Source organism: Schistocerca nitens, chromosome 1 (assembly GCF_023898315.1).
Source record: "Schistocerca nitens isolate TAMUIC-IGC-003100 chromosome 1, iqSchNite1.1, whole genome shotgun sequence".
Classification (NCBI taxonomy): Eukaryota; Metazoa; Arthropoda; class Insecta; order Orthoptera; family Acrididae; genus Schistocerca; species Schistocerca nitens.
The window spans coordinates 1,049,783,873-1,049,855,961 of NC_064614.1; positions in this window are offsets into that span (position 1 = coordinate 1,049,783,873).

The window sequence follows — 72,089 nt, forward strand, 5'->3', positions numbered from 1 at the left end:
CGCAAGAAGTTTATTAGACAGGGAGGTAGCCTCCCAGGAGTTGGCTCATGATTGTGTGAAGTGGGATATGATATGAAGCCGTAAATCTGCTGCAGGTTGGGTTACAGGGCAGGGGGGGGGGGTAAGTGACTGCGTCCCCAGCCAAACAATTAGCAATCTCATTACCTGGGATACCCACATGGCCAGGGGCCCAATGGAAGCCAATGGAACAAGCAGCACGGTGAAGATCAGCGAGATGCTCATGGATGGCCGAGACCAAGGGATGGTGGGGAAAACACTGGTTAAGAGCCTGAAGGCCAGTTAAGAGCCTGGAGGCCACTCATTGAGTCTGGACATAACAAAATGCGGTTGTGGTGGGACTGTTTAATGAAGGTATGGGCCTGGGAAACTGCCATCAATTCTGCAGTAAACACCCCACATGCAGTCGGCAGGAGATGATTTTTCATGCCAACAGAGGATGTGAAGGCATATCCCACATGATCAGCAGATTTCGAGGCATCGGTGTAAAAAACAACAGCATCCCAAAACTCCCATAAAATGCAGTGGAAAAAACAACGGAATACCATTGGGGGAATGGAATCTTTTTGACCTCAGCGGAGATCCATCTGAATCTGGGGCTGAGGAACTAACCAAGGAGGGGTGCTGGGAAGGGAACGTGGGAGAGAGGACAAAGAAGGAAGCGAAAAATCATGGCGAAGAGACGCTAGGCGGAGCCCAACCAGTAAACCCCCCTGAGGGCGAGAATCAGGTGGGTGATGTCCGTGGACTGGGAGCAGGATAGAATAGGAAGGATGAGTGGGAGAGGAATGGACAGTGATTGCATAAGAAACCAGAAGCTGGGACTGCCGAACAGACAGAGGGGGGATCCCAGCCTCAACCAGGAGACTATCAACAGAGCTAGTAGGGAAGGCACCAGTGGCCAAATGGATGCAATGATGGTGGACCAGATCCAGGAGGTGCAGTGTAGAAGGAGCAGCCAAACCATAAACTTGACAACCATAGTCCAAGTGAGACAGCACTAAAGCCCGATAAAGGCGGAGAAGAATGGAACAATCCACACCCCAAGAGGTGTGGGTAAGGATGCAAAGGACACTGAGTTTACTGAAATATCCTATCTTCAGAAGTTTGATATGGGGCAGCCAAGTGAGCTTGTTGTCGAAAAGAAGACCAAGTAACGAAACTGTGGGAACATAGGTAATCGTTGTGCATCGAGATAGAGCTCCGGACCAGGGTGGACCATAGTACGGCGACAGAAGTGGACAACCTGTGATTTGAAAGAAGAGAATTGAAATCCGTTTGAGAGGGTCCATGCAGAGGCACGCCATATAGCACCCTGGAGCTGCCGCTCTGGAGAGGCCATCGAAGAGAAACTAACCCAAATGCAGAAATCATCCATATAAAGAGCAGGGGTGACCAAAGGACCGACGGAGGCCACAAACCATCTACAGCAATGAGGCAAAGAAGTACACTCAAGACGGAACCTGGTGGGATGCTATTCTCCTGGGTCCATGGAGAACTAAAAACCGTACCAACCCCAACCCTGAACGACCGATGAAACAAGAACTGGCGGATAAAAATAGGGAGAGGGCCACAAAGACCCCACTCACGAAGTGTAAGTAAGATATGATGGCGCCAAGCCGTGTCACAGGCCTTGGGAAGATCGAAAAATGCTGTAACCAAATGGCAGCGCTGGGAAAAAGCCTGCTGAACAGCGGATTCCAAGCAAAGTAAATGATCGATCAGTGAACGACCGTCTCGGAAGCCACACTGATAAGGGGACAATAGATCCCGAGATTCGATGACCCAATTGAGCTGACGAGCTACCATCCATTCACGTAAATCGCAAACAGGCTAATTTGTCAGACTAATTGGCCGATAGCTTTCGACAAACAGGAGGTTCTTATGAGGCTTAAGGACGGGAACCACGATGCTATCCCTCCATTGAGAAGGGAAATCACCCTGGAGCCAAATACAGTTAAATACCCAGATAAGATGTTGCCATTGTGGAGCACTGAGATGTTGAAGCAGTTGGTTATGAATGGAGTCTGGACCAGAGGCTGTATCATGAGTAGAAGAAATTGCGGAAAGAAGTTCCCATTCAGTAAAAGGTTCGTTGTAAGATTCTGACTGACAAGGGATAAAACATAAGGTGGAAGCTTCGGCCTGCTGTTTCTGGTGAACGTAAGCAGCCAGGTAGGAGGCTGATGCTGTTGCAAAATGGGTTGCAAGATGTTCTGCGAGAATCAACGGGTCCGTGCAAAGGACATGCAGGAGGTGAAGGCCCGTGGGGGTAGACTGCCAATGGCAACCTTGGAGAGAGTGAATTGTAGCCCATGCCCTTGACATAGGGACAGTAGAACCGAGGGAAGAAATAAAACATTCCCAACGCATCATTTGCTCCGTTTGATTAAGTAATTGGCTTTGGCGCGAAGGTGTTGAAAAGTCATAAGGCAGGCAATGGATGGGTGCCACTTAAGGTGTTGCAAAACTCGACAGCGATCACGGATAGCAATGGCAATGACCATACTCTACCACGGGATCTGCTGGCGGCGAAATGGTCCAGAGGAGCGCGGGATAGCAAGGCTAGCAGCGCGAACAATTGTGTCAGACACGTCACATAGGACGTCATCCATTCAACCCGACAAAGAGGGAGAAAAAACGACCTGTGCAGTACATAGAGCCCAATCGGCGCGTTGAAAAGACCAACGAGGTAACCTATCCATTGGGGAGCGGGAAGGGAGCGAGAGAATCAATGGGAAATGGTCACTATCGCAAAGGTCGTCGTGTGGCGACCATTGTAGTGAAGGGAGGAGCGAGGGAGAAGAAAGAGAAAGATCAATGGCAGAAAAGGTACCATGACTGGCACTGAAATGAGTAGGGGAGCCATCATTAAGAAGGCACAAGTTGTGGTTTGCAAGAAATTGGTCTATGAGAAAACCTCAACTGGATGGAAATGCACTGCCCCACAAGGGATCATGAACATTAAAATCCCTAAGAAGGAGAAAGGGAGGAGGAAGTTGCTGAAGAAGGGCAGTTAAGGCAGCAGGTGTAAGAGTCCTGTCAGGAGGGAGATAAAGATTGCAAACTGGGACCCCAGAGTCCAGATGGACCCTAACAACAACCGCTTCCAATGTAGTTTGAAGAGAAATCCACATACTAGTAATGTCCATACAGACCAACGTATAAACTCCATCAGAGGCTCACAGGGGGCCAACTTGATTTCGACAGAAAGCATGGAACCCACAGAGTGTTGGTGAGTGATTATCAGTAAAATGAGATTCCTGCAGAACCACACAAGCTGCAGAGTAAAACGAAATAAGAGATGTCAACTCCGGAAGGTGATGGTAACATCCATTACAATTCCATTGGATAGCCACAGAACGATGCTTCAAATTGAGGGTGAACAGGCTAAAGCCTGTCATGCCACCGGGTCACCATCCGTCACAGATGAGGAGGGGGCGACATCCATGAACAGCAGGTCAGAGTCAGGTTGCGAAGGTGGGAATGGGACCTCTGGCGGCACCAGAGGCTCCTTGTACTGGCACTTATGTTTCTTCTTCGTTTCTGTTTGAGATTGAGGAGGGCTGTGCTGCAAAAAGGAGCCAGCTGCAGAAAGATCTATAACAGAAAGAGAGCGGGCGACCTGGAGCCCACAGACTCTGGTTCATGTGGTCACCATGTGGCAGCAGACCTTTGGCCTGGAAGGTGCCGGGAAGGGGGGGGGGTCATGGGAGGGGCGCCCTTGACCGGCAGACACCGAAGAAGTGGGACACTTCTCCAGCTGGGGAGTGGGAGCGGAGCCTGGGGGGGAGGGTGTGGGAACTGCAGGGGACAGGGGGAGGAGAGGGGTGTGGGACTAGGGTAAGGAAGGGGGAGGAAGGGGTGAAGATGTAACTAAACCATAGCTTGACATCATTGACAAAAGATGAAGACGTACGTATTTTGTATGAGCCTCAGTGTAGGTTAGACGATCAAGGGACTTATACTCAGTATCAGGGACTTATACTCCTGTATAAAGGGACTTCTGTATCTTCTTTTCCTTCTTATAAACTGGGCAATCCAGTGAATATGGAGAATGATTGCCATGACAATTAACACACACACAGGAGGGGAACACAGGAACTCCCCTCATGGAGGGGACATCCACAGTCACCACAGAGAGGGGTCTGCAAACAATGGGAACTCATGTGTCCAAAACGCAGGCACTTAAAACATCTCATAGGTGGTGGGACGTACGCCTTCACGTCAAATTGATAAACCATAATCTTGACCTTCTCAGGTAGGGTATCCCCTCCAAAGGCCAGGATAAAGGCACCAGTATTAATGCAATTGTCCTTTGGGCCCTTCTGTACACGCCGAACAAAGTGAACACCCCGCCATCCTAGATTGTCCCTAAGTACCTCATCAGATTGAAGGATGAGGTCCCTGTGAAAAATTACACCTTGAACCATATTCACAGATTGGTGGGGGGTAATGGGCACAGGAATTGTGCCAAGATGGTCACAGGCATGAAGGGCCGCAGACTGGGCAGCTGAAGCTGTTTTGCCGGCCGAAGTGGCCATGCGGTTAAAGGCGCTGCAGTCTGGAGCCGCAAGACCGCTACGGTCGCAGGTTCGAATCCTGCCTCGGGCATGGATGTTTGTGATGTCCTTAGGTTAGTTAGGTTTAACTAGTTCTAAGTTCTAGGGGACTAATGACCTCAGCAGTTGAGTCCCTTAGTGCTCAGAGCCATTTGAACCATTTTGAAGCAGTTTTGATCAACAACTAACTCGGCCGCATCTTGCTCAGAAAGTCCACTTCGCCAAACTTGTCCTCAATGTGTTCCACAAAAAATAAAGGTTTGGTATTGATGAAAGTATCCCATCAGTCCTGGTGTAAACCAGATAGCGGGGAAACGGTCTTGCCCTAGCCGACGAGCCTGACCCTTCTCCCAGGGGGATAGCCATGGGAGGGAAGGCCGAAGGGACAGAATAAGCAGCATGAAAAGAATCCTTGTCATTCAAAGAGGCAGCTGTAGAAGAATGGCCAGGGTTCTGGACCCATATGCGTTTCATTTGCATAGTGTCGTCCCTGATACCACCCACTCCAATCAGGGGGTCTCCTCACAGGCGCCACCCAGCCACAGCAAAGGCCATCTGGCATGGCGGCCATTGCCAGGAGTTCTGATGCTCCAGGATGACAAACAACCACTCCTAGGCTTACACGAGGACGTCACAGCTCAGGTATCAGAAGTGTGATCCCTGTGTGTTCAGGGGGCTCAACCAAAAGGGTACATAGCGACCCCACCACATGGGCTGGCTACCGTGCTGGCTATGGACCCTAGCATCGGACAATGACGTGAAGGAAAAGATGGAAGGAAAGAGGAGGGCACACGCCGAAGACACTAGGTAAGGTACTATTCCGCAAATGGCTCACACTATGGAATAGAAATTTAGTAATTGAGGTCAAAGCCCATAGGGGGACCAGAGAATGCCAAAAGGATGAGGTAATTACGCAACAAAACCAAATCGCAAAGCCAACATAACCAGGAAGATAGTGGGGGCCATCATAAACAAGGACACCAAGAGAGTGAGAGGTTAGGGTGGAGGGGAAGGAGCAAGGACAGGAAAGGAGGCAATGGGAAAGGAAATGCAGCCCAGGAAAGAAGGAAGGCTGCAATAGCTCAGGGCCCCCTGCTCGCCATGCACGTACTCATGAAAGGACCGCGAGCCCACTGGGGAGTAGATGTCATCGTGCCGACGAGAAACAAACTACATTTAGGGCTGGAAGTGGTCCCTAAGGATAGATGGATACGTTTGGTGATCCATTGTGCCTTCCAGAACGACTAGTTCACCCAATGGAGGCCCATAAGCAGCAACGCTCGTTGAACAGACGTTGAGGAGACACTGTAGGTAGCCCATTGGTTCATCTGTGCGGTCAGTTGCTCAACAGTTGCACATCTACTCGCCCTTAACACACTTACACAGTTGTTATTAACCCTCGTCATCTATGGTCTTTAGTGCACCATAGGTGCCTCGGCGGTAGTTTTGGATAGCGCCAGTTTGCCATGCACGTTATACTTTAATCACGGTGGCATATGAACACTTTATAAACTTAGCCCTTTCCGAAATTCTTTTACCCTTGCCCGAGAGCTAGTGATGATGACCTTTTGTATGTCAGATAAATCGCTGTATCCGCATTATGACAACGACCACGCTGTTTTCAGCGTCCCCCGGACATGCTATGTATACCCTCCACTGCTAGTGCTGCCACTTGCCATCTGTGAGTAGTTGCTGCTTCATTTCAGACTCACTGTCTCTTTCCGGTCATATGTTGCACTGAACTCTTCTGTGACGTTTTCTGTCAGAAATAACCCTGTATATATCCTGCATTAGGCTTCATAAGAACGTAAACGTTGTTAACTGTAAACAAGAGAGTGTACCATTCAGTGTCTGTCTCAGTACCACAAGCAAGGCAGAACAGTCAACAAAGAAAACACACAAGGACTTAGTTCACAGCGAGACCTAGTAATCAGAATTTTCGCGAGCGTGCACAGGTATCGGACAAAGTAGAGTGGCCGATCGTAGCAGGAGCGTTGTTGGGCTATCGGGTGTTGTGTGTGCCGCGTAACGTGACGAATGAGTCACGGTGCTTTGCTTGCGATACTCTATTGTGTTAGTTTCCATTATCTCCATCACAAAGCTTTCCGTATCGCCTTCAGGCCACGACACTAAATCCCTTCGCCGGAAGGCGGTACATATGATCAAAGAGGTTTGTGTCGGCTCTTTCAGGTGGAATGACAATAATGACGTAAGATTTCGCGTGGCCAGTAGCATGGCTATGTGCGCCCTTCCTGGGTGTATAAATACATGTATCTAGTGATGTAAACAGTGGCTGTTCTGACTAGCGAAATTGTTGAGACGATTCCGCTGGAACAAATATCAGCTCTTTTATCTTATGTCAGAGGAGGGAGAAGGAGGAGAAGATTAACGTTCCACCGAATACGAGATCATTAGAGACGGAGCACAAGCTCGGATTAGGGAAGGATGGGGATGCATAGCGACCGTGTCCTTTTGAAGGAGCTATATAGGAAAATCACGGAAAACCTAAATTAGGATGGCCAGACGCGGGTTTGAACCGTCGTCCTCTCGAATGCGAATCCATTGTGCTAACCACTGCAACCACTGCGCTACCGCGTTCGGTTTTTCCTGCAGAGATCGTCACTTATTTTTAATGTAACACATTTTGCACAGCATGCTTCAAACAATCTTGGAAATCGCCTAACAAGAAAAGTCTCGAGAAAAAAAGAAGGTAACGAACCTCTTCGCACTTCAGTCTGTCTTCTTGACTTTATCGTAGAGATCTGACTCTCTGCATACTCTAGTTCGAATGCACAAGGGGGAAAAGACGCAAACTACTCATGAGAAATGCAGGACTTTTTTTTTGCGGTCTGACGTGAAACTAGAAAATTGTTAGATGTGCCGACACATTGAAGTGTAGGCGATTCGTGTATGACTCACGTTTAGGAGTCTCGTGGAATGCTATCGAGTGCTGCCGGCTCTTGAAGCTTTCTGACTGGTCTCACCCTCTCTTCGGGGAAATGTAGCGCAAGTGCATCATAGCTTTTTAGGGCAGCGCACAAGAACTGCGCATCAGGCGGAACAGGCGCGCTGGAGTGGAGTGGGCGGAGATCCTTCCAGTTCTTTATGGCAGCGCCCGGGTGGGGCAGTGAAGACGCCGCGGCCGTCGAGGCTGAGTGCAGCAGATTGATGGCGTCCACCCGGACCACAAGAAAACCGGCTGCCGCGCGCCTCGCCGTAATTCAAGGTGGCAAAGGGGAGGGCGAGAGAGGGGGGAGAGCGCGGCGGACAAACGACGTCCACGTGTTCTGCGCTTGTCGCTGCTAGTCCCGCGGCAGAGTCGACAAACAGCCCCGGCTCTTCCATTATCCAATTCTGGCCGCGGCCGTGCAATGTCTCTTGTCTTCTGTGTTCTCGCACGAATTTTACTGGGGTTTGAAAAGGCTTTGCGGCAGTTTTGCCACTACCACGTGTATCTGCTTGGAAGTCTTTTATTTTTTGTTGTGAATCATAACTTTTACAGTGATGTATTCAACATCACCTTTTCATTTCTGTATCTAAGTAACGACCAATTCACAATGGGTATAAGGCCCAAGCGACTAAAGTGGTACCTTGAGGCGCCAAACTGAGAGGGGCGCCACGATAAGGTTTCTGTACTGTACAATTATCTGCCATGCAGTTATGTTAAGGATCGTGCAGGTCTGCAAAGATCTCCAAAGAGTTACTACGGGGGCGTGCTGAAAAGTAATGTCTCCAAATGCTTACGTAAAAACTCTTAAAATTTTTTTTAGTAAAACAATATTATCAACATTCTGCATCTTGATTCTTCGTGTCTATACATTGATTTCTCAACATAGTCATCCACGTGACGAACACATTTCTCCCAATAAGAGACCAGTTTATTGATACCGTCATTGTAGAATGTTTGACTTCGTTGATGGAGCTTTTAATGGTTCTTTAATTACGTGACCATTACGGCACTCCAACCCCAGTTTTCGATACCAGTAATATCGTACTACTTTTCTGCGAAGTAACAGACATATTTTTGTGAAAATATTCACATTTGGTTTTATTGATGTACAGGTACTTCGATGTATCGATATATTACACTGATATGGTTCAAGTGTGTATTCATTTCTGTGAGACTGTCATAATCTTCGACTAACTTGTAACCGTTTTGGCGCGAATGCGCACAGAGCAGTCTTTGTTTCACTTAGCAGAAGTTAAGTTGTTATTTCGCTTTGTAAAAGAACAGTCAAGTCTTGTGATTGGTTAAAGTGGAAATTAAATATATGAAGATTGATCCAAAACTGTTTTCTTGATGACGTGACAATTAAGAAGAAGTATATGTGAATTTACAAGAAGTTTAATAAAAATGTGGATCGTAAACACCAAGTCAAAAATTATTTCTACCATACCATTGTTCTGATTTGGGATTGTTTGATCATTAAGAATTTCCTGAAAAACGCATTTGTTAGTTCTTCAAATATTGCTAAAATACTGATCTGGACCTTCTAGCAGTCAAAGTGTAATCACCCTAGAATCAACAACATGAGCCACAACAACTTCGACGAAATCTACGTGGGAATTCATTCAAGATAACTGCCAAAATTAATGACTTTTTTACAGTGACTTCATTATTTCCATTCTGACGATACCATCCAGTCAATAACTTTGTTGTTGCCCAATAAAGCGAACATATGCTGCGTGAGCTACATTATGAATCTGATTTCTAACCTACTTTGCAAGTGGTGGTATTGTTAGAAGCTACAACCTCAGCTCTGCTTACATCGCTTCATCATTATCTAAGTGAAGTGCTCGAGGGTGTTCTCTAAGTTTTGGCAATAGATAAAAATTGGATGGTGTCAAGTCGGGACTGTTTGGGGGATGATCGATGACAGTGAACCCAAGGCATCGGATAGTTGCAGATGTCGCAGCGCTCATGTGGGGTCTGGCATTGTCATGCTGAAGGAGACGATGTTCCTATTGTGGACGAACACTTCGAACTCGAAACTCGATTACAGAATCCTGTTTCTCACGCATCGACACAGTTACGTTGCCACAGCCACGTTACACGTTACAATTCGGAGCCCTGTAGCGGCAGAGGTTTGCAAATACGTAGACATAAAGAATAAAGACGTAGAATCTTAACACTTCAGAGACCATACATAATTATAGAAACAGACAAAACAGGGCACTACCAGCCAAGAGGCGGGTTGCGAGACTGGCGGACATTGTTGTCATATGAAATGAGACCAGTCTGAAACAGTGCGAGGTGGCGCAGTGGTTAGCACACTGGACTCGCATTCGGGAGGATGACGGTTCAAACCCGTCTCCGGCGATCCTGATTTAGGTTTTCCGTGATTTCCCTGAATCGTTTCAGGCAAATGCCGGGATGGTTCCTTTGGAAGGGCGCGGCCGACTTCCTTCCCAATCGTTCCCTAATCCGAACTTGTGCTCCGTCTCTAATGACCTCGTTGTCAACGCGACGTTAAACACTAATCTCCTCCTCCTCCAGTTTCAAAGCGACTGGTGGCTCGCGCTTCGATAAAATCGCAGCCCGACCTCTAATCGGCCGCGGTCTTTGTAACACAGTCGCGGTCCGAGCTGTGTTCGGGCTTGGTCTTCAAAGTGTTAATAACGTTTGTTTTATTTAAAAAGCTTTAGGAGTTTTCACACAAAACTTTACGAGGCTTTACTTTTCAGCACGCCCTCTCATAGAGCTACAGAGTACCACAGATTTAGTTGATAGTACTGGTAGCTTTGAAGAAGACGAGATTAGAAGAGGACTTTACTAGTATGATTGTGGTATCGATAGCTACGATGCCACGGCGTAGGTGCAAGTTCGTAGGTTGGCACTACACCGACACTGACGACAGCGCCCTCTAGCCGGCGCTGTGCAGCTCTACGAGCGCCGCTGAAGATTCAGCCTATTTGATTCCGAGGAGACGACCTAGCAACATTGTTTCTACTTCATAGGGTGCCATTACAGACTTTGTTACTTCAGTTAATTCAATGACAGTTTGTCCAACTACTAGTAGCAGTTAGCATTGATACCTGTACGCCTTCGCACCTACGTGCTCATCTCAGCCAAAGTTAAGTAAAACCACTTTTAATTGCAATACCAAGCATTTCACCTTTTCCTGCTCCTACTAACTTCCTACATTCGGCCTACCCTTCAGTTTATAGGAGCAGACCCACGCGCCGCCTTCCAGGTGGGATACAAAAATGGTAATGGATGCACAGGTCTAATGATGAAGGCGAAGCAGGATGTGCCTTTACGATAAAATTTTTTACTTTATTGTTGATGCAGCTGTGTACCCACTAAAAGTAAGATTTGAGCTTATCGATACTCACAGTATGAACTTCAGCCTTCTACGCAATATTCATGACGTAAGATTACGAAAAACGAAAACCGTGCAAGGCTCTTGAAACTGTGTTAAGTGATGGTGGCGATTGTGACATCAGTGGGAAGGAACTAAACGATGAAGTATTGAGCTTAACGCCCAGTCTTCCTGTTTCAAGTTCTCTGTAAAGCTGATTATCTTGTATTACAAAAGGAATTGACATTTTTTCCAACATTTCTGTAAGCTTACGAATTCTGTTGATCTTGTGTGTGTCTGTAGCTAGTGGAGAAGACAGTTTTTTCAAAACTCAAATTGATCAAGACACATCTTAGCTCAACACTACACAAGATTGATTATGTGCACTATCAACTTAAGTTGAAATGATATCTTGCACAGTTCAACAGCGTCTTATGTTTAACACACCAGTATAAAATTTTATGATATTTTTGTATCTTTGGTCCATTTTTTCTGATAGAGAGTCAAATAATTTGAAAATTAGAAGCATAAAAAGCTTCGTTATTAAAGGAAAAAAGAACAGAAATTTTGTACATTTATTATTTCCTGCCAGTTTAGTAGGTAACATGTTACTATTGAAGCTATAACAATATAATGAGCTAGTTATTTCTGCTTTTACTGAAAGTTTTTAAATATCTCAGCAGTTGCCTTCAATGGAAATGAATTGTTCCTTCTTTTAATATTTAGCACAGGTATACAGTTAAAATTTTGTTGTTGTTAGGGAGAGATGATTAAACAGCACTTATTTTGTGGTGTCACATATCAATAGAATCCCACGGCCGTTTTAGCATTGGAACTATATGTTCCTGTTAGATGCCGATCGCAGTTGCACAGCATCTGGTGGACCCAAGAGTGGATGCGTGGCGAGCCACAGCCCCGGCGACTCTAGACCATGAGAGCCTTCTGCTGCCCCAATATAGGACAGCTGGTGGCAGACACTAGCTCCACGTACACTGGGAGCCTCTTTGCAACATGAGGCTACGAAAGTGCCGCCTAGTCATGGCTCCGATTTCATCATTCGTGCTTTATTACAGAGAGCCTCATCCTTGTCGACATTGATAAATGGACTCTGTTTCTTGCTGCTAAACTGGTGCGCAAGACATGAATGCTTTGTATAGTTTTCTGATTAATCACGGGAATATTGTTGAGGACACAGCAGCGGATCCTTATCTGCAGATTCTGTTGCACTACATCCGCACTGGTCGGCTGCATTCAGCCTGCCAGATTCGTAGCTCTGCGGTTCGCCGATAGTTCGTTCATTAGCACGCCCTTGCATTTCAACAAAGGTGTAATTTTGCTTCACACGGATAATGGCCAGTCACATGTTGTGGTTCCCCAGGCTCTCAAGCTGCACGTACTTCGATTGTTACATCAAGGTCACTGGGGCGTCGTTCGCACCAAGCAGTCGGCACGACGTCATTGCACTTGGTTTGGGTGCAAAAATTGTGTGGTTGACTTCTCGGTGCAAAGGCTGTACTGAACATCAATGAGCCACACCTCGGCAGTTCTTTGAATAACCTAAACCTCAAGCACCTTGGAAGCATTTGCAGTTGAATTTCATGGGTCCTTACTAGAATACACGTTCGCTCATTGTACCTGGTACTTTCAGCAAATTTAGCTTCATGGTTTCTATGTACTCTACTCTGGCTCATTCCACAATCCAGACCTTATCGTTGATTTTATTGCCTCCAGGATTTTCCTGAAATAATTGTGACTGACAACAGACATCAATTTGTTGTCCTCGAGTTTCAACTGTTTTGCACCATCTCCAGCATCAACCACATCACGAGTGCACTATTCCACCCGCAATTCAACGTCAAAGCTGAACGCTTTGTACGAAAATTTAAGCTACAGATGGACAAACTTCGTGCCTCCCACATACAGGATTAAGCTCTGTTGCTGTTCTTGTCTTCCTACAATTCCCAGCCTCATGGTGGACCATCACTGGTGGAGCTGTTACATGGACAGCGTCACAGCACCTTGCTTCAGTTGCTGCACACTCCACAGCGAGATTGCCCACGTCACCTTGATTAGCAAAGTATCACACTAACGATTTGGTTTTATAGAGATTGAAGAACAGATGAAGGCTCTGAGAATGAGGCACCAATGTCCACTTGCTGCCTCGAGTCTCTCTGCAGTCATCAAGAAGCCACCATCTTCGTTTGCTGCTCTGGCTTTGGATGTATGTCCGCACCCTCTGTCCAGTTTTTTGGCTGGTGTTCTTGGGTGGACACAGGGCTTAAGTAGTAGGGCAACAAGGACATCAGTGAATTTTGTTACTGTGGGTTGCCTCCATCTTGGGAAAGTATGCACTCAGTGGCAAACCTATTGTTCTCCTTTGATTGACAGGTCATTAGCCTATTTTTCTGCTAAAAGGATCCTTCCTTTTGATTGGCAGGTCCTTCACCTATCGTTCCCCCACCCCTTCCACCTCCCATCAGGAAACCTCCAACCCACACCCTTCCCCTCGCTGATACAGGTACGAAGTTTATTAATGGTCAAAACAGAATTGATGACAGATATTCCTGACAAATTTTGGATGATAACCTACTAAGAAACAACAGGGAAACTTCCTAAGACATTATCGTCTGATTGATGGAGATGCAGCGATGTGTTTTATGAGTTAATTTTTTTATTACTCTTGATTGCAATGAAGCATACGTTTAGAATTTGCTGATAACAGGTTACATTGATTGACAACTATGTTCAGATCAAGCTTACTAAACACTCAGTGTCTATGTACAATGTTGATAATGGTGTTGTGGTCAACTGTGTGAGGCACTGAGTATTTAGTAAGCTTACCTGAAGGTGGTTGTTAATCAACTGAAACCAGATACCAGCAAATTGTAATTTTATATTTTATTCCGATGAAGACAATTAAAGAAAATTTAAGAAATAGGAAAAGTGTCTTTCTAAACATTTCAAAACAGTCATTTATTTCATACAAATACATAAAAAATATTTAGAAGGCAATATAAGCGGATTTTTTTACCTTACCCAATGTATTCGAGATGTATCTGTATATGAAAGATTGACAGCATTCGGTGCATGCCAATTAGACAGGTTGCACTATGTGTGACTTGGCATATTTTATTCTGTGCTGCTTGCCATAAACCAAGATCATATTTTTTATATCTCACAAGCGAACTGTAAGTTCCACAATTGTGTAAACTTAAAACTGAGCACAGCATAAACCGTAAAAAAGATGCTATGACATTATAAAACCGTTGAATTGTGCTACAGCAACAATTGTTCCAAGCTTGTAAATATTGTACACTGTAAAATTGTTGCAAATTGTGGAACAGATATTTTGTAGATGTTGTACACTGTTAAACTACTACTATGTATATTATAAATATCATTCATAGGTTTGTACCTTATGCTCTGTGAAAACATAATTATTATTACCAACACTGTAAATTGACTGAATTGTATTATTTGTTAAACTGTAAATATGTAGATATATCGAAAACATAGTACAGTTTTATATCTGTGAGAAAAAGTAAATTTACTTTTTTAAATTGTACTCAGACATTTTCTTTCTACATCAATCCTATCACATTTTATCAATAACAGTTCACAACACTTGAACAGAGGTAGTTATGCCAGACAATGTGCAGTCACATCTGCATTAAATTCATCTTCTCTGTAAGATGAGATGCATTTGCATTTCATTAATAGCAGCCTGATGGTGTGGTTGGGTCCAGTTTCACAAGATACAGTGGCCAGACACATCCGCTTTGCAAGCATCTTTTCTACAGGAAGAGGTGCATTTATATTTCCTCTGATGGCGTTGTGAAGTCAAATTTTACTGAAAAATTCTGGTCTGAATTGGCGTGCCTGACAGAGTTGTGCATGGTAACATGATGTTGAAACTGTTAATAGTCCTATATCATCGTGACTGGTATGCCAGTGCCCCACTGGTGATGTAGTATATGTTGTCAGGCTCTTCTCAGAAGCTGGTGGGGTTGCTCTATCGTCATGCGTATTTATTCTGACCTGTATCAGTGTAAGAGTTAGCATGATATTGAAATTACTAGCAACCGTCTATCCACAAGCTGTCCACCATTAACATGTCAGGCCTCTTCAAACTCATTTGTGTGGCTTACTCAGGTAACCCATACATATGGTACAGCAGTAACTGGCTCCTGAAGTGACTACTGTAGCAGGCCGGAATTGTGGCGGTAATTGTTGAAATAAATATGTAAACATTCCCATCGTTTGCCAATGGCGGTAAATGATAAGTGTGACATCGTCAGTCACACCAGTTCAGACCAGAATTTTGCAGTAAACTTAGGACACGCTGTCTTGGGGATATCCAGTGAGGTTTTTGAATTTCCTGCATTTTAATATTGGGGTAACTGTGTTAGTTGAGTCATCTTCGATATTTTGAATTTCTCTTCATTTTATCTTAGGACAGACTTAAAGTTAGCAAAAACTTCTGCTGTGACCTTAGTGGTGTGGAGGTAAATCCCTGTAAAACAATTGGACTAGGTCCATCATCTTGATTTCTGTGATTCCACCATCTTGGATTGCCTATCATGTAGGCTGGGTTCAGGCCTGCCATCTTGTTTAGACAAGTGGCCAGCTTGGATTCCATACTTACCAGAAGTATTTGGCAACCATGGATGCTGTTCTCAAATCCGCCATCTTGGATTATCTTATTCTACAGTCTTGGATTGTGCATGATGTAGGATATGTCCTGATCCACTGTCTTCGATCTGTCAAGTGGCCATTTTGAAATTTTTAATTTTCCATCAATAGGACAATTGCAGCTTGAACTTTTTTCAATTTCCCGCCATTTCATAACTAGCTCAGGTGGCCTGTGTCATAGAGAGTGGTGCTCAGGTTCTCTGTTGGGAATTATATAATTAGAATAGTTAGAATATTTTGAATTTCCCTCCATTTTTGAATTTCCTGCAATTGTATAAATGGGAAACTGGTCTACGTCCACCATCTTGGATTTTGATGTTAGAGGGGTGGGGAGGAGTGGGGATAAAATCTGGTAACACTGCATGTCATCAGTGCAGTTTGCAATGACCATATTTGCTCAAAAATGTGCGAAGTGGGAAGCAGATTTATGGCCAAGCCAACTGCAGGCGAGTGCAGATGTTACGTCTTAAGAAATGCCTCACAGCTGCTGAGCAGTACAAGGTGAGCCAGCCAGGAGACACAGCAGCGCCTAAACGAAAGAAGGACGAGGCCTTTCCACACCAGCAACATCGGAAGTGTTTAGTATATGTTCTACAAGGCACTGTAAAGCTTCAGCAAGCGCAGCCGTTGAGCATTTAAATACCTAGCTACTTGTACTGAAATATTCCTGTGTTACACTACTGGCCATTTAAATTGCTACACAACGAAGATGATGTGCTACAGATGCGAAATTTAACCGACAGGAAGAAGATGCTGTGATATACAAATGATTAGCTCTTCAGAGCATTCACACAAGGTTGGCGCCAGTAGCGACACCTACAACGTACTGACATGAGGAAAGTTTCCAACCGATTTCTCACTCATACACAAACGACAGTTGACGGGCGTTGCCTGGTGGAACGTTGCTGTGATGCCTCGTGTAAGGAGGAGAAATGCGTACCATCACGTTTCCGACTTTGATAAAGGTCGGATTGTAGCCTATCACGATTGCGGTTTATCGTATCGCGACATTGCTGCTCGCGTTGGTCGAGATCCAATGACTGTTAGCAGAATATGGAATCGGTGGGTTCAGGAGGGTAATACGGAACGCCGTGCTGGATCCCAACGGCCTCGTACCACTAGCAGTCGAGATGACAGGCATCTTATCCGCATGGCTGTAACGGATCGTGCAGCCGCGTCTCGATCCCTGAGTCAACAGATGGGGACGTTTGCAAGAGAACAACCATCTGGACGAACAATTCGACGACGTTTGCAGCAGCATGGACTATCAGCTCGGAGACCATGGCTGCGGTTACCCTTGACGCTGCATCACAATAGGAGCGCCTGCGATGGTGTACTCAACGACGAACCTGGGTGCACGAATGGCAAAACGTAATTTTTTCGGATGAATCCAGGTTCTGTTTACAGCATCATGATGGTCGCATCCATGTTTGGCGACAAAGCGGTGAACGCACATTGGAAGCGTGTATTCGTCATCGCCGTACGGGCGTATCACCCGGCGTGATGGTATGGGTTGCCATTGGTTACACGTCTCAGTCACCTCTTGTTGGCATTGACGGCACTTTGAACAGTGGACGTTACATTTCAGATGTGTTACGACCCGTGGCTCTACCCTTCATTCGATGCCTGCGAAACCCTACATTTCAGCAGGATAATGCACGACCGCATGTTGCAGGTCCTGTACGGGCCTTTCTGGATACATAAAAGTTTCGTTTGCTGCCCTGGCCAGCACATTCTCCAGATCTCTCACCAATTGAAAACGTTTGGTCAATGGTGGCCGAGCAACTGGCTCGTCAAAATACGCCAGTCACTACTGTTGATGAATTGTGGTATCGTGTTGAAGCTGCATGGACAGCTGTACCTGTACTCGCCATCCAAGCTCTGTTTGACTCAATGTCCAGGCGTATCAAGGCCATTATTACGGCCAGAGGTGGTTGTTCTGGGTATTGATTTCTCATGATCTATGCACCCAAACTGCGTGAAAATGTAATCACATGTCAGTTCTAGTATAATCTATTTGTCCAATGAATACCCGTTTATCATGTGCATTTCTTCTTGGTGTAGCAATTTTAAGGGCCAGTAGTGTAATATTGCAGCACTACCACGATATGGCTGTGACACTTGAGGTGGTGTCCAGAATGGTGTATGGGTTCTGCAGTGTTATCTGCTGTCAGGCAGCCCGCTGTGAGACATGAGACACAGAGCCGCTGCTACTGCAGGGCCTGCCACGACCTGGGACACAGTGCTCCTACAGTGGATCATGCCGTCCTAGCACTGCAGACATCAGCCGTGCCTCAGCCACTGCTGCCTTACCAGATTAGCCCTGAGGATGTCACTGACGGAAGCAGCGGTGACACGCCACCAATCGCCCATGCCACACTATCAGCGTTGTAGGATGCCATGCACACACCTGAGGGAGGCAAATGGATGACTCAGCTGCACTGCCACTCTTTGAAAGGTTTCCTGGCAGAGAGGTACAATAAAGGAATTTGAAAGCACAAAATAAATCTACTGACTGCAGTCCTATTTCATTAAGTACAGGTTGTCCTGGGATTGTTGGTGAGACCTTGTAGTGCAAGTTACTTATCACCCTCCCCCTGGGCCAAAGCACCCCTCCCTACGATGCCCGCTCGTCCGCCGTACTGCCGCTTTGGGCAGCCGTGCCATCTGAGGCGCCCTGCCGCGGATCGCACGGTTGCCCCCGTCGGAGGTTCGAGTCCTCCCTCGGGCATGGGTGTATGTGTTGTCCTTAGCGTAAGTTAGAGTTACACTAAGTAGTGCGTAAGCCAAGGGACTCATGATCTCAGCAGTTTGGTCCCACAGTCCTTACCACAAATTTCCAAAATTTTTCCTCCATACTAGTGTCATCTTTTATAACAATCCCTGATAAAGTTTAATTATCAAGTCGATGACCATTAGTTATAGGCAGGCATATCACAAACAAAAGTTTAATTGTTTATTTCTGTTGAAAAACCCGATTGCTAAACAAATAAACAGTAATGTATATAATTCAAAAAGGGCAGCTTGCATTCGTTTACATGCTATGACATGCCTGCCTCATAACTGTGTGCTTTGCAACTACGTCTTGTTGTCGATTATGAACGAAAACCTTAAGAGATGCTCTATCCACCAATACATGAAATTTTTGTATACAGGGTGGTCCATTGATAGTGACCGGCCCAAATATCTCACGAAATAAGCAGCAAACGAAAAAACTACAAAGAACGAAACTCGTCTAGCTTGAAGGGGGAAACCAGATGGCGCTATGGTTTGCCCGCTAGATGGCGCTGCCATAGGTCAAACGGATATCACTGCGTTTTTTTAAAATAGGAACCCCCATTTTTTATTACATATTCGTGTAGTACATAAAGAAATATGAATGGACCACTTTTTTCGCTTTGTGATAGATGGTGCTGTAATAGTCACAAACGTATAAGTACGTGGTATCACGTAACATTCCGCCAGTGCGGACGGTATTTGCCTCGTGGTACATTGCCCGTGTTAAAATGGACCGTTTACCGATTGCGGAAAAGGTCGATATCGTGTTGATGTATGGCTATTGTGATCAAAATGCCCAACGGGCGTGTGCTATGTATGCTGGACGACATCATCCAAGTGTTCGGACCGTTCGCCGGATAGTTACGTTATTTAAGGAAACAGGAAGTGTACAGCCACATGTGAAACGTCATCCACGACCTGCAACAAATGATGATGCCCAAGTAGGTGTTTTAGCTGCTGTTGCGGCTAATCCGCACGTCAGTAGCAGACAAACTGCACGAGAATTGGGAATCTCAAAAACGTCGATGTTGAGAATGCTACATCAACATCAATTGCACCCGTGTCATGTTTTTATGCACCAGGAATTGCATGGCGACGACTTTGAACGTCGTGTAAAGTTCTGCCACTGGGCGCAAGAGAAATTACGGGACGATGACACATTTTTGCACGCGTTCTATTTAGCGACGAAGCGTCATTCACCAACAGCGGTAGCGTAAACCGGCATAATATGCACTATTGGGCAACGGAAAATCCACGATGGCTGCGACAAGCTGAACACCAGCGACCTTGGCTGGTTAATGTATGGTGCGGCATTATGGGAGGAAGGATAATTGGCCCCCATTTTATCGATACAATCTAAATGGTGCAATGTATGCCGATTTCCTACGTACTATTCTACCGATGTTACTACAAGATGTTTCACTGCATGACAGAATGGCGATGTACTTCCAACGTGATGGATGTCCGGCACATAGCTCGCGTATGCTTGAAGCGGTATTGAATAGCGTATTTCATGACAGGTGGATTGATCGTCGAAGCACCGTACCATGGCCCGCATGTTCACCGGGTCTGACGTCCCCGGATTTCTTTCTGTGGGGAATGTTGAAGGATATTTGCTATCGTGATCCACCGACAACGCCTGACAACATGCGTCAGCGCATTGTCAACGGATGTGCGAACATTATGGAAGGCGATCTACTCGCTGTTGAGAGGAATGTCGTTACAGGTTTTGCCAAATGCATTGAGGTTGACGGACATCATTTTTACCATTTATTGCGTTATTGTGGTATTTACAGGTAATCACGCTGTAACAGCATGAGTTCTCAGAAATGAAAAGTTCACAAAGGTGGAACAACCGAAATAAAATGTTCAAACGCACCTACATTTTGTATTTTAGTTTGAAAAATCTACCTGTTACCAACTGTTCGTCTAAAATTGTGAGCCATATGTTTGTGACTATTACAGCGCCATCTATCAAACAGCGATAAAAGTGGTCCAACTAAAACATTGATATTTCTTTACGAACTACACGAATATGTAATAAAAATGGGAGTTCCTATTTTTAAAAAAACGCAGCTGATATTGTTTGCCCTACGGCAGCGCCATCTAGCGGGCCAACAATAGCGCCATCTGGTTTCCCCCTTCAAGCTAGACAAGTTTCGATCTTTGTAGTTTTTTCGTTTGACGCTTATTTCGATAGACATTTGGCCCGGTCACGATCAATGGACCACCCTGCATATCTTGTAGTTTTTGTTCAGTCATGTTCTGAAGCCATAGAGGTACTTTGAATGACCCTGTGTAGTCCACATGTAATGACCTTGTAATATTGTTTACCCCTGAACCTTCAAGCACTGAAAACAATAACTGCAAGGAAAACTTCACAAGCTAAGATCGCTAAAAAAAGCATTTTATTGGATGATTGGTTTCAGCAGAGCTATTCTGTCATCATAGGATCTTATGCTTTAAAATTTTTACAACATATTGCCCATCAGTACAGCAAGTCGCTTCATATCGCATATGCACTTCCTTATAACATGAAGGTCACTGCACATCGGCATGTCTAATGCAAAGGTATTATGTACAAACATAAACATAACAAATTTCGCCGGTTGCAAGTGTTTGTGTTGATCACCAGCTGGCATCTGACTTCATCCTTCTCTCTGCCCATCTCCTATTCCTCCCTCGTTACGTCCAGTTCCTCTTCTGTAACCCTCTTACCCCTTTTTCCGAACCTGAGCCTTATTTATTGCTATCGCAAAGGAAATCTAAATTGGGATCTGAAGTCACTGAAAATGAGTTTGTACAGGAGTTGCAATCACTGGTTATGACAAAAAGCTTTCCAGCTGTTGGTTCTATGACAATAGCATGACAGTATTTCGCATAATTTTAATCTGCAAATGAGCAGGATTATGAAGCTCTAAACGATTCAAGTTCCACAATAATATTCAAATCATAGGCATCAAATCAATTTCTCATTTTCTACGTAGCTGACAGGAAGAAAGAACACGAAATAGCATGTTGTTGTGTATACCATTTTTGTTTGAAAATATATTTAAGAAAAAAGAATTTATGTGGGAGAAACAATTTGTGTAACAGTTTACACGCACTCCTATCTAGCTGAAACGGACTAAGAGAAAGAAATTGAAACAACAGGTTTTCACAGCACAGCAAATCATCTTCTTTGTTGCAGTCGTTTCTAACTGAACACCTGCACATTTTCTTGTAGAAAAACATGTAGTCTCTATCCATCTGAATCCTTGTTACAATATTGTGTAAAAAATGAAGTTAATTCGTCAAAAATGTCTATACTTTATATATTACATACACCATTTTATATTTGATACACGAAATATATATAGCCCGTGTCTATCCAGAATTTCAATACATTATCATGTAAAAATTTGAAGCAAGTTGGTCAACAACTTTTCGAAATTTTTGGTATCAACATTATTTACTTATAAGTTATATATACATATATTTATATTTAGAGCCTTTGTCCATCAAATTATCATTACAGTACCACATAAAAATTTAAAGTAAATTAGTGAAGACTATTTCCCCTTTATGTATTACTGATATATCTATATATTAAAAGTATATATGCCATGTCTTTCCTAATTTTCATCAGAATATTGTATAAAAATTTAATTTGAAGTAAATAATTCAAGAACTATTATAGATTTTTGGTAACAATGTTTCCCCTATATGTATATATATATAGTGTATGTCTATCCAAATCAAATTCATTAAAGTATTGTGTACAAATATGAGGTAATTCTGTCAAGAACTTCTCGATATTTTTGGTAACAATGTTTCCCATTTATTATTACATATATCGTTATATATTATATATATTAAAATAAATAACCTATTTTCATTACAGTACCATGTAAAAATTAGAAATAAATCAGTCAAGTACGTTGTGAGATTTTTGGTGACAACATCCTGTCAATATTTTGTGACATAGATTAACATTTATTGTGAATAACAATGGTAAGTAGCCATATGCTGCAGTACTGGTAAAAAATGTTAGAATCAAGACCGTTTACTGCATTGATTGACTCACAAAAAATCTATTTCATAAATCTACATTCACGTCTGGATCTGCTTCATAAGGATGGTTACTCTGGCAGCACAGTTGAAGCAGGAAGTACAATGTGAAATGCATGATCACATCTTATCAGGGCATGAGGGATGCAGGATGACGATCAGAGAGGGCGAAAAAGTGCTAGTGGAAGGGAAGGAAGAATGATGTTGACCAGTATGTTAGAAATTGTGTAGAATGTGCACCGTGTGTGGACTGTAATTGGAAGCAGGTACTACTGCAGACATAGCCATAAACAACAGCAATATTTTCTGAGCAGCGAGATGTAGTGTTATCCAGCCATAGATAGCCACAGGGTTTGATATTTAATGTACGGGAATCGTAAAAAGAGTTAGTTAGACTGGTATTTTCAGGTTTACAACGATTAGCAAATAGTAATGGGATGCTTAAGGAGATAACAAAGGAACACAGGAAGTTGCTCGGGGGCATATGCATGACTGGGGGAGCAGCTGCAGGAAGGTTGGTGGTGGTTTCGGGTGAGTGAAGGAAGGTAAACAGGTGGTGGATAGATGCTGAAGGTAGAACATTAAAGACAATATTCTGGAAGGGAGACACAAGCGACATGAGCAAATTGAACAAAATAGTGGAAGTCGCAAGGGGGTTAGCAGAGGCAAATAGTTAAGTGCAGTCTTGTTGTCATCTGAACGGTATCTGATGGGGTTGAGAAAAATGCAAGGAGAATTACTGCTGTGATGACAGTTGGTACTGGAACTGAGCAGCCAGAACAGGCCACTTTACTATCATGGAGCAACTGTGGGTACGATGAAAGATAATACACAGCTGCACACATCAGTCAGGATTCTGGTAGCAAGCAAGTGTGCAATATTGAACGTTACATGGTGCACGCTTATTCAGTGAAGCTCATCACAGTTGGGAGATTCATGCAAGAGATGAGGGGATATTACTAGGGGGAAAAATGGACATCGATGGAAGCACTTCCATCATGTACTTTTTCAGGGGTGAAGCAGAACATCCATGCCAAAAAATTGTGATAGAATCAAAGTCATATTTCCAGAGAGCAGGTTTGTACTTGATGTACTCTGAACACATTAGCATAATAGTGGCTGATAGTTACTTTGAGTGAGGAAATCTCAAGGGAGCGAGATATCTGGAATTACAAAGCAGTGGATTGTTGATTGATCGGCCTATGTGTGATGTCACTGGGCCCAGGTTTCATTTTCCAGCTATGATGACGGTGTTCACTTGATCGAGTGAAACACAGCTGTAGCTGTATTGGCCAGACAAACTTCTAGAGATGTTGTCCAAACCAAACTTTACCTTCCTAAATGACACCTGGAAACAAAGCCATGAATATTCTCTAAGCCAGATGGTAGCCATGCAGGAGGGCATACCACCACAGAGCAGGATGGCAGACATCAAGCTACTATGACTTTGAGTGTCCTTCGTAGCAACATAGTGCCTCTGACTTTTCTCTGTCTAGTTTTTCTCGTATTTGAAATTATGAGCTGTGTGGAAATCTGATCAAGTGATAATTTGAGTTCCTATGGATTGGATTCCTCAAGCAAGGGATGAGAAATAGATTTACAGAGGGTTCAAGTTTTCTTCATAGAGGGGGCAAAGTAGTGTTACAACCCAGTCTTTTAGCAAAAGTAATAATTATTTTAGCAGAAATAATTAGAAGTGGTGAGAAACTCATCTTGAAGTATTGTATTACTCACCGCACGCTAGTGGGTCAGATTAACATGCCTGAAAGGCTTGTGAGAGGAGGCTAGCTGCATTCATCGGAAAAATGCACTGCATATTCGTAATAACTGTAGAAGGCAGGTTGATGTCACCACATCAGGGCAGGTCTCTTGATGGATGATTTGACTAGGTGATAAGTTACAGTGAAACAAATGCGTCTCAGAGCTTTACAAATATGTCTGAACCTTGAGGTGGTGGCATTTGCCTTCACTAGAGTCCAGCAATACCACGATATGTGCCTGGGCCATCCTGAACAGTGAGATGACTGGTTATCACCAGCAGCTACCACTGGTTCAGGATCTGGCTGTGTCTGTTGCCACCAGCAATGAGTTTCTCATGGGACATAGTGCCTCATGGCCAGCTGCTGTCCGACTCCTGGTAGAGGGCAGTTGGACGAATCCCATGCACAGCTGTTCCACGTGCTGCCACAGTGAACACATGCAGGACTCAGGAGTTGCTCCAGGTGCCATCACTGATAGAGAAGTAGCGTGCTGCTGACTTCATGGCCAAGGGCCACAGAGGCTGGCAGCCACCCACAGGGCTGCTGTGAGCAATGCAGAAGCCCCCACCCATATATCAATGGCAGCCAGGGTCAACAGAGTGAAGCACATTTTGCTTCACTGAGTCACACAAAAATGTGTACCAAACTTAAATAGAAAAAATTTTGCTGCCAGAAATGTTTCCACTGGGCTCCGTGGTGCATCGCCATCTCCAATCATCCCACCAAGTGCAACTGCACTCTTCACAGGTGACAACTCTGTAAGTGTATGGCACAGATGGCGAGTTTATACAGGCAAAGGCTCAGGTTATCGCGAAATTCACTCAGTAAAGAGCTGACTGGCTATGTGACTTCCTTGCACTGTACAGTCTCTCTGTGTTAAATTATAGGTATGTGTTAAGATGTGGTGCTGACACTTACATGGATGCAGAATGTTTCTTATTCTGGTATTCTGGGGAAAAGTTAATTTTAAAATGACATTTATTTTACCAATCTGGAACAACGTCCACACTGGATAGCTTAACTAGGTGAGATGATGGGACAATGCATGTCCTATGCATTTGAGGGATGTTACATGACTGTCCATATCACACTGTAGATATATGGAAGATTTTTGCTGTTGGTATCACTTTACTGTGTGAGGATGTAAAAGGTGGGTGGTGGTCTTGTTTTGTAGTGCTTAGAGACAAAGCATCGACTCTTTGGCGGCAGTATAAGTTTGCCATGCTTTCTAGAGAACATTATAGTGGAGTCAGTGTCCTAAAAACGGCCATACAATGACTTATTCACATGTGCAGCGTAAGTACTGTGGTTACAAGTTGAAGCTTTACAGATAAGGAAGTAGAACAACCTTTTTTATGCTTAAGTCCTAGGAAGTAACATTACTCGATGGTATTCAGCTGGAAAAAAAAAAAAAGATGTTTGCCTTGCTGCATTAATATAACCCTTTTACAGTGGTATAGATGTTGGGTTGCACATGTCAGTAGATAAGCTATCGCTTGCAAAAGTACTTAGTCAGTTCTTTTAGCAGTCACTAACTTCAGAGAAATGCACATGGTTAGTTGCAGCAAAATACTGAGATGCCTAATAGAGAGATTACGTCGAACAAATATTCTAACATACGTGATCGCTAACGCACATTAAAAGTACCCAAATATTTAATGTAAATGCGTTACACAGTCTTGATATTTGTGGAGTGCTTACAGAAAATGTTCAACATTTTGCTGTTAGATATGAAAACCATTAACTATGGTAAAATGCGCTACCATTTTCTTTTGGTCTAGTCACACACAATTCTCCTAGAGGACTAACATGTGTGTAGGATTCACGCAACCAGAATGTCGAATAATCTTACTTTAATGTTTATCACAAATTATTTTTGTGAAATGTGCTGTGACACCACACACACTGTAGTGTCAAAGTATCTCACCTCGCCGTTTTTTAAAACTGTGCTTCTCACTACAGTGCATATGGATACTAGCAGTTCAGCAGTCGTTAATGCACAGCTCTCGAATAATAATGGATATATTTGCACCTCCAGCAGTTTTCTTTGCATGAAATGTATTCAAAGTTGCGAATATGAACAACCATCAACTGTACAAGGGAATGACAACAATTCAAAATTTGTGTTAGGTTGGGACTCGAAATTTCCTATTTTATGCGAATGGTTGTGTGAATCACCCTGGCAGTGCATGCGTGACTCACAGACAGTCCCAAAGTTCCACATCTCGTCGTCATTCCTGCTTCACAACCTGTACTCGCACATATACTATGTAATTCCCATACAGGTGAGGACATTTTAATTCAAAGTCATTGCCTGCTATAAGGTTCTGTGTGCTAACAAGGACGATGCAGTATTCCTTTGGACATGCATCCTTGCCTGAAGGAACATGACATCGTTCTTCTTAACAACACATTGTAGCCTTTTTTTGGCTAGTACATCTATATAGTGGTCTATTCTACCAATTTTACCAATTTCTGTTTTCGCCTCCCGCAAGATACCAGTTTTATAACTAGTTTTACCAGTTTCCAGATTTGGCGCCATTCGACTAACATTTTTATAGATTACCCTCTGACATCATTGTTTTATACTGTCTAAGTATCTTTCTACGTGCTATGCATGACATATGTATGCTTTTGTGCCGTGTACGTGTAATTTATTAATGGATATGTGTGGTGCATATGTGATGTATTAGTGGTGTAACTGAGGCATATGTGTAGCATAATTACTTCATAATACTGGCACATGCAACTTAATTGTGAGGTAGTTGCGGTGTTTGAGGCTTGTGTATGGCATCGTGACGTGGATTTACCTACTTTATAACTAATTTTATTGATTTCTAATTTGGCGCCTTCCCAAAATGCCAATTTTACAAACAGTTTTACTAACTTCCAGATTTGGTATTTGATCAATTTACTGCTAATGAAGTCAGTTTACCAATTTCCAGACTTAATGTCCAATCAACCTGCCAATTTTATAACCAATTTTAATAATTTCCAATTTGGTGTCCTATCAGTTTATCAACTGTACAAGCAGTACTAATATTTTCCTACCAATTTAAAAACATAATACAGTTGACAGCTGCAAGACTTCAGCTGCAAGACTTCTGCTGCAAAGTCAACTGCTAGCACTATATAAACTTTAAGTACGTGTGTGCTGATTTTGGTTGGTAGGGTTGAAAATAGAAAAGATGGTTTTATATTTTCTGACACACACACACAATATATATATATATATATATATATATATATATATATATATATATATATATATATATATATATATAACTGACAATTACTGTAACAGGCACTCATTGTCATGATGTATTCCTCCTGATTGGTTGACAGCCGAAATAAACTGACATGTATTGACATAGATGGCTGCTGCTATGTCTCAGGCGATAGTAGGTCGTGGAACACCTCTGTGTCTTAGTCCAACATTTCTTCCAATGTTGGATTAGATGGTTTTTTGGCAACAGATGGCTGCTGCTGTGGTGGTCCTACTGCTTAGATGCACACCAAAGGTTTAGTAGGAACTTCCTGGCAGATTAAAACTGTGTGCCCGACCGAGACTCGAACTCGGGACCTTTGCCTTTCGTGGGCCAGTGCTCTACCAACTGAGCTACCGAAGCACGACTCACGCCCGGCACTCACAGCTTTACTTCTGCCAGTACCTCGTCTCCTACCTTCCAAACTTTACAGAAGCTCTCCTGTCCCGAGTTCGAGTCTCGGTCGGGCACACAGTTTTAATCTGCCAGGAAGTTTCGTATCAGCGCACACTCCGCTGCAGAGTGAAAATCTCATTCTGGAAACATCCCCCAGGCTGTGGCTAAGCCATGTCTCCGCAATATCCTTTCGTTCAGGAGTGCTAGTTCTGCAAGGTCCGCAGGAGAGCTTCTGTAAAGTTTGGAAGGTAGGAGACGAGGTACTGGCAGAAGTAAAGCTGTGAGTGCCGGGCGTGAGTCGTGCTTCGGTAGCTCAGTTGGTAGAGCACTTGCCCGCGAAAGGTAAAGGTCCCGAGTTCGAGTCTCGGTCGGGCACACAGTTTTAATCTGCCAGGATGTTGCATATCAGCGCACACTCCGCTGCAGAGTGAAAATCTCATTCAAGGTTTAGTAGGTTGGCAAGACATCCTATTTACACTGGCTGCTGGTGCTAACACCGACCAAATTCATGTCTTGGTCCAGCACCAGATCAGGTTCCATATAAATAACAACAAAAACTAAGTATAAACACATTCAATATACCATTTGTATGGAGACTCCCATAACATTGTTAATTTATCACAATAGCTCAGCATGTCCATAAAATACACATGTAATAGTTCTATAATTCCTGCATAGAAGCAGTACAATGTTAACTACTGCCCTTGCACTGAGTTGGAGTGATGGGACATGCACACACATATTGATAGGTTTTTCTAATAATAATTATAATAAAAACGAATTGATAAATACTTGCTGATAACATTCTTCTTTGCAGTTTATTGCTTCTACTGGTTGTGCATCATATTGGACACAGTGAAGACAGCAAATGATGGCGCTCAAGCAATCGAATTGTAAAAATTAAAATTTTCAAAGGCTGGGGCAGAGCCTGCACACAATTCATGCCCTGCGGTCCCACAGCAATTCGCACATATGTAGCACCACAATTATCAGCAAACAATTTAGACAGTACTGCATGCAAATTAATTAGAGCACTCTCCTTATGTGTGGGGGTACAAGGGTGGGGGACAGAGGACAGGAAGTAGAGAAGTGGGGTGTGGCAGGGTGGGGAGCGTGGGGTTGGGAGACTCCTTCATGGGGCAATTGATGATGCTGTCATGGCCTTGGTGCAATTGTCTGAACGTGGTGTCAGAATTTACAATTCACTCAAGATTTGTTGTTGCAACAGTTCATACAGAGGACATGAAGTGACTACATTTACAGATCCATAGCACAAGTGGTTCTGAGATACCAGGTATTGACCCATGCTGAAACACCCATATTAGTACAAGGTGTAGACTCTCTGGCATCCAGTCGATCATACAGCTAGTGATGTCTATTCTGGAATACATTATTCTACGCCTGCTAGACTTGTTCATGTAGTGCTGTAAGAGATTCTAGTTGATGAGTTGCATGAGTCATCTCCCACAAGTGCTCAATTGGAAACAAGTCTAGAGATTGTGCTCACCAGGGAAGATGCTGCACATCTTGCAGAGTGTATTGAGTTTCAAGATCAGTGTTTGGTCGAGCATTAACCTGTTTGAACAATACATCACCTTATTTTTGCAAGAACAGTAAAAGAATTGGTCTAACAACATCCTACGTGCAGTGTACACTGCTTAGCGTTCCCTCCAGAAGCACCAAAGGTGAAAGAGACTTGTAGATCATTGCACCCCACACCATAAGGGCTGGGATGGGCCAGTGTGTCTTGGAAGAATCCACTCTATGAGACAGCACTCACCAGGCCTACTTAATATACACAAACGACCAACACTTACATGCAGGTAGAATTTGTCTTCGTCACTGAGGACTACACATGCCATTCCATTTTCTAAGTGATCCTCTAACAACACCACTCAAGCTATGCACACTGATGCTATCGCATGAGTGGAATATGGGCTACACATGTGCATGCCTGTAGCCTCTCTGCTAATAACTGGTTAGCAAAACCTCATGTTGACACATCTGTACTCCAAAGACCTCTTCTCTGTGCTGTGGCAGCTGCACAATCTGCCACTGCTGCTCTTATAATACGACGATCCTGGCGGGCGTCTGTGCTCTGTGGACATCTAGACCATCATCTATACGCATGGGAATGTTCACATGACCACTGACACCAGCATTGTTGCACAACTTATGCAGCATGTCCTATTTGGGTGCCAGTTACCCGAAAGGACCATCCCACCACTTAAAAGGCTTCAATCTCTTTCAGACTCGCGCAGTTGGCTGGAGGATGCACGAATGCATGTCTTTGGCATGGTTGCCTGCTTGCTCTTACTGAGCCTCCTGGCTATAGCGTTCTCTATTGACAGGTAGACACAGATGGCGCTCTGACAGCTATGCCTCTACACTATTGGCAGTCGACATTGAAACTGTTATCAGTACATCTACTGTCCCCCAGGGGCATATGCCATCATCAGATCAAAATCAATGTTGAGTTTCCAGCAGTAGTATTTTTTTCCCAGCTGTGTTTAATAAGCATGACTGCCTGAGCACCGGATGCCGACATGAGCGATTCCAGGAATGCTGATGCTGACATCCGCGAACTGGACCACAATGAGTGACTGAAAAAACCGCATGCAGTCAGCACAAGGAACCACACATTTTCAAACTGTTACAATCAGTCCTGTTAGCACAGTGATTGTACACAGGGTGTTAAAAACAATGGAGTACAATGATCGACCAGCTCCTCATATGCGACACATTTCTGTTGTCAGTGGTAAGCGATGCTTGAGGTGGTGTAAAGAGAGACGACGCCATTGGACAGTGGATGACAGAAAACAAGTGTTTTCGAACATGCTATTCCCTGTGACAATAGAATTGAAGTGTTTGAGTCAGCGAATGCTGGGGGAACGTTACCTGCCTTCATTTGTAGAGCTGACAGTGAAGTATGGAGGAGGTGGTGTTACAGTATAGGTATGTTTTTCATGGTAAGAGAGAGGTCCTCTTATTGTGATTAAGAAAACAATAAATGTCGAAGGATGTGAACACATTTTGCAGAATCGTGTACTGCAAAGAATAGAGGAACTATTTAGTGATCATGATGTGTACCAGCATAACAACGTACCCAGTCATAAAGCAGCATCTATGAGCCAGGCGATTGTGAACAGTGACATTCCAGAAATGGACTGGCGTGCCCAGAGTCGCTACCTGAACTCGGTGGAACAACTTTAGGATGAGTTAGAGCGTCGACTTCGATCCACTCCCCGGGCCCCCTCCTCTGATTTTTGCTCTTAAGGAGGAATGAGCTGCAGATCCTCCACACAAATTCAGATACCACATTCAAAATGTACCCAGTCGATTACAAGCCATCATAAAGGATCGACACACATATTAATATATACTAACTGGTGTCCAAATACTTTTGACCAGCTCGTGTATATGTCGATTGAAGATGATCACTTGATGAAAGTAGCCCTGGCAGCGAAGAATACATCCCTGCAGTAGCATTTTGGTGTTTCATAATGACGTTCTTCCACAGGATTTACATGAAGAGCTGCTATGTCACCTCTGATGGGTATTTACTTGTTCTCCAGTCCAATTATCAATGGGCCTTTCACATTTGCGGCGAGGGGCCTTGCCATAATGCAGAATCTGAAATTGCGAGTCGTGTTTATTATTTATAGCTCTGTGAGTGCATCGTTTGCACGCGGTGTTTGCATCGCAGAACGTGAGTTCCGCAAGTTATGAATTGGGAATGTGAGGTAAGTGCCATCGGCTTTCTACCGGAAAAGCAGCGGCAGTTCCTGTCTGTTAATGTCCACGCTCACACCGGACGCATTCAGTGTCACATACAATGCCCCCATCCCCACTCGCCAGCTGACGCCATACCTGGCGCAGCACTCAGCCATGGCGGGCCAGGCGTCTGCGGTTCGCTGAAAGGGCGAGCTGGATGATGAATGGGGCAAACGCTTGTACAAAGCTACGCTTCCCGCTCCTCAGTCGGCACTACAGTAGTTCCTCCGTGCCACCTCGGAAGTTCATCGCCAGCTCTTTCAAAGCGATACGCAAGTACTGCGTCACCTGAAAATATACAGCGGTGCATCGGCGGGGTCTATAACGTCTCTATTCATACCCCTTTCTCTTCAGCTAATATTATTTTACACGACGCAGTTCGATCGTTTATGCGGCACCTGTGATTTTGGAGACATTGGTCGCCATTGCTCTAGCTGCACTTATTTCAGAGACGTTAGGGAACATGAAAAAGTCGAAATAGGGAACAGAAGAACACACAATACTGAGCGCTACGAAACACACTGAAAAATTCTAAGTACACGCTGCTTTCATGGAAGCTGATGGAGAGAGAATGTAGGCTTCACAACGAAGAACTACACCGTGGTGGCCGAGCGGTTCTAGGCGCTTCAGTCCGGAACCGCTTGACTGCTACAGTCGCAGGTTCGAATCCTGCCCCGGGCATGGATGTGTGTGATATCCTTAGGTTAGTTAGGTTTAAGTAGTTCTATGCTCTAGGGGACTGATGACCTCAGATGTTAAGTCCCATGGTACTACGGCAAGAAAGGAAGAATGAATTGATTGTTGGAGTCAATAACGATCATCCTCCTTTACCTCCTCTGCATTACTGCAGATGACGCGTCACTGGGCACATTTGTTCTGTGCATGCAGTACACGTGAGACGCTTAGTTGTTTCCACTGCACTGTGTGGAATACGAAGGTTCTGTTATAGTTCATTAACCTGCTGTCTTCAAGTTGATGTCGCCAGCGCAGAAAACAGCACGCAGGTCGTAGGTTCTGTATCTTGAAGCTGAAACTGACTTTTAGCGAGGTTATGTTCTGAAATAATGTATCACATCTTTGGGATGCCACTATCGTATTTTAATATAGCCACACGAGAAGACTACATGACCTTAACACAACACCTTCTGGTACAGCAAAGTACATGATCAAACGCAATGTGGCACGTATCTGTGCCTCATGACTACCGAAGTGAATCTTTTAATACTGAATAGTGGCAAACACATCCCGCCACAGACAACACGTCTGTACATCTCGACTGCCTTATCCAGAGTGACGAACAGCCCGAAACACTTCGCGCGCCATTCCAGAAAAGGCGTGACCCGAACGCTTCCGAAGTGCTTCGTCTGCAATTTCGTCAGTCTTTTGTTTTTGATTTAAATTGTTTTTAATAATTCTAAAATGACTGATTGATAGTCAGCTGTTGAGAGATATTTATATTAAAAAGTGAAGTCATTCCAATGAGTAGTTTAAATAATAATAATAACTATACTTTAACGTTTTGGCGCTCTTGCTCCGAACACAGCAGCCAATTACAGAGCAGTAGCATTATGCAGGCGCTCTTTCTCACGGGAATGGTACCGAATCTAACATCTGTCACAGGTACCTCACAACACATTTATCTATATACTTCTTGCGTCTCCACTGCTCTGGGAACAGCTTCTTGGAGCCTAATATGAAGGCTGACTAAGACAAAAATATTACAGTACTCACATGGGAACCTCCCCATCGTACCCCCCTCAGATTTAGTTATAAGTTGGCACAGTGGATAGGCCTTGAAAAACTGAACACATATCAATCGAGAAAACAGGAAGAAGTTGTGTGGAACTATGAAAAAAATAAGCGAAATATACAAACTGAGTAGTCCATGCGGAAGATAAGTAACATCAATGACACTCCGAGCTCAGGTGCGTCGTGGTCCCGCGGTTATCGTCAGCAGCTGCGGAACGAGAGGTCCTTGGTTCAAGTCTTCCCTAGAGTGAAAATTTTACTTTCTTTATTTTCGCAAAGCTATGATCTGTCCGTTCGTTCATTGACGTCAGTGTTCACTGTAATTAGTTAAGTGTCTGTGTTTTGCAACCGCACCGCAAAACCGTGCGATTAGTAGAGAGGCATTGGAGAGGCACGTCCTTTCGTCTACTATTCGCACGGTTTTGCGGTGCGGTCGCAAAACACAGAAACCAAACTTATTACAGTGAACACAGACGTCAATGAACCAACGGACAGATCATAACTTTGCGAAAATAAAGAAAGTAAAATTTTCACTCTAGGGAAGACTTGAAACAAGGACCTCTCGTTCCGCAGCTGCTCACGCCAACCACGGGACCACGACGCACCTGAGCTCGGAGTGTCATTGATGTTGCCTATCTTGCGCATGGACTACTCAGTTTGTATATTTCGCAAATTTTTTTCATAGTTCCACACAACTTCTTCCTGTTTTCTCGATTGATCTGTGTTCAGTTTTTCAAGGCCTATCCACTGTGCCAACTTATAACTAAATCTGAGGGGGGTGCGATGGGAAGGTTCCCTTGTCAGAGTCATCTGAATCATTTTTTTGAAAAACTACATTTGTATGCATACATGTTTCACTGTTGGCCAGCAAACGGTTCATAACATGGGTTTGCAGAAATATCTGACAGTGCAACCAGTGGCATACAATATTCATGTGAGGCAGAGAAGTGGAAGATGTTGAATATCTCTCTGTGACTCAGGGTGCTTTCATACTGAGTCGGTAATACGAGAACTGAGTGCATGTAGTGGAAAAATTAGTAGTTGGGTTCATCATTGCAGGTGTCAGTTAAGTAATTACAAGGACTGTAAGGAGTGTAAGTGCAGATATTTCTGTTGGTGACTGATGATCGTGTGCTGACCGACATTACATTAGTTTTTATGTCATTTGTGGGCTGATAATTGTAGCCATTATAAGTTTAATGTTTTAAGTTGGTTAGTGCCTACATGTGTCAAGAGCAAGTCATTAATATTCATTTTCCCCCGGACAGCAGGTCAGGTGTTGAGGTATGGGTACATGAATCCAAACGGTTAGTCTATACTATGTAAGTAGGCTGTTTAGGTTCTTATATCGGTAACGCCACCGCCACGTAGCGCTCTGTATGAAAATCACTGGCTGTGCTGTGTGCAGTCTGCGGCTGGGTGGCATTGTTGGAATTTGCTATTGTAGTGTTGGGCAGTTGGCTGTTAACAGCGCGTAGCGTTGCGCAGTTGGAGGTGAGCCACCAGCAATGGTGGATGTGGGGAGTGAGATGGCGGAGTTTTGAGAGCGGATGATCTGGACGTGTGTCCATCAGAGACAGTACATTTGTAAGTCTGGATGTCATGAACTGATATATATATATATATATATATATATATATATATATATATATATATATATATATATATATATATAATGACTTTTGAACACTATTAAGGTAAATACATTGTTTGTTCTCTATCAAAATCTTTCATTTGCTAACTATGCCTATGAGTAGTTAGAATCTTTTATTTATTGCAGTAGTTTGAGTAACGAAGATTTTTGTGAGGTAAGTGATTCATGAAAGGTATAGGTTATTGTTAGTCAGGGCCATTCTTTTGTAGGGATTATTAAAAGTCAGCCGGCCGCGGTGGTCTCGCGGTTCTAGGCGCGCAGTCCGGAACCGTGCGACTGCTACGGTCGCAGGTTCGAATCCTGCCTCGGGCATGGATGTGTGTGATGTCCTTAGGTTAGTTAGGTTTAAGTAGTTCTAAGTTCTAGGGGACTGATGACCACAGTAGTTGAGTCCCATAGTGCTCAGAGCCATTTGAACCATTTTTTAAAATTAAAAGTCAGATTGCGTTGCGCTAAAAATATTGTGTGTCAGTTTAGTGTTGATCAGAATAAGTAAAGAGAGTAATGTCTGAGTACGTTCAGTTTTGCTCAGCTGTTTGAAAATCAAATAATGTAAGAGGTTTATCAGCACAGTCATTCATTAATTTTTCTAAGGGGACGTTACATATCTCGACCCTTAGCCGAGGATACCTCACTGGAATCTTCTGATTTTTTCTTGTAGTTTGTGTAATTAGTGTAGCTATTGTTTATTGCTAGCGCGTAATTATAGAGACAATTTCCTTTGTAGTAGTAGTTTTTCATTGTTGTACAGTAAAACAGTTGTGGCATGCATGTAGATTTGCACCAAGTATTTCGCAGCTGCGCTTGCAATTAACTAGATATTATTTTCAGTGCTATATTAATGTGTTTTCTTATTTTTACTCTTCCAATTGTGCTTTTCTGTGTTATCATGTGAAACATTGTGACAATTATGGCGTGTGAAAAACGTAATACTAGGCTCCAAAGTAAACTGAGAAATGACAGTGAAGACGATAGCAGTGTATCAGCACCACCGTGTAATGAATTAACTAATGTTCAACATAGTAATTTGGTAACTGTGCATAGGTAAATGGAGCGGGTGGCAAATAATGGTGTAGACAGTGAAACAATTAGTGAACAGGGAAGCATTATCGATCGATCGGTCGGTAACAGTTCGCCTCAGGAATCCGAAATGACAGGACACGATCTTGCAAATACTGTAGATTTAGGTTTTGCGTCCTCACCGTTTTCTCAAATAAATCAAGACACATTTTCTGCTCGTCAAAATGTGAATGTTGCCGGTGCAAATGCACTGCCGAAAAGCATAGGGGAACAAATTCCAGACACTAATACTTATTATTGCAATTAATGCAACAAATGAAACAAAATCAGAGACAAACACAGCAACAGTTAGACACAATGGAACAAAATCTTCAAAAGTTAGACACAATGGAACAACACCAGAGACAAACATAGCAACAGTTAGACGCAATGGAACAAAATAAAAAAACAGTCACAACAACAGCTTCAAAAGTTAGACACCACGCTTGAACAAACACGTGAAGCTTTAACTGCTGAGTTACTTAAAATAGAATCGAAATGTCAAAAAGTCTGTAATGACGTAAAAACACAAATTTGTGAGCATTTCCAACCTATTTTTCGCGTCATGAAAAAGCAGTACAGAATCACGAAGCATCCATAAAAGAACTGCAAACTATTGATCATGAAAATCACGACACCTTGCAAGCTAAAATTGACTCTGTTGCATCTACCGATTCTGTTATGCAACTTGCAAAAACTCAGGAAAACTTAAAGGACACAGTAGATACGATTTCAACACAAATGGACACTCTGAAATTTGGTTCAGAAAAACACACTGCGGAAATAAGTTCTCTGTCGGAGAAAGTAGCCGAACTTTCGGATCAGTTCACCAACTTATCCACAAAGGTAGATGATGATATGAATGACACAAGACCCGTAGCCTTCACTGACACAGAAGAGTATGAACAAATAAGAAAATTCAAACAAAATCAAATCAATACACAGTACAAAAGAGAAATCCGGGAAGTACAAGATCAGTTGACACAGGTAATACAAGAATTACGTATTTCAGAAGAGACTCGCGTTCCAACACGGGAAGAGGGACTTAGAAATACACCGAGCGAGGTGGGGCAGTGGTTAGACACTGGACTCGCATTCGGGAGGACGACGGTTCAATCCCGCGTCCGGCCATCCTGATTTAGGTTTTCTGTGATTTCCCTAAATCATTCCAGGCAAATGCCGGGATGGTTCCTCTGAAAGGGCACGGCCGACTTCCTTCCCCATCCTTCCCTATTCCGATGAGACCGATGACCACGCTGTCTGGTCTCCTTCCCCAAACACCCAACCAACCAACTTAGAAATACGGAAAAGTCACAAAATAATAACGCAGGGCATTTGGGAAATTATGAAAGAGATTGACAAGGGGCACTGAATTTTGAGATTGAACCGCGAAAAAGAAGTAACAATGACCGATATGCGAATTGCCGACATGATGATTTTGACAAAAGCTGTTCATTACTACACGTAAATTCAAAACATTTAAGAATTCTGGCAACGACATTCATCCACAAGCATTGCTCCATCAATTCTCTCATTGTTTTCCTCCCAACTGGTCATTGGAGCACAGGTTAGAATTTATGTGTGGCTACTTCGAGAATGAACCAGCTGTAAGAATGCGATCGGTCATTCACGATTGTCACAGTGAAGGAGAATTTTATCATGCCTTCCTCTCAGCATATTGGTCTCAAGCTACACAAGACCGAGTAAAACATAGCATCATAATGATGAAAAATTTCGAACAATCGGAATTTTCTAGTCTTGTCAAATATTTCGAAGACATGTTACATAGGAATCAGTATCTTTCAAACCCATACAGCCCCTGAGAACTCATCCGCATTTTTTTAATCAAATTGCCTGAACATTTACGACATATTATTTTGGCAGGACGTTGCAAAGACGACATTGAAGCTTTTCAGGGACTCTTACAATAAATGGAAATTGACACTGACAATCGCGGAACGCGAAAGCAGGAGCACAACAATTACAGGTCACATCCGTCACAATTCCGCGATGAAAGAAATAATAACTGTACACGACAAGGCTATTCTTACAACGAAAATCGTGACCAAAACAGACACCACCCATATGACAACCGTTGGCAGAGTAGTAAGAATTACAGGGAAAGATCACCTCTCCGCAGTAATGATTATCACAGAGATAACCATAGAAACAGACAATATGGGAACCAAAACAATTATTATCAAGGGAGACAGAATAACTTCAGATGCAACAGTTCAGCGCGCAGTTACGATTCAGGGAGAAATTCTCCACCACGTGACCGACAAGAAAGAAATTATGGAATCTACCGACATGACGACAGACGATATAATCGCAACGACAGACCTGAATTGCATCAGAACTGGCGGGATTCAAACAGGGCAGAGGCCTCCGGTCAAAGTGAATTTGTAGAAGTTAGATCTTCTAATCCTAATAACGACGCGCTCCAACAAAGAGACAGACAATGACTCTCACCGCAGGCACCCACGTGCGCCGGCTGGCTCAGAGAAAAATAACATAGACGCTAATTTTGAGAAAAATTCCATTATTCCTTACCGACGTATACCGCATGACAATTGCGTTCAAATTGAAACTCTGAGTACTATGAAGAGTAAAGGATTGCACCACATTTCACATGTAAAACCGTTTCTTGAGAGATAATCTGCTTTTTAACTTAGTCTTCGCCATAACATTTTTCACTTCACGCAACTAGTACAATTTGTCACACTGAGAAACTGTTAACATGCAACAATGTTTTGAAGTTAATATCCAGTCTAGAACCTAGGGAACATATTTAGATAGTATTTACGAATGCATTGTTATAGTGAACAGATGACACAGTGTTATTGTGTGTGTACATTCTTGCTTGTTAGTTGTACGCTTACGTAACGACTATAAGGCTCACATACTTAGAACATATACCAGTACTGCTAACGAGGTTTTAATGCAACATTTGGTTTACGTGAGAATACATTCTGGATTTAAAGTACTTTCTGTGAGATTAAAGATGACTTAGCATTTGGTTTCTTTGACAGCTACACGATTATATCACGACGCTACTAATGTGTGGCACAATTTACATGGTTGCTTTTGCGGTGTATCTGTTTTATATCTGAACAGTTTTTCTGAATTCTTCTGGAAAGTAAAACATGTTTTAGTAGTAACTTTTGTGGTATAGCTACAATGAGACAGCCTTTTTCGTAGCACAACAATACGTTACAGTATAGTACTTTCTTGATATGGTACTGTACGTAATAAGTACGATATCTATATGCGTAGCATTTCGCTTTTGTTTATTACGAGGTAAGTACATTGACTTCCACAGAACTTTGCTTATGGACGACGATAATTACGACACTTGGCACATTTTATACCCTTGAGTAATGACAGAGATTATCTTACAACAAGATGCACAGTTTAGCGCTACAGTACACGTATTTGAGTGATCAATTTTGTACTTAAAACATTTATTTTTAAAGATTTTTGAATTACAAAGTTGCAAAGGTTTTCCGTGATACATTTCATTCCATTGCTGTAATCTGTAACACCTGAGGGAATAATTACTTTAATCCTCACGGGGATACGCGCTTAATTTGTGTACTAAGCTTGGCAAGCGCTAGGAGCCCTAGCTAATATGGTATTTGCTTATACAACTTTACACATCGGTACCATATTTCTCTAACACATAAATTACACAGCTATCTGATCATTTAACTGAGAGAGACAAACATTTATTTTACTACATCAGTGACATATGTTTACGTAATTACACAGTTGGATAACTTCACACTTATGAAATTGTGTTTTGTCTGTACTTTGTGAATTGTTCATATTGTTTCGGAACCATTGTGATACTATGAGAGCTATGAATGGTGTGTTTGGTATGGGATCATGATTTTAAAGCACGTTTGAGGTAGATGGCACTATTGTAATGAGCAGAGAATTGTTTTTATATTTTGAAATTATTGCAGAAAGCTACGACGTTTTTGAGATTTGACTGAGGTGTTATGATATTATTACGATGACAATATGTATTATGCTGTTGAGGTATGTTTATGATCAATAAGCTGATGCTATATGAGGAATTTATTATGATGAAATATTGAAGGATTGTCGACGAATATGTATATGTCTAATAAGGTAAGGAATAATGAGTAGTGGCTAAGAACTCAACGAAAATTTTTTGGACACTGTTACATTTATAGGATTTTGTTTCTATACATTTGTAACGCAAATTCTCGACCCGTGAAATTTTTTATGTGAGACTGTCACTGTAGTGCAAACTGCTGTCGCAAATATTTCGGTAAGAAAGCCAAGTGACCTTGACGTAATGCATTGTGAGTGGCCAGCTGTGCCAGCCGCCTGGAGAAAAAGCCATTAGGTGGAGAAAAAAGAGGCCATTAACCTCGCTATTGACATTCCTTTGTAGAAAGCATCGCAAATATGACACGCTATTACTTGACAAATGAAATGATGAGAAACATTTTACATCTATTGTCTTTCTAATTGAGAGATTTTTTTACTGCCTTTGGAGACGCCATTTGCCTAGTGAATGACGTTATATATATATATATATATATATATATATATATATATATATATATATATGCGCTCATTTCGTTTAATATCTAGTTTCTAGCTGCACTGCAGCATTGGTTAAAATAAAATTTTATGCCTACAAATCCAGTAAATAATAACTTTATGATCTACTTATAAAAAAAAGAAGGAGCACAAAAAGACACTTCTCTTCACAGGAATTGCATACATAATTTTCTTTTCAAGTACTTGGTAATTTCTTTTGTAGAGTAAGTTGTGGTGCACCAATTTAATTACATAGACATTAAGATGTGAATATACATTTCCCTTATCTGCATTGTTGTCTTTAGTGTACTATTTTTTCTGCTTGTGGGTTTGTCATGTTTAGATATAAATTATTGCATTGGCTGCTGCTGTTTGCCAGGCCTAGTGCTACTAAATTTCACGTTGTATTACTCTGTTAAGCCAGTTTTACTACTGATTTATTTTCTTGTTGCTGCACATTGGCTCATATTAGTTGTAATGTTGCATTTGCTTTGCTAATTTAGATTTACTGCTGCTAGCTTTGCCAATCTGCATTTTTTTCATTGCGGTTTGTATTAATTGTTTTGTGCTGCTGCATTGCCTCGTCCCTTAGTTTAGCATCTGAGCTCAGTAGATTTAAGTTAGTTGAAGAGGGGGGTAGGCTATATAAGAGAATGAGTTGTGATGAATTGGAAGTAATGCATTGACAAGGTATAAAAAAAAGTGAAATAAGAAGAAACATCTATGAAATGAAGTTTTGGGTTGGACTGCAGTACCAAATGTCACGCTGAAAACAAACCCTGTCCTGTCCTTTTGTGTCATTCCACTATGTGTTTGTGCACCCTTGTGTATTTGTGTTCTTCCTGTCTTTATGTGTTTATCTGATACGAGTTATGTTGTAGAATTTTTCTAATAATATGTTATTTACTTTGTAAAGATCTTTAGACATTATTTATTTTGTTTTGTTTTAATGCTCACGTGTAAAGTTGATGTTTCGAAAGTTATTCTGACCTTTTATTGTATTTACTTATGTCATAATTCCTGTAACACTGATGTATATGTTATTTCGATTCCTTTGTAAGCCCTGTATTACTACAAATGTTATCTGAATTTTTATGTTTTTTAATGATGTTTTCTGTACCTTTGCAATTGTATTCTCATGTTATAAAATTGTAATTGACACCAGTTCATCAAATTAAGTAACTTGTAAACATTCATTTCACTGCACATGTTTCTGTTGATCATAGTATATGCACAATATGTGAGAAGTTGGGACTGTTAGTGTTTGCGCATGTGTTGATAATTCAGCAAGGGACTGGTTAACAGCATTGCTGGTTCTAAGGACAATTCCAAAAACTTTGTGAGTGCACAAGTGGTGGTTTATGGACTTGCTATATTGTCCGCAAGACTCGTCGATGGTGATTGTGCACTTGCACAGTCGCAACAGATGGCTGCTGGCCGTCTCTACAAGGACTGCAGTGGGTCTGCACCTCTGATGCCCCACCAATACCATTATTTCTACAAGGACTGCAGTGGGTCTGCACCTCTGGTGGCCCACCAATACCATAATCTCTACCAGGACTACAGTGGGTCTGCTCTGTGATGACCTACCTACCAAAATTCTTCAAAACTTCGACTGACTCTGCTGTGGGTGTGCTCTGTTGTGGCCCATTGCCTGTCTGCATGTCAAGAGTCAGCACTGTGTTCCCGTTGGAAGGACAACACTACTTCTTCAAGACTGCATGGAAATCCACTACTTCCGTGTGCATTTTCTTTTACTGCTCAGACTTTGAGAAAAAAGCTGCAATTTTACTGTGATGAACGATCAGGACTCTCTTTATGGTCTGTGAGAAAATCTTTGCTTTTGACCAACAGTATATCAATAAGTGTGTGCATTTGATTTCTTTGTTATTGTAATTATGAAAAATTTTTTCAAATCTGTATTGGCCACTGCCCAAGACAGTTTGTAAAATTTTTTTGTGGGGAGCATGGGGGCTATGCAAGTAGGCTGTTTAGGTTCTTATATTGGTAACGCCACCGCCACGTACCGCTCTGTATGAAAATAACTGGCTGTGCTGTGTGCAGTCTGTGGCTGGGTGGCATTGTTGGAATTTGCTATTGTAGTGTTGGGCAGGTGGCTGTTAACAGCGCGTAGCGTTGCGCAGTTGGAGGTGAGCCGCCAGCAGTGGTGGATGTGGGGAGTGAGATGGCGGAGTTTTGAGAGCGGATGATCTGGACGTGTGTCCATCAGAGACAGTACATTTGTAAGACTGGATGTCATGAACTGATATATATATATATATATATATATATATATATATATATATATATATATATATATATATATATATATATATTGAACACTATTAAGGTAAATACATTGTTTGTTCTCTATCAAAATCTTTCATTTGCTAACTATGCCTATGAGTAGTTAGAATCTTTTATTTATTGCAGTAGTTTGAGTAACGAAGATTTTTGTGAGGTAAGTGATTCATGAAAGGTATAGGTTATTGTTAGTCAGGGCCATTCTTTTGTAGGGATTATTAAAAGTCAGATTGCGTTGCGCTAAAAATATTGTGTGTCAGTTTAGTGTTGATCAGAATAAGTAAAGAGAGTAATGTCTGAGTACGTTCAGTTTTGCTCAGCTGTTTGAAAATCAAATAATGTAAGAGGTTTATCAGCGCAGTCAATCATTAATTTTTCTAAGGTGACGTTTCAACTAATAGGTGTAGCCCACTTACTTGTGCAGTACAGACAGCTATGCAGAAAACATCAGGCAGTGAAGTTTGTGACGCATTTGTGGGAAAAGTGTTCGATGCAGAGAAAAAGGAACCAACACACTGATGTGTGTACATGTCAAGGTACCACACATAAAATTATCGGCACTTATAGGCGTTATGCCGCTTATACTGATGAATCAAAACACTATGGCCATCTGCTTAACGGCATGGGTATCGATCTTTAGACTGCAATACAGCAGCGATCCTGCACAGCATGGATTCAATTGTTCCTTGATAGGATTCCAGAGATATGTGACACAAGATATCTATGCGCAAGACACTCAGTTCCCATAAATTACTGGCAGGTGGTTTGTGAGTGCAGATATGTCACAGATGTGTCACAATGGATTCAGATCAGGCGGGTATGATGGTCAAGACTTCAGCCTGAGTTCACCAAGAAGCTCCTCAAATGGCTGTATTGCAGACACGGAGAGTTATCCTGCTGCAAGACATATTAACTGTTGGGGAAATCAAACATGAAGGGGTGTTGGTGATCGTCAATAATGCTGACATATTGCCTTCGATTACTACGACAGGTCCCATTGAAACTGAAGAGAATGTCCCCTATAACAGAACAGTAATACTGCCCTCATTGGCATTCGTCCGAGATGAGGCGTAGTTTAGAGCAGCTTTTCGACAGTAGTTACAGACAAGACCTGATCTAAGAAGGAACGTTATTCATACGATCAGATGACACGTTTCTATTGATCCATAGTCCAACTCGATGACGCAGTGCACATAAATATTATAAAAATGGATGTATGCGTACACTGGGCGATAGAAGTTATAGTATAGTAATATGCAAATATACCGATGGCGCCAGTAGCGCTTACACTACGTATAAAGTAGTAGTGAATTGGCGGAGCTGTCATTTGTACTCAGGTGATTGAGGTGAAAAGGTTTCCGACGCGATAATGACCGCACGATGGGAGTTAACAGATTTTGAATGCGGAATGGCAGTTGGAGCTAAACACATGGGACATTCCATTATGCCGGACGGAGTGGCCGAGCGGTTCTAGGCGCTACAGTCTGGAACCGCGCGACCGCCGCGGTTGCAGGTTCGAATCCTGCCTTGGGCATGGATGTGTGTGATGTCCTTAGGTTAGTTAGGTTTAAGTAGTTCTAAGTTCTAGGGGACTGATGACGTCAGAAATTAAGTCCCATAGTGCTCAGAGCCATTGAATCGTTCCATTATGGAAATCGTTAGGGAATTGAATATTCTGAGGTCCACAGCGTCAAGAGTGTGCCGAGAGTACCAAATTTCAGGCAATACCTCTCGCCACGGACAACGTAGCCGTCGACGGCTTCACCTAACAACTGAGAGCATCGGCGTCTGAGTAGATTTGTCGGTCCAAACAGACAAGCAACACTGTATGAAATGACCACAAAACTCAGTGTGGGACGTACGACGAATATATCCATTAGCATAGGGCAGCGAAATTTAGCGTTGATGGGCTATGGCAGCAGACGACCGACACGAGTTCTTTTGTTAATAGCACGGCATCGCCTGCAGCGCCTGTCTTGGGCTATTGACCATTTTCGTTGAACCCTACACTATTGGAGAACCGTGGCCTGGTGTGATGAGTCTCGATTTCAGTTCGTAAGAGCTGATGGTAGTGTTCGAGTGTGGTGCAGGCCCCAAGTAGCCACGCACCCAAGTTTTTAACAAGGCAATATGCAAGTTGGTGGTGGCTCCATAATGGTACGGGCTGTGTTTACATGCATTTGACTGGGTTATATGGTCACACTGAACCTGTCATTGACCATTTGCAATCATTCACGTACTTCATGTTTCCAAACAAAGATGGAATTTTTACGGATGGCAATCCGCCCTGTCACCGGGCCACAACTGTTCGTAACTGGTATGAAAAACATTCTGAACACTTCGAGCGAATAATTTGACCACACAGATCGCCTGACATGAGTCCCATCGAACATTTATGGAACATAATTCAGAGGTCCAATTGTGCACAAAATCCTGCACCGGCAACACCTTCGCTATTATGGAGGGCTATATGGCTCAATATTCCTGCAAGGGACTTCTAACTATTTGTTGAGTCCATATTGTTGTAGTTGTGGTCTTCAGTCCAGAGAGTGGTTTGATGCAGCTCTCCATGCTACTCTATCCTGTGCAAGCTTCTTCATCTTCAAGTACTACTGCAACCTCCATCCTTCTGAATCTGATTAGTGTATTCACATCTTGGTCTCCCTTTACGATTTTTACCCTCAACACTGCCCTACAATACTAAATTGGTGATCCCTTGATGCCTCAGAACATGTCCTATTAACCTATCCCTTCTTGTAGTCAAGCTGTGCCACAAATTTCTCTTCTCCCCAATTCTATTCAGTACCACCTCATTAATTACGTGATCTACGCATCTAATTTTCAACATTCTTCTGTAGCACCACATTTCGAAAGCTTCTATTCTCTTCTTGTCTAAACTACACTCCTGGAAATGGAAAAAAGAACACATTGACACCGGTGTGTCAGACCCACCATACTTGCTCCGGACACTGCGAGAGGGCTGTACAAGCAATGATCACACGCACGGCACAGCGGACACACCAGGAACCGCGGTGTTGGCCGTCGAAAGGCGCTAGCTGAGCAGCATTTGTGCACCGCCGCCGTCAGTGTCAGCCAGTTTGCCGTGGCATACGGAGCTCCATCGCAGTCTTTAACACTGGTAGCATGCCGCGACAGCGTGGACGTGAACCGTATGTGCAGTTGACGGACTTTGAGCGAGGGCGTATAGTGGGCATGCGGGAGGCCGGGTGGACGTACCGCCGAATTGCTCAACACGTGGGGCGTGAGGTCTCCACAGTACATCGATGTTGTCGCCAGTGGTCGGCGGAAGGTGCACGTGCCCGTCGACCTGGGACCGGACCGCAGCGACGCACGGATGCACGCCAAGACCGTAGGATCCTACGCAGTGCCGTAGGGGACCGCACCGCCACTTCCCAGCAAATTAGGGACACTGTTGCTCCTGGGGTATCAGCGAGGACCATTCGCAACCGTCTCCATGAAGCTGGGCTACGGTCCCGCACACCGTTAGGCCATCTTCCGCTCACGCCCCAACATCGTGCAGCCCGCCTCCAGTGGTGTCGCGACAGGCGTGAATGGAGGGACGAATGGAGACGTGTCGTCTTCAGCGATGAGAGTCGCTTCTGCCTTGGTGCCAATGATGGTCGTATGCGTGTTTGGCACCGTGCAGGTGAGCGCCACAATGAGGACTGCATACGACCGAGGCACACAGGGCCAACACCCGGCATCATGGTGTGGGGAGCGATCTCCTACACTGGCCGTACACAACTGGTGATCGTCGAGGGGACACTGAATAGTGCACAGTACATCCAAACCGTCATCGAACCCATCGTTCTACCATTCCTAGACCGGCAAGGGAACTTGCTGTTCCAACAGGACAATGCACGTCCGCATGTATCCCGTGCCACCCAACATGCTCTAGAAGGTGTAAGTCAACTACCCTGGCCAGCAAGATCTCCAGATCTGTCCCCCATTGAGCATATTTGGGACTGGATGAAGCGTCGTCTCACGCGGTCTGCACGTCCAGCACGAACGCTGGTCCAACTGAGGCGCCAGGTGGAAATGGCATGGCAAGCCGTTCCACAGGACTACATCCAGCATCTCTACGATCGTCTCCATGGGAGAATAGCAGCCTGCATTGCTGCGAAAGGTGGATATACACTGTACTAGTGCCGACATTGTGCATGCTCTGTTGCCTGTGTCTATGTGCCTGTGGTTCTGTCAGTGTGATCATGTGATGTATCTGACCCCAGGAATGTGTCAATAAAGTTTCCCCTTCCTGGGACAATGAATTCACGGTGTTCTTATTTCAATTTCCAGGAGTGTATTTATCATCCATGTTTCACTTCCATACAGGGCTACACTCCATACAAATACTTTCAGAAAAGTCTTTCTGACACTTAAATCTAAACTCTCTGTTAACAAATTTCTCTTCTTCAGAAACGCTTTCCTTGCCACAGCCAATCTACATTTTATATCCTCTCTACTTCGATCATCACTAGTTCTTTTGCTCCCCAATTAGCAATACCCGTCTATTACTTTACGTGTCTCATTCCCTAATCTAATTCCCACAGAATCACCTGATTTAATACGACTACATTCCATTATCCTCATTTGCTTTTGTTGATGTTCGTCTTATAGCCTCCTTTCAAGACACTGTCCATTCCTTTCAGCTGCACTTCCAGGTCCTTTGCTGTCTCTGACAGAATTACAATGTCATCAGCAATCCTCAAAATTTTTATTTCTTCTCCATTGATTTTAATTCCAACTGCAAATTTTTCTTCTGTTTCCTTTAATGCTTGCTCAATATATAGACTGAACAACATCGGGGATACGTGACGACCCTGTCTCACTCCCTTCCCAGACACTGCTTCTCTTTCATGACCCTCGACTCCTATAACTGCCATCCGGTTTCTGTACAAATTGTAAATAACCTTCCGCTCCCTATATTTCACTTCTGTCACCTTCATAATTTGAAAGAGAATATTCCAGTCAACATTGTCAGAAGCTTTCTCTAAGTCTACATATGCTAGAAACGTAGGCTTGTCTTTCCTTAATCTATCTTCTAAGATAAGTCGTAGGGTCAGTATTAACTCATGTGTTCTAACATTTCTACGGAATCCAAACTGATTTTCCACGAGGTGGGCTTCTACCTGGTTTCCCATTCGTCTGTAAAGAATTCGTGTTAGTATTTTGCACCTGTGACTTATTAAACCAATAGTTCGGTTATTTTTACACCTCTCAACACCTGCTTTCTTTGGGATTGGAATTATTATATTCTTCTTGAAGTCTGAAGGCATTTCGCCTGTCTCATACATCTTGCTCACCAGATGGAAGAGTTTTGTCATGGCTGGCTATCCCAGAGGTATTAGTAGCTATAATGGAACGTTGTCTACTCCAGGGTCTTGTTTCGACTTAGGTCTTTCAGTGCTCTGTCAAACTCTTCACGCAATATCATATCTCCAATTTCATCTTCATCTACGTCCTCTTCCGTTTTCGTAATATTGCCCTCAAGTACATCGGCCTTGTATAAACCCTGTATATACTCCTTCCACCTTTCTGCTTTTCCTTCTTTGCTTAGAACTGGTTTTCCATCTGTGCTCTTGATATTCATACAAGTGGTTCTGTTTTCTCGAAAGGTCTCTTTAATTTTCCTGTATGCAGTATCTATCTTACCCCTAGTGAGATATGCCTCTACATCCTTACATTTGTCCTCTACCCATTCCTGCTTAGCCCTTTTGCACTTCCTGTCGATCTCATTTTTGAGACGTTTGTACTCCTTTTTGCCTGTTTCATTTATTGCATTTTTATATTTTCTCCTTTCATCAATTAAATTCAATATCTCTTCTGTTACCCACGGATTTCTACTAGCTCTCGTCTTTTTACCTACTTGATCCTCTGCTGCCATCACGATTTCATCTCTTAGAGCTACCCATTCTTCTTCTACTGTATTTCTTTCCCCCGTATTTGTCAACTGTTCCCTAACTGAGTCCACACCAAGTTGAATTTCTGCACTACGCTATGCAAAAAGGAGATGCGACTCGATATTAAGATAATCTCCTCCTAAACCTCGAGACCGATTTCAACCAAGCTCGGTACGCATATCACATATCATTTGAAAAGAACCGCTGTGGGCGGTAAGAACCACCTACTTATCAAGGGGGTGGGGATGGGGTGAAGCAGCAGCGTAGCCCACGACACGCGAATATCCATATTTCAGTCATCCAGTATTCGAGAGAGAGAGAGAGAGAGAGAGAGAGAGAGAGAGAGAGTATTTAGTGATCTGCAACAAACTTTACACAAAATTTAAAACCTTTACGATACAACCCATCCAAAATTATGAAAAGAAAATAGCGTTTACCGTTTACCACACTTTCGCTGTTCATGCAGTAAAACCGCTCCATGAAGCATGACGTTTTAATTTGTTACCTCTTTGCTATGAACTGTATTCACAACAATTTTGCTGACAGTGTTCACATACACCACTGAATCTACATGCACAATTCCATGTATGTATGTATGTATTAAACCAGGGACCTAGAAACGATGTAGAGGGTTCGTCCCGCCGTAGCCCTCAGTGATTCGCAACCCCACAACAAGCCACAGCAGTCCACCCACCCCACCGCGGTCCCACACCGAACCCGGGGTTATTGTGCGGTTCGGCCCCCAGTGGACCCCCTCGGGAACATTTCGTACCAGACGAGTGTAGCCCCAAATGTTCGCGTGGTAGAATAATTATCGGCAAAATTATATACTTGGGCGCCGGATAGTTCAGGGTATATGATGTCATAAACACTGAGATGCGTGAAAAACTGCTGCATCATGCACGCCGTACAAATTTATTACTTCGTTTCTATTAACTCCATTCGCAGCGCCTTTCACCGACAGTATCTACATATGATGATGAAAGTACTTATAAAATTACATCATTGTACGACACAGTAGGTACGACGTTAGATACTAAAATACGTGAAAACTACCATATCGTGCATGGCGTTTTAAATTATTTCTTCTTTAGTACTAGCTCTATTCTCAACACATTTCTCAGATAGCAACCTCTCATGTCGCTGAATTTACGTACAAAAATATGTCACTGTACAGCAGGTAGTTCAAAAGATACAATGCCATAACAAACAGCTGTATGAAAATAAAACTGGAGGGCGAAATACGCTGGAGATACAGGTGAAGTATGCGTACCAATACGTGTGAAATATGTAAAATGTATGTGGAATATATTTGACCTGTGCATGTATGAGCCACGAGTAAAAAGCTCATCCTACACATCTGGAAAGGAATAGCCGGGAAGGAATAGTCCCGTAAGCAGTTCAGTTGAAGAGGAATGGACACCTCTAAAAAAGGGCAATCACAGAGCTGGGAAGAAAACCATAGGTACTTCAGTTGATCGATGAGAGAAGGTAATACAAAAATGTTCTTGGTAATTAAGGAATACATAAATACAAGTCACTTAGGAGTGAACAAGGGAGCAAAGGCGAAATGACAGTATGAAAAATGTGAAGAAATCTGAAAAGAAATGATCGTCGGGAGGACGGATTCAGCATACAGGAAAGTCAAAAGCAGCGATGGTAACATTAAGGGTGCAATAGAACTTCCACTGTTGAACGTAGAGGAGAAAGCAGATAGGTTGAAAGAGTACACTGAGTGTCTCTATAAGGAGAGGACTTACCTGACGACGTTATAGATGAGGAAACAGGTTTCGACAGGGAAACGAGCTTTGGAAGACTTAAAATCGATTAAGGTAGAAGGGATGGATAACATTCCATCAAAATGTGTAAAATCGTTAGGGACAGTGGCAACAAAACGATTACTCACCTTGGAATGTATGAGTATGGCCATATAACATCTGGCTTTCGGCAAAAACATCATCCGCACAATTCTGAAGATTGCAAGAACCGACAACTACAAGCATTATCGCAGAATCAGCTTTGGAGCTCATGCATCCGAGTTGCTAACGAGGATAGCATACAGAAGGATGCAAAAAAATGAGGATGTATTAGATGACGATAAGTTTCGCTTTAGGAAAGGCAAAGAGCTAGAGAGATAGTTCTCAGGTTGTCATTGATAATAGAAGCAAGACTGAAGAAAAATGAAGACGTGTTCGTAGGATTTATCGACTTGGGAAAAGTGTTCGGCAGTGTCAAATGATGCAAGATGTTCGAAATTATGAGAAAAACAGACGTAAGCTATAGGGAGAAGAGAAGCCTATTAGTATGAGAAATATGTCTTAATTTGAGATATAAATTTCTAGGAATGTACGTTTGAAGCACTGCATTGTAGGCAGTGAGACATGGACTGTGGGAAAACCAGAATTATAAGATAATGATGTGTCAACTATTCTCTCCCATTGAAAGAATCACTTATATGCTGAAGATTTCAGTTATATCTACGTGCAAATCGAACAAATCTGAGCACAGCCATCCAGCATGTAAACGCTATTTCCTTGCTTTATCAACTTGGGCACGAAACAAAGATTTTAAGCTCAACCCATCTAAAACTTATTAGCCCTCAGTTCAGAGAGTTCTTCCATCTATAATCCTGAACGGCACAGAAATAACCTTTCCATCTTCTGCAATGAACGTGAGAATAATTCTGGACCATCATTTAGACTGGACTGAGCACATAACTGCAGTTTGTAGGAAGTCGTCTGCGTTACTTCATTCACTACAGAAACATAAAAAAAATATTTCCTTTCGAGCTTACAAGGATGATCGTAGAGTCACTAATATTTGATTAGAGTGACGCTATTTTTCCAAGGACTTTGTACGAAAGCTCACATAGGTTGGATCAGACGATGAATGTTTATGTACAATACATTCGTGACATACGATTTTTCGACCATATCACTCCTGCTTACGAGCGATTATCATGGCTACATGTCGATCAGCGTAGAGACTATGATACTCAATGTTTGCTCTGTCGTCTTCTCAACCATCGCGCTCCCTCTTATTTATCTTCAACTCTTATACGGCTATCTGAACAGTACAACAGAAAAACTCTTTCGTGAGAGAGAAATCCTCTCTGTACCAATGCATAACACTGAAACGGTTTTTAAATTATTTTCTGCATCAGGAACCCGACTTTGGAACAATCTCCCTTAAAATATCAGAAAGATTAAATCTCACTCAAACTTCCAACAGCGGTATCTTCCGCATACTACTCTGCAGGTTACTCTCTTCAGTACCCTCTTCCCCACAACTTTTCCCTTCCCTCTGTCGGGAAATTTCTCCACCATTACTGTCGCTGCCATTTCAGTCTTCACCCCTTTCTTTATCCCTTCCGATTCTGATAATACTAAACTTGGTTTCAAATATGCTAAACTAATCTATACAATTTTTAATGCCCTTTACTATTATTATTACTATAATTATTATAATAATTGTGAATGTTTTCTAACATTTTTGTTATGGGTTGTTCCTGGTCTGACGTAAGAAGGGCCTTAATATCCTAATCTGGTGAGCCTAAATAAGCAATAAATAACTAACTAAATATATAAATGTTGCTAGGGTCCTAAGATCTTCAAAAACATCAGAAGAGAAGGTGTCAGTCACCACCTTGATGTATCGCAAGACAAGTGAAGACAATTTCAGGATTATCGGTACTCAAGGCGTCGACGAAGGACAGTCTCGGAACAGTACTTACGTATAGCAGCTGCAGTAGAATTCATCTTAGAAAATTACGAACTTTGGACACGTTACCTCCTTCGTGTTTCAGAAACACTGCTCTATAACCAGAAGACGAAAAAGCAGACTCGCGTTATCTGATCGAAACGTGAATAATAACAATACAGTATTTTACGTCTAGTATAACCAGCAACTGGTTTGATACTGTCTTTCATCTTTTTGTATCCAGCAATAATTTCTCGTATTTATGTAACTCTTACACCTATTATCCCCTATAACCTGTTTGACACTGTCTTGTCCTTGCCTATCCGTATTACTTGTTCTCTATGGTCTACTACCCCTGACAGTGCCACTTTAATTGTTGACAAATTCAGTGTTACACACATCAAAAAAAGTTTTGCATCACCTCGCTTCCGGAAGATGTACAGAAAATTGGAATAGAGATCAACATAAACATCACTTCCGCCCTTTTTATTGCTTATGAAAACCATACATTACATGTTGTACCACCATACAGCGAGACCTTCAGAGATGCTCGTCCAGCTTGCTGCACACACCGACACCTCTTATACCCAGTAGCACATCCCCTTGCACTGATGCATGCCTGTATTCGTCGTGGCATACTATTCACAAGTTCATCAAGGCACTGTTGGTCCAGATTGTCTCACTCCTCAACGGCGATTCGGCGTAGATCCCCCCGAGTGGTTGGTGGGTCACGTCGTCCATAAACGCCCCTTTTCAATCTATTCCAGGCATGTTCGTTAGGTTTCATGCCTGGAGAACATGCTGGCCTCCCTAGTCGAGCGACGTCATTATCCTGAAGTAAGTCATTCACAAGATGTGCACGATGGTGGCGCGAATTGTCGTCGGTAAAGAAGAATGCCTCGTCAATATGCTGCCGATGTGGTTGCACTATCGGTCGGAGGATGGCATTCACATATCGTACAGTCGTTACGGCGCCTTCCATGACCACCAGGGGCGCACGTCAGCCCCCCCATAATGCCACTCCAAAACAGCAGGGAACCTCCACCTTGCTGCACTCGCTGGACAGTGTGTCTAAGGCGTTCAGTCTGCCCGGGTTGCCTCCAAACACGTCTCCGACGATTGTCTGGTTGAAGGCATATGCGACACTTATCGGTGAAGAGAATGTGATGCCAATCCTGAGCGGTCCATTCGGCATGTTGTAGGGCCCATCTGTACCTCGCTGCATGGTTTCGTGGTTGGAAAGATGGACCTCTCCATGGACGTCGAGGGTGAAGTTGCGCATCATGCAGCCTATTGCACACAGTTTGAGTCGTAACACGACGTCCTGTGGCTTAGCCCTTGGACGGCCTGAGTGAGGCATGTCATCGACAGCCCCTGTCTCTCTCTGTACCTCTTCCATGTCCGAACAACATCGCTTTGATTCACTCCGAGACGCCTGGATACTTCCCTTGTTGAGAGCCCTTCCTGACACAAAGTAACAACGCGGACGCCATCGAATCGCGGTATTGATCGTCTAGGCATGGCTGAACTACAGACAACACGAGCCGTGTACCTCGTTACTGGTGGAATGACTGGAACTGATCGGCTGTCGGACCCCCTCCGTCTAATAGGCGCTGCTCTTACATGGTTGTTTACGGGTTTGGGTGGGTTTAGTGACATCTATGAACAGTCAAAGGGATTGTGTCTGTAACACAATATCCACACTCAACGTCTGTCTTCAGGAGTTCTGGGAACCAGGGAGATGCAAAACTTTTTTTGGTGTGTGTATATGTACCATTAACTTCTTCCTTCTTCTGGCCATACCATCAACAAGCTGGTTTATTCATTTTCTTTTAGTACTTCTTCATTTCGTACTTTGCCTGTCCACTCAATTTTTAACGTACAGTTGTAGCCTCTCATTTTTAACTTACCGTTGTAGCCTCTCATTTCAAATGCCTTCAATTTTTTTCTTCTCTGGATTTGCAATGGTCTACGTTTCACTTAGTTCCAAACAACAAGAAGTACATTTTCAGGAACTTCTTATGACTATACCAGCAGAGCTTTTTGCAACAATTACGAACTCTTACATGTAACAACCGTGCAGAAAATTCCTCATTACCAGTTTTTAGTTAACCGTAGTTAGTTTTCTTTAAAGTAAAAAGAAAAAAGTCGTACTGAAAATACCTATAACAATGGAAAATATTGACTCCGAAGGGAGAAATATTTTGAGAAAAATTCTTGGTCCCATCAAAGAAAACAGCATGTACACAAGGCATCACAACCGCAAACTATATAAGCACATAAAGAAACTAAGTGACACGATTCGGAAAAGAAGGGTTGCCGTATGTGGCCACGTGACACGAATCACCTCAGGAAGGATATCTAAAAGGATACTATTCAACTTTCAAGATAAGAAAACCAGAAGAGCACGGTTCATCGAAGTAGAAAAATATTTATTTCTTTTAAGAATATCCAGGAGTGAGATGTATTTAAGAGCAAAATTACAAAGGTTTCCAGGAACATCAGAAGCCGAAAACACGGAAGCTGTGGCAATGAGACAGGAAAGAGAGACTTTGGAAAAGAATGCGGGAGCACTGGGCGGCAGTCAAAGCTCGGAAAAAAGACAACTGAATTAACGCGTTCCCTAGTAGACTAATCGACGAAAGTAGAATAATTAAATAGTATTTACTCTTGAGTACCTTAAGATACGGGCAAATTATTGGTGCTTGTATGATGGATCCTTCAGTAACCAGAGTAGCCGAAATGTTTGGTGTTTCGAGAGGCACCACATAGAAGATCTATACCGCGTTAGTGTGTGCTGAGAGATAGTTACGGACGGTCATTGAAGAAGATAGTGGCGACAAATAAGAGGGTGAAAATGTCACTGCAGACGAATGTCGCACTCGCGAACACTGTCAGAGGCATAAATAAATAAATAAAACTAAGGGAATGCCAGAACCAGGGAATCGTAGGACGAACTGGAATTCCAAAGCCACCCACCAGCGATGCAAATGTCCATAACAGGAAAACGTCGTGCTGAATCCATAAAAGCTGGACTACGGAACAATGAAAGAAAGTAATTTGGTCGCATTGTATGTATTGTATTGTATGTTAACCGGGGACCTAGAAACGACGGAGAGGCTCCGTCCCCGCCGCAGCCGCAGTGGTCCACAACCCCTCGACGACTACCGCAGTCCACTTCACCCCTCCGCCGCCTCACAACGAACCCAGGGTTATTGTGCGGTTCGGCCCACGGTGGATCCCCCCTCCAGGGAACGTCTCACACCAGACGAGTGTAACCCCTATGTTTGCGTGGTAGAGTAATAGTAGTGTACGCGTACGTGGAGAACTTGTTTGCGCAGCAATCGCCGACCTAGTGTAACTGAAGTACATTTTCATCAACAATCTATTGGTTATGAACTGCAGATTGAAACTGAAGAAACTCCAAAAAGGTGGGAATTTAAGGAGATGGGACCTGGATAAACTGAAAGAACCAGAGGTTGTAGAGAGTTTCAGGGAGAGCATAAGGGAACAATTGACAGGAATGGGGGAAAGAAATACAGTAGAAGAAGAATGGGTAGCTCTGAGGGATGCAGTAGTGAAGGCAGCAGAGGCTCAAGTAGGTAAGAAGACGAGGGCTAATAGAAATCCTTGGGTAACAGAAGAAATATTGAATTTAATTGATGAAAGGAGAAAATATAAAAATGCAGTAAATGAAGCAGGCAAAAGGGAATACAAACGTCTCAAAAATGAGATCGACAGAAAGTGCAAAATGGCTAAGCAGGGATGGCTAGAGGACAAATGTAAGGATGTAGAGGCTTGTCTCACTAGGGGTAAGATAGATACTACCTACAGGAAAATTAAAGAGACCTTTGGAGAGAAGAAAACCACTTGTATGGATATCAAGAGCTCAGATGGCAACCCAGTTCTAAGCAAAGAAGGGAAGGCAGAAAAGTGGAAGCAGTATATAGAGGGTTTATACAAGGGCGATGTACTTGAGGACAATATTATGGAAATGGAAGAGGATGTAGATGAAGATGAAATGGGAGATAAGATACTGCGTGAAGAGTTTGACAGAGCACTGAAAGACCTGAGTCGAAACAAGGCCCCGGGAGTAGACAACATTCCATTAGAACTACTGATGGCCTTGGGAGAGCCAGTCATGACAAAATTCTACCATCTGGTGAGCAAGATGTATGAGACAGGCGAAATACCCACAGACTTCAAGAAGAATATAATAATTCCAATACCAAAGAAAGCAGGTGTTGACAGATGTGAAAATTACCGAACTATCAGTTTAATAAGTCACAGCTGCAAAATACTAACGCGAATTCTTTACAGACGAATGGAAAAACTGGTAGAAGCGGACCTCGGGGAAGATACTAACCTTACGACTTATCTTAGAAGAAAGATTAAGAAAAGGCAAACCTACGTTTCTAGCATTTGTAGACTTAGAGAAAGCTTTTGACAACGTTAACTGGAATACTCTCTTTCAAATTCTGAAGGTGGCAGGGGTAAAATACAGGGAGCGAAAGGCTATTTACAATTTGTACAGAAACCAGATGGCAGTTATAAGAGTCGAGGGGCATGAAAGGGAAGCAGTGGTTGGGAAAGGAGTGAGACAGGGTTGTAGCCTCTCCCCGATGTTATTCAATCTGTATATTGAGCAAGCAGTAAAGGAAACAAAAGAAAAATTCGGAGTAGGTATTAAAATTCATGGAGAAGAAGTAAAAACTTTGAGGTTCGCCGATGACATTGTAATTCTGTCAGAGACAGCAAAGGACTTGGAAGAGCAGTTGAACGGAATGGACAGTGTCTTGAAAGGAGGATATAAGATGAACATCAACAAAAGCAAAACGAGGATAATGGAATGTAGTCAAATTAAATCGGGTGATGCTGAGGGGATTAGATTAGGAAATGAGACACTTAAAGTAGTAAAGGAGTTTTGCTATTTAGGGAGTAAAATAACTGACGATAGTCGAAGTAGAGAGGATATAAAATGTAGACTGGCAATGGCAAGGAAATCGTTTCTGAAGAAGAGAAATTTGTTAACATCGAGTATAGATTTAAGTGTCAGGAAGTCGTTTCTGAAAGTATTTGTATGGAGTGTAGCCATGTATGGAAGTGAAACATGGACGATAACCAGTTTGGACAAGAAGAGAATAGAAGCTTTCGAAATGTGGTGCTACAGAAGAATGCTGAAGATAAGGTGGGTAGATCACGTAACTAATCAGGAGGTATTGAATAGGATTGGGGAGAAGAGAAGTTTGTGGCACAACTTGACTAGAAGAAGGGATCGGTTGGTAGGACATGTTTTGAGGCATCAAGGGATCACAAATTTAGCATTGGAGGGCAGCGTGGAGGGTAAAAATCGTAGAGGGAGACCAAGAGATCAATACACTAAGCAGATTCAGAAGGATGTAGGTTGCAGTAGGTACTGGGAGATGAAGAAGCTTGCACAGGATAGAGTAGCATGGAGAGCTGCATCAAACCAGTCTCAGGACTGAAGACCACAACAACAACAACAGTGTAACTGAGGCGGAATAAGGGGAACCAGCCCACATTCGCCGAGGCAGATGGAAAACCGCCTAAAAACCATCCACAGACTGGCCGGTTCACCGGACCTCGACACAAATCCGCCGGGCGGATTCGTGCCGGGGACCAGGCGCTCCTTCCCGCCCGGGAAGCCGTGCGTTAGGCCGCACGGCCATCCGGGCGGGCTTTGGTCGCATTTTTCTTATTCACATTGTTTTCAAATTCCTGGGAGTGTACGTCCCAAGACTGAAGCATGGAGAGGGTTCGGTGATGATTTGGGGTGCCATATCGTGGTATTCCACCGACCCCATGATTACTCTGCCATGTCGCACTACGGCCAGGAATTATGTGACTATTTTGGCTGATCAGGCCCAACCTGTGCTCCAATGTTTCTTCCCCAATGTCGATGCTGTGTTACAAGCCGACAGGGCCCCTGCTCGCATACCTCGCATCGCCTACGACTGGTTTTGTGAGCATGAGGATGAATTGTCGCATCCCTCCTCGACACCAGAGTTACGAGACCTCAATGTTATTGAACTTTCGTGGTGTACTTTGGAGACAAGGGTGCGTGATCGCTATCTACGTCCATCCTCATCACCTGAACTTGCCACTACTTCGCAGGGGGAATGCTATAAGATTCCGTTGAAAACCATACTGTATCTGTGTTTATCTATTCCGAAACGAGTGGAAGCTGTTTTAAATGCCAACGTTTCCTACATCGTATTAGGTACGGTAATATGTCGTGTTTTTGGTGATTAATTTTTTTTATGCACCCCCTGTACAGTTTAGTGGATTTCGTCTCCAGTTTTCGTTCTAGTGTATCAGTGAACAAATCAAGATATTCTACAAATGTTTTTGCACAAACAGTCAGTAAATAAACTTATTAACAATTTTCTCCTTGAGCCCACGTTCACCAGATGTACGTCTAGCGATTGGCGGCTGACGCTACAGATCACACTTTATTAATAATTATAGTACAGGGTTACCTCACCAGTTACAGTTACATTCTCAGCAAGTACACCAAGTCCTTTCATCCATACATGTATTTTTTCATCATTACTAACTTTACGACAGGAGTGGGTATACAATGTAAAAGGCATATTACTATATACATAATTAGGTCTAGATTGGGTCTCAGAATCTATTCCACAATGCCAGGTCCTGTAAGCGATGACATCTCGGTCGGAAAATGATTCCAATCCAGGTAGAGAGGCATTCTCACATCGAACGATAGCGAGAGTAAACCATCCACTTCCAGTACTCCCTGCAGCAACGTCAAGACTGAAATTAACTCGACATCCACGGAAAAATATCGGTCCATTCAATATGACACTTTGTGCAGTTCCATTTGAGCCAAGTTTATTCTCCAGGCTTATTATGTGTTGTAGACTGGGATGCGATGACGACGTTGACGATACACACGACGACGAGGCATAGTGCTTCAGTGCTGTTGCAGATATAGCTCACAGCGGAATGATTCCGGTGGTCTGCGTTGGCCGCTTTTATACTGAGCGCATGACCTTGATTACATAACGACGGGGGGCTCAAGGATGCAACAATTTGAAACGATCTAAAACATAGTGCCGCGATGGCCGCTGAGCGCCTGCGAGGCTGCATGATGCAACCCGCTTGGGCCGGCTCGCCAGCGGGTACGCGCGCTGCTAAAACGACTACAGCGCGCGTCCGGGATAACGCTCCCGCGCCCGTCCTCGCAGCGGCTAAGTCCGTTATCAGCGTCGTTATGTAATCAAGGTCATGCGCTCAGTATAAAAGCGGCCAACGCAGACCAGCGGAATCATTCCGCTGTGAGCTATAACTGCAACAGCATTGAAGCACTATGCCTCGTCGTCGTGTGTATCGTCAACGTCGCCATCGCATCCCAGTCTACAACACATAATAAGCCTGGAGAATAAACTTGGCACAAATGGAACTGCACAAAGTGTCATATTGAATGGACCGATATTTTTCCGTGGATGTCGAGTTAATTTCAGTCTTGACGTTGTTGCAGGGAGTACTGGAAGTGGATGGTTTACTCTCGCTATCGTTCGATGTGAGAATGCCTCTCTACCTGGATTGGAATCATTTTCCGACCGAGATGTCATCGCTTACAGGACCTGGCATTGTGGAATAGATTCTAAGACCCAATCTAGACCTAGTTATGTATATAGTAATATGCCTTTTACGTTGTATACCCGCTCCTGTCGTAAAGTTAGTAATGATGAAAAAATACATGTATGGCGAAAGGACTTGGTGTACTTGCTGAGAATGTAACTGGTGATGTAACCCTTTTCTCTAACGATAAAAATTGTTATGCAGAAGATCGTCTCTCAAAATAATTCAGACGTAGGCCAACGAAGAAATTCATTCAATTACTCACATGGTAAATGAAGAGGAGGTTAAAATAAACTGTGATCACTAGAAGTAAATGTTAAGGAATTGTGTACACAGTAGTGAATGTTTCGCAACTGAAAATGAAAGTGATACGACAGAACTGTGTCTAGCATTATATAATGCAGTAGTTAGAGGATCCAGGGACCGTGGATTTATTTTCAAAGAATATTCTTAAGAATTTATTTTATTTACTAGCGATTTATTAAGAACATTAACACATTTAGTCACACTATGTAAGCGTGGAAGTAGTTGCCAGGGAGTAACTGATGAAATCATAACCAAATCCTTTTAACAAATGGGAATTTTATTCACTTTAATAGTGCCTAAAAGTATTTTTTAAAAGAAACAGATTTAAAATTATAATCAGAAAGCACCCTCTAAATATCAAGTTACAATTTATTCAGAGGCAGAAAGAAACAAGTTTTGACTGTATGAGCTTTCGGGCACAGAATCTTGCCACTCCCGTTTGACACGGCCGTAGTTACGACGGCTCACAACAGCCTCCGAAAGACTGCACTGGTGAAAATCTGTAACACACCAGATTACTTTAAACTAAGAGTTCTAACAATTTACACAAGCACACAAACTATGTACCCACGTAGGAGGGATGGAAATGGTACAAAACACTACAAATTAAAATATTAACTTTGCCACCGAAGGTGCAGCTTGATTTTAACTTCTAAGAAAAGTCTTATGGTGAAATGGTGGCAACTTTATATACTAAAATTATAACTTAAATAAAAGTCCATAAAATGCAATCTTATATAAAATTCTACAAGGTTGGCCAAACAAGTTAAGATGCTCTACAGTACACAGATACCACCTCTCAAGATGATAGGCAAGATCAAAACATATTTCAGGAATTAGGCCGTTACACTCCAAGCAATAAATTCGTTAACACACCAAATCCGACAAACATGACAGAGGCAGCTCCGAACCACAGACAGACACTAACTGCCTAACAAATGCGGACGAGAGACAGACGAGCAAGCTGGGGACGAGAGACTGACCAAGAAAACAAGTAAAATTTAACAAAAGTAAATCACACAACATATCACCAATCACTTCTAATAAACTGCGATTTCTCTAGAAGACCTGGCGCAGCACCCCCAAATCGCTCTCACGAACCGTCCGTTGCCAGTCGCTTCAACGGACGCAGGAAGGCGCGCCGATCTCCCGTCTCACAGCGTCGCAGCTCGCACCGGCCAGACCGATGTCGTGGGTTGACTCCTGTTGCTCTCGTGTCGACCGCGAAGCCACTCCCCTCGCTATAAAAGGCGCGGCCCACTGGACTCACGTGGCGACCTCACATGCGCCGACGCTCAAGACCAGGGCCGGCCAGAAATTCTGCACGCGTGCAGTGCTCCTGCACGTGTGCAATTTCCGGGTCACAGCGTGCACGCCGCAACCGTCAGCGTTCATGTAGTGCATGTTCCTACGCACAGATGTCGCTTTATCCACTTGCTGGGATACTCTGTACCGGCGCATTCTAGTGCTCTTTCCACAGCTTGCAAGCCAACCATGGGAAGGTATTTCGCGTATTAAACATTTAAAATACTGTCACAGTCTACTCATTGAGACGTCTACTTTTATGTTAACAGTTTAACCCAGTAAGACAAGTAATACAGTTAACAATCGTGGGTTTTTATTAAGGCAGCTTGACTGACGGCACGCAAATACGCGTAATGTTTTGATCTAGTATTTAAGAAAGGGAGCACTTAGCGACTTCCAACGAACCTTATTCGTGATTTCAAATAACATTAAACTAACGCAAGGTTTCCTATAACTAATTCTCGGTGCCCTCAGTTACACCCACATAATTTCTGTTTCACTGACCTCTGAACAGAATGATAACCGCAGACCTCTCGATGATCACCTGTTATTTCAATACCATTATTGCTATATCTTTCATCAGTTACCTCTGAAATCTGCATAATAACCGACAATTAGATGAATGTTATGTTTTTCGACTTCAGCTGAGCGTAGTCCTTCACATATTAAAAAAAAAAAACCTAAATGTAAGTATACATTGGAACAATCGGTTTAATGACCAACTTTCCTGATAATAATGTAACATGAGGCAATAATGCACAGTTAGTAAACAATAATTTTTAATTATGAAAGGAATAAGTCCAAACACGTTTATCACTGGTCATCAGAAATGATAATCGAGTTGATGTGTCTCATCCATTTTCTTAAGGACATTTAATTTGGCTTGCCGTTCTTCACTGTTGAGTACACTACACTCGTCTTTGTGATATGTATTGTAGTGTCTTTCAATTGAAGACTTACACTGGCCGCCTATTATTCGGCGGCACAGCAAACACTGTGAGTTTTCACCAACGGCTACAAAAAAGAATTGCAGTTTCCAGTCATTTTTAAACGAATGAGAACATAGATCTCCCGTTCTTTGCTTTTTCACAGTACCTGCCATTTCTCAGTACTCTGTTAAGGTTACGGTTACCAGGGGTAAACGATACTGGGTATGTAGCGCTCTTGCTTGTACCACATAAACAGGGAAGTGGAGCCGCTGCCGTTCATTTAGGACACACGTCTAGTAACAGATGTCGCTGTCGCACACGTGCGCACATGTGCAGCACTTACGCACGTCTGCATACTGTGCAGCGTTTGGCCGGCCATGCTCAAGACGGACGAGTCATCTTGTGTCTCAGTGCGCGACCGACCAACCGATCGATCCAACCGCCAATGACCATTGCCTGAGCAAACTCGAGCAGACTGGCGGCCAAACGCGCAGACTCAGATGCAGGAACTAAGCCCCTACCGGGCGACCACTCGCTGAGTTCTCTTACTGGCGGAGTGGAAGGACTCTCATTTTGCCATTTTTAAAGGTTGACACACTCCGGACGACAGACAGACACTAACTGCCTCACAAATGCGGACGAGAGACAGACTAGCAAGCCGGGGACGAAAGACTGACCCAGACTCACCCCGACTGACCCAGACTGACTGACTGACTGGCGAGCTCATAGCGCCCCTTAAATGCACGTGAACAGGCAACCTTTCCCCTTTCCCACCAGAGGGAAACACCGAAGCTGCGATTGCCACAGCGGCGCCACCGCCAGAAACGGAGGGCGACTGCTTCACACTACGCGCTGCGGCGCGCTCTTCAAAACATCAATTTTTTACGAGTGCTCAGATCCGAAACAGTTAAGACAGAACTGCATCTGGCAGCGAGGTGAAAACACTTCAGCTAGAGCCGGGTTGGGATACGTAGCCTTCCTCTTCGTATTCCAGCCAGACATTTTTCCAGGCTTTTGTACAAGCTCGTACCAAATTTTCAATGATTTAAGTGTCGCCAGTGTCAAAACAGCGCACACCCATCGCATCGCAATTGCAGGAGTTTATTAAAGATAGAATTCTAGCGGAAGCTCCCATATTACACCATCTACATGTTTGAAAAGGAACTAAATTTGCCTTTGTCTATGTCTATGTGCAATCGTGCAAACAGGGAATGGAAATGATGAACGAAGCCTTATTACGTGAATGACCCGTTTCTTATTTCGACGAAGAAAATCGTGTAAAAAATTTGACATTTTTACTGTCTATACGTAAAATGACAGTGCGTGTTTATGAAAAGAACGCGTTAATTTTGGGGTCATCTAAACCTTTTACGCGTAAAGTGGTCCTACCTCTTCTACTGGTGAGTTTTATATTAATTTATCTAATTCCGCTTTGCAATGTTCTATTCCATTATGCACATTATATCTTCGCTTCTTGATGCCATTTCTTCGTCTTCTTTATACGTATTTTCTCGCCGTTATAAGGCATCCCCTATTCGATTCTGAACAGAACGTTGCAAGGCATCCCAGATATGCTCAATAATGTTCATATCTGGGGAGTTTCGTGGCCAGTGTGGAAGTGATTAAACCAAGAAGAGTGTTCTTGGGCCACTCTGTAGCAATTATGGACGTGTGGGTTGCCGTATTGGCTCAAATGGTTCAAATGGCTCTGAGCACTATGGGACTTAACATCTGAGGTCATCAGTCCCCTAGAACTTAGAGCTACTTAAACCTAACTAACCTAAGGACATCACACACCTCCATGCCCGAGGCAGGATTCGAACCTGCGACCGTAGCAGTCGCGCGGTTCCGGACTGAAGTGCCTAGAACCGGTGGGCCACCATGGCCGGCGTTGCCATATTGTCCCGCTGGAATTGCCGAAGTCCGTCGGAATGCACAGTGGACATGAATGGATGCAGGTGATGAGAAGGGATGCTTACGTACGTGTCACCTGTCTGAGTCGTACCTAGACGTATCAGACTTCCCATATCACTCCAACTGCACACGCTCCACACCATTTTACAACCCACAACAGCTTGAACAGTCCCCTGCTGACACGCAGGGTCCATGGATTCATGAGGTTGTCTCCATACCCGTACACGTACATTCACTCGATACAATTTGAAACGCGAGTCGTCCGACCAGGCAACATGTTTCCTGTCATCAACAGAACAATGTCGGTGTTGATTGGCCCAGGTGAGGCGTAAAGCTTTGTGTCATTCAGTCATCAACGATACATGTGTGGACTTTTGGCTGTGAAAGCCCATATCGATGATGTTTCGGTGAATGGTTCACACGCTGACATTTGTTGATGGCCCAGCACTGAAATCTGCAGCAATTTGCGGAAGGATTGCACTTCTGTCACGTTGAACGATTCTCTTCAGTGGTCGTTGGTCCCGCTCTTGCAGGATCTTCTTCCGACCGCAGTGATGTCGGGAATTTGATTCCCGATATTCACGGTACTCTCGTGAAATGGTCGTATGCTTTTTAGTCTGTCCTTAGTCCTTCGTAATATAAGTAGGCTGCCAAAGTTCCGCTGGGAAGCCCTTACACGTCCACAATGTAGTCCCTGTCTCTTCCATTGCGATTTCCATATTTTTGACGCCTCGAGAAAAGACATTCGTGTCAGTTGATTTGCTTCTGACGAGGAGGTGCGCGAGGCTGAATCTCGCTTGGTACCGTCGTGGGACGTGAAGTAGTAAGGAAAACATATAATCAGGGCGGAGATGAATGGGGAGTAATTCTAGAAATTTGATGTAAGTGGCAAATGGGAAAAATCAACTGAGATAGCTTATCAAAAGCTTAGCAAAGGGGAGAGTGGTATTTCTCGGATCCTGGGGACGAGATATAGGATATGACAAAGCTGGTTGACTGTTCGCGTGCCAGTGGCGAAGCATCTATTGAAAATATTTGAAGGACATTGATGTTACATAGGGGACAAGGCGTTTGACGTCTACACCTCATATAGAACATGTAAGTCTGTGGCGGATCAGACGATGGAGGCAAAAAATGTTTCGAAGGCTACCGTTTGGTCGTATTACGTAACATGAGGCTCCGTAGTAGACGAGCCGTGCGAGTTTCCCCGTTGACCCAAAGACATCATCAGTTACAATTGCACTTGGCAGGCGATGAACGAGACTGAAACTTGGATTAATGGAAATCTTTGGCCTGGTAGGATGAATCTAGTTTCTTGTTAAAGCATGTCGACAGTTATGTCCAGAAGAGCTATGATCCTGGCGAACGGCGCCAAGGATGCATGTCGTTTGCAGCAGTGTAGTGCTATGAGGGACATTACCTGGATTCCATGGATGCTTGGTTCAAAATGGTTCAAATGGCTCTGAGCACTATCGGACTTAACTTCTGAGGTCATCAGTTCCCTAAAACTTAGAACTACTTAAACCTAACTAACCTAAGGACATCACACACATCCATGCCCGAGGCAGGACTCGAACCTGCGACCGTAGCGGTCGCGCGGTTCCAGACTGTAGCGCCTAGAACCGCTCGGCCACTCTGGCCGGTTCTATTCTTGTTGTGATCTGCAGTCCGATGACTGGTTTGATGCAGCTCTCCATTCTGTTCTATCCTGTGCTAGCTTTTCCATCTCCGAATAACTGCTGCAGCCTACATCCTTCTGAATCTGCTTACTATATTCATCTCTTGGTCTCCATCTCGAAGTCAGGTTGTGCCACAAATTTAATTTCTCCCCAGTTCTATTTAGTACTTCCTAATTAATTACGTGATCTACCCATCTAACCTTCAGCATTATTTCTGTAACACCACATTTCAAAGCTTCTATTCTCTTCTTATCTAAACTGTTTATTGTCCATGTTTCACTGTCATACATACACTCATACATACTGTCATACATACACTCAGAAAAAGCTTTCTGACACTTAAACCTGTATTCGATGTTAATAAACTTCGCTTCTTCACAGATACATTTCTTGCCATTGTAGTCTACATTTTATATTCTGAAACAGGTGCAGCTAAAAAATGCTCCTAAAATTTAGTCTACTAAACACTTAGTTATTTTGCTGGAAAAAAAAAATTTAAAAGTCTTCTATTTCCTTCAGTGCCTCATTTCCTAATCAAATTCCTTCAGCGTCACCTGATTTAATTCGACTTCATTCCGATACTCTTGTTTTGCAATTGTTGACGTTCGTCTTGCATCTTCGTTTCAAGACACTGTCCATTTCGGTCAACTGCTGTTCCAATTTTTTTTTCTGTGTGGACCTTAATTCCTATTCCAAATTTTTCTTTGGTTTCCTTTTATTCTTGCTCAATGTACAGGCTGAATAACGTTGGGGATAGGCTACAACCCTTTCGCATTCTCTGCTCAACCACAGCTTCCCTTTCAGGCCCCGCGAATCTTACAACTGTCGAATGGTTTCCGTACAAATTGTGAATAGCCTTTTGCTCCCTGTATTTTATCTCCGCTACGTTTAGAATTTCAAAGAGAGTATTCCAATCAACATTGCCAACAGTTTTTTCTAAGTCTACGAATGCTATAAGCGTATGCTTGCCTTTCCTTAACCTACCTTCTAAGAGAAATCGTAGAGTCAGTATTGCCTCGCGTGTTCCTACATTTCTCCGGAATTGAAACTGATCTTCCCCGATGTCGGCTTCTACTAGTTATTCCTTTCTTCTGTAGAGAATTTGTGTTAGTATTTTGCAACAATAACTTATTAAACTGATAGTTTGGTAATATTCACACTTGTCAGCACCTGCTTTCTTTGGAACTGGAATTACTATATTCTTCTTGGAGTCTGAGGCTATTTCACATTATGGCAGCTATGAACTACGTCGACTTTATTGCGTATCATGTGCATCCCTTTATGCTTAGCGACTTCACCGACAATGATGGTACCTTCCAGTAAGACAATTGTCCGTGTCAAAAAAGACCAGCATCGTGCTGCTGTAATTTGAAGAGCATGATAGCCAACTCAATGTGAAGTCTCGGCCACCAAAGCCTGATTTGAAATCAGTGGAACACATCGGGGACTTGTTTGGGCGCCGGCTCCGCGCCTACAAACATTGTCTGTTAATTTACGGGAATTGCATGACCTGTTCATAGACATCTTCGGAAGCCTAGCAAGCACTTGTCGAATTCATGTCAGGCAGAATCTGCTCCTTACTGCGTTCTAAAGGTGGACCAACTCGTAAGCTGGCGGTCATTAGGTTTAGGTTCATTAGCCTGTGAGCCCTGAGAAAATTCTACAGAACTGTTGCGTCACCACTGTTGCTCCTCACTAATGTAAACTACATCCCAGCAGAGATGTCTTCACACTCGTGACATTATCCTTTATATAAAGAAGCCCAGCAAATAAGTCACCGCAGTGTTGGTGAAAATCAACAATTATGAATTGAAATATGACGGCCAAGGGTAGAAACAGGTCTAAGACATGGAAGAATAAATAGCTTCTCAGAATTCGAACATAGAATATAAAATCCTTTGATATAAAGATCAAGAGCTTGTAGAAGAATTGAAATATCTTGAAATCTCAACATGTAGACGCAAGAGACAAAGGACGGAAGAAATAGGACCGTTACCAGTACCTTCTCATTTGTAGTGGAGTTGAGAAGGAGACAAGAGCTAAAATAGGAGTAGGGATACTTATTCACAAGAAACACAAATAGCTTATTAAGGAGTGCCAATACATCTCTGAGAAAATAGTTTCAATAAAACTGAAACTGACTCATCACAAACTGAATATTGTCTCCCTGTACAGCCTAGAGGATTGTAAACCTAGAACAGAAAGAGAGGCCTCCTAGAGCAGTTACAAGGAGTTATCAATCTGATACCTTCAAACGAATTTACAGTCATAATGTGGGATTTTAATGCAATATTGGTTTTGATCCGCAGGTAATACACGGATGCAGTATTCATTCGCAGGAAGGTTGTAGGGAACTCCATTGAATACAAGAGACTTTGATTTATTGATCTACAGAGGACTTTCGATAGGATTTAGTTAACAGATATTTTAAATCTGCCCTACGATAGGTCAATTTCTTCTAACTTAACAAAAGCAATTGAAGACATTTATTTCAACAACTAAATCCGGACGAGAACTGTTTCCAAATTAACTACCTACATAGTAGTTAATAGTGGTACTACACAAGATGACTCTTTGAACCTGCTACTTTTAACATAGTCACGGACGAGATGATAAAGAAGGTATTTTCTGGTCGTGGTTACAGAACGGGAAACGAGAAATAAAAATCATTTGTTACTCCGGCGATGCAGTTCTGTTGGCAAACAGTGAAGATAACCCGCAGAAACTTTTACATTTATTTAATGAGGCAGCCAAAAATTTAATATGGTCATATTCCCTCAAAAAAGAAATCTATGATGACATTTGTGGAACCAGGTAGGTGCAAACTGGAAGTGGATAGAAAAATTATTCACCAGGTAATGAAACTTAAATTTCATGATAGTGAACTGTCCCGCCGCGGAAATGTCGGAAAGGAAGTTAAGAAACAAGTAGAAAAATCGAACAAAAAGGGAGGGTGTTTAAATGATACTGTTTTGGTAAACAAGCATATAGGAAAATACACAAAGGTAAGAATATGCAAACCAATAGTGAGACCAGTTGTGACATACACAGCTGAGACAAGACCGGAAGGACCAAAAACAGACTTTTGGAAACCATGGAAATGAAAATTCTGTGAAGGATTACAGGGAACGCACCGACAGATGGAGAGAGAAGTGAAAGCATTAGAAAATTATAGAAAGTGAACTCTATTAATGAGTGGGTACATAAGTCAAAATATGAATGGAACGAACACACAGACAAGATCAGTGAAAGTAAGATTGTGAAAATCATAAGAAATAAATCCCCAGCTGGTAAAAGGAATACTGGTCGTATTCAGGGTAGACCGAGGGGTACTGAAGGAAACAGGTTTCAGCCTGGGAACGGAAAAGAATGAAGGATAAGAATAATAATAAGAAGAATTGAAAGGTGTTGTGTCATCACAATACGTCACATGTCCGCAGCAATTTGAAAGGCCGCGCGAATAGACTTGCTGCCGCGCCAGCGGTGCAGCGCGGAAATGCTGTCTTCGGGAGCACCGCTACACCTGCACCGTCCGGAGCTAGCGTGGGAGGCTGGCTGTGACAGAACAGAACGCGGGCTACCGCTGAGAAGGAAGTTGACCACCAGAAGGCGGAGTCTTCTGGAGCGCTCGTACAGGAAGCACTGGAAGACACGCTTAGGTAGCCGTTGGCTGATGGACGGCTGGGAACAAGAGTATGTTGCTTGATGGGCGCAGGTAAGGCACGTTCGGTGCGTTTTCAGTAAAGCAGTCTCCCTTGTTCGCTTGACAGAGTGTGTGAACTGGGTTTAGTTTTTGAGCTGGCGCATGTTGTCAGTTTACCTGCTGCATGTACGGTACTGTCGGAGGGGCATTCAGGAAGAAATGCAACACATGTTTTTCTGAAAGCCGGTTGGTTTTATTTAGGATTCTAATACACCATATTATTTCTCACTCGCCATATTTCGTCGCCTGTAAGGATGTTCGACAAAAAATTGTCACGATCAGCCTCGTATCACGCAAACAATTCTGCGCAGATGGTCCTCCACTGCTCTTTATGATCTACTTCTAAGTACTAAGGAATGACGAGATACGCTTGAAGTTCTCCAAGGCTACAGATACAGCAATACAGTTGGAGAGGAATGGACATCTCTAAAAAGGGCAATAACAGAAGTTGAAAACAAAAGCATAAGTACAAAGAACGTAACTGTGAAGAAACCATAGATGATAGAAGAAATATTTCAGTTGATCGATGAAAGAAGGAAGTACAAAAATTTGATTACGAAGTCCGTTGTTTTATTAGGTTACACTGTGAGGATCACTTTCGGTAACTATATTTTAAACGCAACCAGATAAGCCGAGCTACTGAGTGACTTTGGCTCGAGCAGAAATTAATCTGTATTTCTAAAGAGAGTAATTAATCAATCCTAATGTGAGCGAAAAGCTAATTATTACTTGCAGTCTTTGCCATGATTCAAGGAAGCGCAAGATATTGTTTAACGCTGTCTCACATTTCTCTCTGCCGCGACGAATTTGTAGCTGACACTCATGAAATATTAAAACAACTCAGAAAGAAAAGGTTAAGTCATCCTCTTGTTTTGAAATAAATTGAAATAATATTAAAGGCCAGTTGTAAGATCCACAAAAGTTTTATTTGAAAAGGGATGGACAAAGAGATCCAGAAATTGGTAGAGTCCTGTAATACCTCTTGTCTACGTAAACCTGCATCGAACACTCGACAATGGTTGCTGTTCTCCAATGTTATACAAAGCCCTATGCACAGAATGTACATTGATTATGTAGTTCTGTTTCCACGGTCAAAGGAGAAGAACCACTTTGCGCTGGTTTGTGTATATTTTTTTGTTGGTTAATCCCCACTAGGAACGTAAATGTGTCAACGACTATCAAATGTATGAATGGAATGTTTGGAATTTATGGGCCGTGCACAGTCCTACTATCAGATAATGGCTCTGAGAACTACGGGACTTAACATCTGAGGTCATCAGTGCCCTAGAACTTAGAATTACTTAAACCTAACTAAGCTAAGGACATCACACACACCCATACCCGAGGCAGTATTCGAACGTGCGACCGTAGCGGTCGCGCGGTTCCAGACTGAAGCGCCTAGAACCGCTCGGTCACATCGGCCGGCTACTATAAGATAATAGCGCGGTTTTTACATAGGTGGCATTTAGGAATTTCTGCTTCGATAGGAGAATAGCAGATACTGTCCCAACACCTCGCTTCCCGATTCCCTCATTTCCGGAGTACGTCAATCGAAATTTACGTGTAGCACCCATTACCTTCTATCAAAACGGTCACACTAAGTGCGATATCCCCTTCTGTCGGTTGAGCCACGCTGTTAACACTGCTGTCCATGAAGCTCGCAGGAATATCCCGACCAATCTGATGATTTCATTTAAACGTAATTCGCTTGTCTCCAACCTGTCCTCCTTAATGATTTATTGCCGCAGGAAATTGATGCTGCACAAATCTGAGAGATATGGAAAGTGGCTAGGAAAATTTGATGATGAATCATGAAAGGACTACTCAGCATTATAACGCTGGGAGGCGACACACGTCATTGAAGGTAGATGATCAGAAATTTGTCGAAAATGTAAGTGGAGCGATGTGCTCATCAGTAAGCTTTTCACCCGTTTCAGGGGCTTGTCCAAATCATATGATTCATTACTTACCTTTCTGGTAAGGGACCGGAACAGCAGACGTATTTTTAGGGTCCATATCTTCCTGACGAAACCATGTCGGTGCGACGCTTGTTCTGAACTAAGAT